Source organism: Humulus lupulus, chromosome 7 (genome assembly GCF_963169125.1).
Source record: "Humulus lupulus chromosome 7, drHumLupu1.1, whole genome shotgun sequence".
In the NCBI taxonomy this organism is placed as follows: domain Eukaryota; kingdom Viridiplantae; phylum Streptophyta; class Magnoliopsida; order Rosales; family Cannabaceae; genus Humulus; species Humulus lupulus.
Window position 1 is genome coordinate 94,005,522 of NC_084799.1, and position 72,089 is coordinate 94,077,610.

The window sequence follows — 72,089 nt, forward strand, 5'->3', positions numbered from 1 at the left end:
ACTTTCTCTCTTTTACTTTCTTACAACTTACTGTTTCATGACTTACGTTCATATCGACCATGGCGTGTATTATGCAGAACAATTCGCTGAACCCATAGTTGTCAGGTCGGAAGCGAGAGACATGAGAACGTTCCTCAGTGCTGACCCCGCTATGAAAAAGGCGGTGTGCCTATTCACTGTGAAGAATCTGAACCGCTATAAGTTGTCCCCTGTCTCGGACCCCAAGTTGCTATGGACCATCTCTGGGTCCACGAAGATGAAGGGGGCCTTGGCCGAGCCTTGCCCGGATGACGATGAGGATGAGGAAGAGTCGGAGGAGGCCCCCCTTGACCGCGGGGGATCTCACCAGCTGCTTCCATCTCCTGGGGGATGCCCTCCATGTGCCTCCTATGATCTGGACATAGCCCCTCATTCTCAAGACCAGCAGGTCGTTTCGGGGTGTTATGTTTGCCCTGACCCTGAGGGCTACGACGCCTTCACTCAGGCTCCTCTCGACCCTGGACCATCGGGGACTTATTTTGCCGACCTTCCGGAGCCTCCCTCTGATCTACCAGATCCTCAGTTTTCCACTTTCACCGCGCCCGCTCCTGTTTCGGCGAGTGGGTCGTCCGTCCCCATCCAACCAGGTGCCACTGGTGCGGATGGGGAGCCCTGGGTGACTCGGATGGCAACATCTTATGGGCAGCGATACAGCCAACTTGCCTCGAGCCTCCCCGTATTTGACTGGAATGGACTTGGGAATGTTTCTCAGTCGGACCTTGGGGAAACCCTAAGGCGCGCCATGACTTGGGTGAGTTCCTGCACCTCGTGTCGGCCCTATTGTGTGTAGGTTGTCATGCATATATTTTTTGTTTTTGTCACTTATTGTTGCTGTAGTTAACTTTCTTGTGCAGGCCTATACCGTGGCTCTACGGTTTGCGAGTCGTCTAGCAACCTCTCCGCGTCTACTGCTGAGAGGGACTGCCTTACAGCCCGGGTCTAGGAGCTCGAGAAAGAGCTTGAGAAAACCCAATCTGAGCTAAAGAAGGTCCGGGCCGAGCTTGCCACCTCGTCGAGAAGGAAGCTGAAGGCGGTTGCCAAGGCCAAGGAGCTGAAGGACCAAGTTGCCAGCCTGAAGAGCGAACTCCAGGCGACCAAGGATATCGTGACAGTGTCGCAGGAGAGGGTTACTTATTTAGAGGCCGAAGTCAAGTCTATCAGGGTCGAACTCCAAACTGCAAGGGCCGAAGTCGAGGCTACCAGGACCGAACTCGAGGCTACTAGGACCAATGTCGCTACGTTGCAGGAGAGAAATGCTTTCTTGGAGGCGGAGAAGACTGCCATTGAGTACAGGTCCATAGACCGCACCCTTTACAACGTGTGGAGGTAGGATCCCAATTTTGATTTCTCTTCTTTTGGTGAGCATGCCATCGCTCGAGCGGCCATGTGGAGCGCCCACGGTAGGAGGCCCTGAAGTAGTCATTTCATAACTTTTGTCAGCTAGCCCACCATGGGTGTACGCTCTTTTTTTTTTGTGCCCTCGGTATTTTGAGCCTTTGTAATATGATCGTCATTACTAATTTTCTTTTGTAACTCTTGCATTGTCTTCAAAACTTTCTTTTTCAATGTATATATACATGTGTTGCTATTTATCTCTTATTCTACTGCATTTGAGGCCTTTTTGAGCCTGTATGATGGGGTTTGGTTGGTTCCCCTCTTTTATTTACCAGGCTGGAGGTCCTTCGGAGCCCATGTGATAGGGTTCACTGGGACCTCTTTTGGTGCCTCTTGATTACTCTTATAAGGATATTTTGACCCCTTGGGTCCTAGCTATCCTTTTATATATTCTTGCGCACGCTTATTATTTTTTTGCGAGAAGCGTACCTCTCGTCGTTATTCATAGTACTATTTTTGCAAGGGTCTCTTTTATGACTCTTTTTGGCTAGACGGCTTGGTGGCCGCTCTAGACTTATTAGTGTTGTCACTATATATTTTTCTTTCGTAAGACCTTTTGGCCTCCTTGATGTTCACAAGGGTAGCTAATCCTTGTGAACCCAAGGGATGCCTTGCAAGGTCCTCTCCTTGTTTTCTGTATTTAAGGACTTCACCTAATGCCCCGATATAAGGGGTCCTTTTTAGGGTCATGGTCCATTTTGGGGTCCTCCTGATGGAGGTCCCTTTTTAGGATCCTCCTGGTGCATAGGGTCCTTTTTAGGATCCTGGTGCAAGGGGTCCTTTTTTGAATTCTCCTGTTTGTTGCATGCTTTATCCTCACGGGCCACTATTGCCCCCCAAGTGTCTGCTGAAGTTTACTTCGGTAGGCACTTTTATTGATGCCCACATAAAGTAGAAAAAATAGCGTGTGAAAATGTGACCAGTTTCATTCATAGCATTCAGGTTACAACGATACATATAAGAACGTACACCTACTTGGGAGGATATCTAAGTAACCTCTTTGATTTTTGCCTGAACTAAGATAAGATGCAATAATTTGAAAGCATGTCCTTCTAGCACAGGGTGTGAGCACCTCACTGGTAGTATTTCCTAAGGTGCTCCGCATTCCATGCTCGAGGTATGACGGTGTCGTCCATGTGCGCCAGCTTATAAGTGTTTGGGGGTATGCACTGAGCGACTTGGTAGGGCCCCTCCCAGTTCGCCCCGAGCACTCCTGCCCCTGGGTCTCGCGTGTTGGGGAGTACCTTCCTTAGCACCAGGTCGCCAACTCTGAAAGTTCTCTCTTGCACCCTCGAGTTGTAGTACCTTGCTGCGTGCTGTTGGTATACCGCCACCCTCATTTGTGCTTTTTCCCTTCTCTCTTCTAGCATGTCCAAGCTCTCAGCCAGAGCTATGCGGTTGGCCTCGTCTCCATATGCCTGTACTCTGAAGGAACTCACCTGCATCTCAACTGGGAGGACGGCCTCGCACCCATATGCTAAGGAGAATGGGGACTCTCCAATGGTTGTGCGAGGGGTGGTTCTGTAGGCCCATAGCACATTCGGCAGCTCTTCCACCCAGGCTCCTTTCATCTTTTCTAACTTGGTTTTCAGGTTCTTTTTAAGAACTCTGTTAATGGCCTCCACTTGCCCATTGGCCTGTGGGTGTACTACTGCTGAAAAACTTCTCTTTATCCCCCTTCCCTTACAATATTCCTCAAAGGCTCCCCCCACAAACTGGGTGCCGTTGTCATAAATAATTTTGTAGGGCACTCCGTATCTACAGACAATGAATTTGTTGACGAATGAGGTGATGTGTTTGGCAGTATCTTCACGAGTGGCTCCGCTTTAACCCACTTGGTGAAATAGTCCACAGCTACTACTGCGTACTTCGCCCCTCCCCTACCCGCGGGAAGGGCGCCGATCAAGTCTATCCCCCAGATAGCGAAGGGCTAGGGGCTGGTCAGGCTAATTAACTCATTTGGGGGCCTCCAAGTGTAGTTAGCCTGTTTCTGGCATTTGTCGCATTTCTTGGCAAAGTCGCTTGCATCTTTTTCCATTGAAGGCCAGTAGTACCCTTGTCTTATGGCCTTCCTAGCCGTTGACGGTCCGCTCTCATGGTTACCACACTCTCCTTCATGTATCTCATGCAGTACCTTTAACGCCTCCCCCTTCTCTACACATCGCAGAAGTGGCATTGAGAACCCTCTCTTGTATAGAACCCCATCTATCAAGGTGTATCTAGCTGCCTTATACACCAACCTTCGAGCCTCTTTCTTGTCCACAGGAAAGGTTCCTTCCTCCAAGTATCTTTTAATCGGCTCCGCCCACGACTCCTTTGGGACACTAATCATATGTACGTCCACGCTTACAATGCTGGGTTTGGGTAAGTACTCCACGGGTATCGACTCCAAGATATCCCCATCCTTGGTGGAAGCCAGCTTCGCGAGTGCATCAGCATGGGAATTCCTTTCTCTGGGGATTTGCTCTATGCTATATGCTACTAACCGTCCCAGATATCCTTTCACCCTTTACAAGTAGGCTGCCATCTTAGGTCCCCTCGCCTGATATTCCCCCTTTACCTGGTATACCACCAACTGAGAGTCGCTGAAAATACGAAGGCGCGTCACTTTTAGCTCCTGGGCTAAACGCAAGCCAGCTAGGAGCGCCTCATACTCCGCCTCGTTATTGGAGGCCTCAAACCCGAACCGGATTGCACAATACATCTTGTGTCCCTCGGGTCCTGTCATCATGATACCTGCTCCAGATCCTCCTTCATTGGATGCCCCGTCCACATGCAGACTCCATTCCTCAAGATTCCCTCGTTCTTCCTCCATTCGGTTGACGGGTGAACTCCACTATAAAGTCTGCCATCACCTGTCCATTGATGGAAGCTCTTGGGGTATACACGATATCGAATTGACTCAACTCGATCAACCATTTCATCAGCCTTCCTGAGGTCTCAGGTTTATGCAAGACCTCCCTTAAAGGACTATCCGTGAGAACTTCAATTGCGTGCGCATGGAAGTAGGGCCTCAACTTCCTCGAGGCCACAACTAGTGCATAGGCCAACTTTTCAATCTCTGGATACCGGTTCTCCGCGTCCACCAAACGCTTGCTGATATAGTACATGGGTTGTTGCTGCTTCTTCTCCCCTTTAACCAAGGCTGTGCTTATGGCATGTTCAGACACTGCCAAGTATAGGTATAGCTTCTCGCCTTTCTCAGGTTTCGCCAACAGGGGTGGCTTCCCCAAGTGCTCCTTCAGCTTAATAAATGCCTCTTCACATTCCTCATCCCAAGCGAACTTTTTGCTCCCTTTGAGGATGTTAAAGAGGGGAGGCACTTATCGGTTGACCTTGAAATAAATCTATTAAGGGCCGCCACCCTTCCCGTTAAGCATTGCACTTCCTTCTTGTTCTTAGGCGGGCTCATCTCTATCAGGGCCTTTATCTTATCAGGATTGGCCTCGATGCCTTTGGAGTTGACCATGAAGCCCAAGAATTTTCCTGAGGATACACCGAAGGTGCACTTGACGGGATTCAAATTCATTCGGTACTTCCTAAGTGTGTCAAACATCTCACCGAGGTCCTTGTTGAGCTCTGTTGCATTCTTGGTCTTTACTAACATATCATCAACATACACCTCCATGTTCCTTCCGATCTGGTTAGCGAACATCTTATTGACCAACCTTTGATAGGTGGCACCCGCGTTCTTTAGCCTGAAGGGCATCACCTTGTAATAGTAGAGCCCTTTATCCGTAATGAATGACGTATGCTCTTCATCTGCTGGGTTCATTGGAATCTGGTTGTACCCCGAGTAGGCATCCATGAAGCTCAGTAATTCATGTCCTGCCGTCGCATCTACTAACTGATCTATCCTTGGGAGCGGGAAGCTGTCCTTAGGACAAGCTTTATTCAGGTTTGAGAAATCGACGCAGATCCTCCATTTCCCATTTGGTTTTGGGACTAGCACTGGATTCGACACCCACACAGGGTAAAAATACGCACGGATAAGCCCATTGGCCTTCAGCTTGTCGACCTCTTCCTTTAAGGCCGCATACCTTTCTGGGTCCAGCGCCCGCCTCTTCTGCCTAACGGGCCTCGCTTCAGGGGAGATATTCAAATGGTGGCACATAACACTGGGGTCTATACCCACCATATCTTCGTGACTCCATGCGAATACATCCAGAATATCCTTCAAAAACCTTATCAACTCCTTCTTCATGTCACTCTGCAGGCTTCTTCCTACCTTCAGTTTTCTCAATGGTTCTTCCACTACTATAACCTTCTCTACTTCCTCCACTGGTTCTTCTCTTGACTCCTCCACGACTCAGGGGTCTAGCTCATGTGGACTCCCCGTGGGCACACGTAGCGCCTCATGTATCACCATGGCCATTGGTTCCCACGGTTTCACAGGCACACGGAGTGAGGTGTTGTAGCACTCCCTTGCTTCTTTCACAGGCGACCCCTCCTGGAGTTGGGAACTTGACAACCAGGTGATATATAGAAGTTATGGATTTCAATTCTCTTAGGGATGGTCTCCCCAATACCGCATTGAAAGCTGACACACAATCTACTACGACAAAGTTAGCCATGACTGTAGTCTGTCGGGGTTGCTCCCCCATGGTGAGTGCCAATTTGATCATCCCTAGGGGTTACACCGAGTCCCTCATGAATCCGTATAGGGAAGATTGGCAGGGCTTTAGATGACGAATGCCCAGTCCCATCTTTTCCAAGGCAGGGCGATACAGGATGTCCACCGAGCTCCCATTGTCCACTAGGACCCGATGCACACGCATATTTGCCAACTGAACTGTCAACACCAGCGGGTCGTTGTGGGGAAAATGTACCCCCCGCGTGTCCTCCTCAGTGAATGTGATCAAGTCATTTTCCCCCTTGAAGCTTTTTGGGGGTCGTTGTTCCAAACTCATGACGCAGGGTGGTGGACTTCGTCGGGCCTCTCTTGCGTATCTATCTCGCCCCTTCTGAGAGTCTCCCCTAAATCCTGGACCTCCGAAAATGGTTCGGACCTCTCCCTGTATTTCTGGGGCTTGCCCTTGCGTCTGGGGTATTGCAGGCTCATCCTCTGGCTTTGGCCTTTCTCTCCTGACATAACGGCCTAGATGCCCCCTGCGGATGAGCTTCTCAATTTCCTCCTTCAAGTGGATACACTCCGCCGTGGTGTGCTCGATATCCTTGTGGTACTGGAAGAATCTACTAGGGTCCCTTTTGGACCAGTCCTTTCTCATTGGTGGGGGCTTCTTGAAGGGAACTCGGTCTTCATTGGTGAGGTAAATATGCTCCCTGGTATCTGTAAGGTTCGTATAGTAAGTGTAAGCCGCTTGCCTATGATCACTCCCCCGTTTGGTCTTTCTATGTTGATCATCTCTCGACCCATCATACGCCCTTTTCTTCTATGTTACATTCGACCCGTCGTTAGCTAGGGGCTTCGCGTTGGACCCCTCATTTCCTGCCTTTAGGTTTGCGTGGCCATCCTCCACACGAATGTATTTCTGCGCCCTCTCGTAGAAGTCATCTAAGTCGGTGACTTCCCTCTTCAGCATGTTGTCCCACAACTTGCTTCCTGGGCACACTCCGGCTGTAATGGCCATTTTTAACTCTCGGCGGGTTAGGCTCCCCACTTTCGCGGCCTGCATATTGAACCTGTGAATGTAACTCTTCAGGCTCTCATTTTCCCCTTGCTTCACGTTGGCCAGGCTGGTGCTTGGCATCGTGTAGTCCCGCACGGCGTGGTTCTGTTGGAGGAATTCATCAGAAAACTGCTGCCAGGACCTGATGGACCCCGGCCTCAATCTTTTGAACCATTTGTATGCTGGTCCTTTCAATGTGACTGCGAAGCAGTGGCACCTGTCTCCACTACCAATTCCTCTCAGTTTCATCACGTCATTAAAGGCATCCAGGTAGTACTTCGGATCCGTGCTTCCTTCGTAGGGGGTCATATTGGGTTCCTTAAAGTTGGCAGGGAGCCGAATGGCCTAAATCTCCCTCACGAAGGGTGACTCATGGTCGAACTCTTCCTCAAAAGCCTGACCACCAGAGGCAGTGATGATCTTGCTTCGTAGGCTCCTCATTTCTGTGTCCAGGTCTTGCCTCCTCTTGCTTAGAGAGTCCCTCAAAGCGGACAGGTTAGGATCCGCCTTTCCCTTGCCCTCTCGAGGCGTTATAGGGGGCGTGGTCCCTTTACCCGCTCTCTTTTTATTGAGCTCCTCCCGTAAATACAAGGGTGCTCTTTTAGAGGTGACCTCATCCTCGTTGCGAGGGGCAGCGTTGGTCCATGGCTTTGGTTTCTGGGCCTACTTCGGTGGTTCAGGATGTACGCGTTGCTTCGCTCGGGGGGTGTTACTGGTGGAGTGTCGGGTCCTCCCATCATCTATCGGTACAGTGGTCTCCACCCCCTCCTGACCTTTATCTTTTCTCTTGGGCAAAGTCACGCTCGACTTACCCTACAATAGGCCATTCAGCACCTCTTGCATGTTCTCCAAGGTGGTCTCCAACCGTTGATTCTTACGGTGGAGCTCACGTATTTATTCTTCATACAATCGAGATTTCAAACTCGAGCTCACGGAATGGACTCGGGGATGCTTATCATGTCTACGCGTCGAAGGGCCCGGGTCTTGCCGGCCGGAGTTCGGTACTTGTGGCGGTTTAGGGAGAGGGAATTCATTGGCATTCCCTGGTGGTGCCCTTGGAGGACACCCTCCGGGCGGGACGGCCGATGACGAGGCCTCTCTATCACCCTCGTGAACCTCAGGGTCCCTTGGGGGCTCCACACCTCTGGGTGGAGGGGGATCCTTCATGGAGGCCTTCAGCTGGACTCCGTTAAGGTGGACCTCCACCTCTCGTGGCTCCCTGAGTCGCTTCGAACGTCATGGCATTTCTTCTCACTGGAAGTAATGGTAGAACAGTAGCTTGGAACTTAAGTTCCCACAGACGGCGCCAAACTGTTGACGGTGAGAACTCGTCAACTAAGTTAAGTTGGAAAGAATTGCAAGATAAAGATTATCAATAGTAAAGCCTTAGAAATTTTAGTGTAAACTCCAAGAACAATTGTAGAAGGGCAATGGTGAAAATCAGTTTGTATTCAAAATGGTGCACTTGCTACAGTAAATTTTCCAACCCCCTTCCATTGGGAATTGGGGTTCATTATATAGTGGGCTCTAATGGCCTCTGATACAATGTGGTCCAGGGGACCAAACAGTACATAGGTACATTGTTTGGAGAGTGGTTTCAGATGTTGTGGTCTTGCAACCAGTACAGGGACAGGTGCCAGGAGGATGTCTCCACCACTTGTCCATACCAATGTCAAAGGAGTGGTGCAGGTGGTAGTGGTGTCGACTCTGACATCTGATTGGAAGTATGCAGGCCATGTCCTTTCTCCTAGTGATCCCACTACCTGATTAGCATGAGTGCCACGGTCAGACGTACGGGACCTTACAAGCTGTACCCCGTACGAGATTGTACCATCATGACCCTTCGGAATCATACTTGGGCTTTCACTTCCAGACGGTTAGGTTTCCATGACATATCCATGGGTGAGGCCATCTCGAGATGAAGGGCGCGAGATGTTATCGCGCAAGACCCTCGCAGCTTAACCATGGCAAGGCTATACGAGGCCACCCCTTGTGGAGACGTCATGAGATGCTCCCACGCGAGGCCGTCGGGGATAGGAGAGGCCCCCACGCGATGCCATGAGGCCATGGGATGCCCCCACGCGAGGCCGCCCCTCGAGGCTAGGAGATGCTCCATTTGGTGACTTCCGCCCACTTCGTGCCGAGGCCTCGCGAGGCACAAGTAGGCGTCTCGTGCCAGCACCTCGCGTGAGCGCCTTGCGAGGCATTGCCTCGTGCCATCAGTCTTCGTCTCGCGCCACATGCAGGTGTCTTGTGCCAGCGCCTCGCAAGGCATGGCCTCGCATAAGCGCCTCGCGTGGCATTGCCCCGTGCCATCAGCCTTCGTCTCGCACCACACGCAGGCATCTTGTGCCAGTGCCTCACGAGGCATGGCCTCGTGTAAGCGCCTCGCTTGTCATCGCCTCGTGCCATCAGCCTTCGTCTCATGCCACACGCAGGCGTCTTGTGCCATCACCTCGCGAGGCATGGCCTTGCGTAAGCGCCTTGTGTGGCATCGCCCCGTGCCAACAGCCTTCGTCTTGCGCCACATGCAGGCGTCTTGTGCCAGCGCCTTGCGAGGCATGCATGGTGGCCTCACGTGGCATGCCCCTTGGGCACGTATGGTGGCCTCGTGAAAGGGTGACAACTCGAGGATCCAACGAAGGTTTAGGCATATGGGGGCCTAAGCTCGTTCCTTGGGTCTTCTACAAGCATGGGATTTTGAGTATCAACAAGAGCGTATATATCCTCTCCCTGGCCGAGCCAACCACGAGGCTGGATAGGGAGCCTTCGGACAAGTTGTCCAAAGTCTCCTTGTCAGCAGCCTTAGAAGAAGGCCGTGGATTAACAGGTGTGGGAGTCATCTGGTAAGAAGGAGACGGAGGTGGTGAGTTCTCCTTAGAGGGGGCAGTGGCAGTAGCATCTTCTATTTGAGCCTTCTTCGAGGGGGTCTTGCTGCTTTCCCCTCGGGCCCACTTGCTATCCTTCTTCGGGACAGAAGAGGCTGCGACAACTTGATAGTGCGCAAAGACGTCCTCGGAGTCCATACCTGCACCAAAGGAAACAACTCAAGCAGTAAGATTAAATGGTCATAGGGGGAACAAGGATAAAAGTAAAAGGATTACAAGTAAAGTACCCGGGCTACAACTACTGGTCGTAACATTATTTACTGAACTACCTAGTTCCTGGAAGAAATATGAGTTTAAAGAGGGAGCATTCCTAAATTTTCCCTCCCCATCAAATAGATGAGAGGGAATTGGAAAATTATTTAAAAACGAGATTATTGTACCGTTTACATCCGACGAATCGTCAGAAAGTTCAGTAGGCTCGACAACCTTTTGTTTTCCCTTGCCCTTGGGGACTGAAGGTTTCTCCGCTCGGGGGGGCGGGGGGGGGGGGGGGGGGGGACGGCAGGTTCCCTAATCGTAACCCCAGTTGGCCACCTCTGAGGAGGCGGTGCCTGAGGTTGCTGCTCAGGTTCCGCGTCGGCTTGGACATCGCCCGCCGAGGGTTCATTCGTCGCAGATTGGGAGCCCCAAAGGCCGACCAGCCTTAGGTTAGCCTCGTTGACTAAGTTTTTTACACTCTTATCAGCATTCGGCATGCTGGCTAAGAGTGTTGCCCTTGACTCCATCCCTGGAGTAGGGACTGGACGTAACCAGGGGCCTGGAACATAATGGATGCAATATATAATGACAGAAAAGCACTAAGTAAAGAAACTGCTCGCGTAAGAATTTTTTACCTCCTCGGGTGAAGGCCAGGTTGTCCGCAGCAAGGTCAGGAGTGAGGAAGTATTCATGGTGATACTTCCCCACATTAGAGATATGGGTGGTGTCGGACAAAAAAGTGCGTCCGGATTCCTGATGGCAGAAGTGAAAAAACCCCGTACCATCTTGGTTGGGGTTGGACTTAAGGTCAAAAAGAAAATTGACCTCGTAGGGGGAAGGTACTGACCATTTTTTGAACTTATAAAGGATACAGAGTGCGGCCAACATTCTATATCCGTTCGGGGTGATTTAAAAGGGGGCTACTCCGAAGTAATTAGCCACCTCCTGAAAAAACGAGTGGAAAGGCAGGGTGGCACCTACCTCAATGTGGAACCTCGACTAGGCGCTGTAAGTCCCGCCTGGCAGGTTGGCTCGCTAGTCGATAGATGGTTTAACTAAGGTCACACCCGTCAGATTGTATCTGTTTAAATAGTTGGCAATCATCCGCAGTGTCACCGTACTTTGAGGGACGACGTGCCACGTAGCGGCTGGCTGGTCAACATGGCGAGGGCGGGCACGCCCTTGGACATTGGTCTCTGGAGTGAATTTGCCTCAACCACTGGTCGAGGGGGCATCAGCAGAAGGCTGGCCTGAGGAGTTAGGGTCTTTCCTTTTTCGATCCTTTGTTTTTGTTCGGGCCATTCTTTGATTGGGGACTGGAGGACGGTTTGAGCTAGGGCGAGAAAAATGGATTTCTGGTATCAAAGTAAATGTGTTCTCTTCGCCTTCAAGTAGTTGGGCCAAGAGGTCGTCTTCAATAGGTCTTTCTCCCCCCCAAGGGTCTTGCATATGAACTGCAAACAGACAATGGAGGAGATAAGACACAGTCTGTGAAGTAGTGTAGAAGATTGGGATAACGTTGCTCACGTCTAAAAAACCAGCAACATCCTACACCTACACTAAGATTCGGCACTAATGGCTTGAAAAACGGATCAAAGAGGAAATAAACTGTTTTCTGAAAGAGAACTGTTTCGACTCCTTAAGGGCGGGAAAATACCCAGTTTTTTCACTTAGCTTAAAGATTGAATTTTTACGTCGATCTTACACCCTAAGCCTATGATCCTTACTATCAAACTAAGTCCTAACCTATACAAAGCATAAAGACGCCCTCTTACCAAGCAGTGGAAGGTTTATAAAAAAAAAATCCTCATAAAACCCTATTCAGGAACACAGAAATTACAGAACCTAGAAACGACATGCATGGTATAATGAAAAGTTTAAAAAGACAAAGTGATTACCTGGGCGAAGATGGAGATTCGGAAGAGAATGAAAAAGTTCGAGTCGGGAAGATCCTCGGCTAGGCGACTGACTGGTTTCGAAGCTCTGTATTCTGAGGGCAAGGTTCTTGAAGTTCTTGACAAAGATGGTAAGAAAAAAAATTTAAAGAAGAAAAAGAAGGTATTTATGGGGACCGAGGTATGGCCAAAAAGTAGCAATCATTATTTTTAATTCTCGAAACGTGGGGAAGTGTATAAACCGTCAATTTGTTTCTTGAAAACTGAAAAGGCTTGATTAGACATAATTATGTTACGATTTTCAAAAGCGCACGGGGATCCTGATAGACATCGTGGGGATATGAACGGTTGTTTCCTTAAAGTTTCTTTATTGCTGGTCGTACTAAACAAACTTGGGGGGCAAATGTTATCCAAAAAACAAGCATGGATGACATGGAAAACATTTAGTACACATGGCTAACATCTGGCAGAATTCGTGCTCGACCATCGACCAGGAAGACATCTACTGTCACGACGTTCGATCTCTTCATACGACCAGCCTGGTCGTACGCATGCTATACGCGGAAAAGATCTTATGCAATTATGATAGTATCCGAAATTATCTCCCATGATTTCCTGAGTATCCGATTATTTAGGAAATAATATCTGTAACAAATTAATGTAAATCCTCCTTGAGCCTATAAATAGAGAAAGATAGCTCAAGGAAAAGGATCTTCTTCTTCTTTTTTGCTTTCTGATCACTAGAGATTAAAGTTATCCTATTTGATATATTGTCTTGTTCTTCAGAGGTTGGTGAAACTCATTGAACCCTAGTTCTTTGATCACTCCTTTGAATCCTATATCAATAACAATTCAAGTGGACGTAGGTTATTACCAGATTCTGGAGCCGAACCACTATAAACTCTTGTGTTCCTTATTGTTTCGTCATCATATTCTTTCCAACGTGTTTGTCCAAATCAAGCATATTTGACTCCGTGTCAGTTGGCCAAAATCAGGGTCAACACAGTTGAATACAACACAGTAATAACCATGTTCCTTAACGGGGCCGAGCCCTAATCACGCAGATAATCACATTTAACACGTATTGGGTGCAGTTTTCTTACCTCATGTCTGAGTGCGACGAATAATAAGAATGACCATTGAGCACAATCCCGGATCCGAGCCCCTAGCGGTAACCTAGTCACAACCATAATATAGAATCCTATCAATAATGAGCGAATAAAGGCTTCCGGACTGTAATGCCCCAAAATCCCTAATGCGATTTAATGGCTAGATTAGTAGGCCGGGAGGGCCATAATTGTTTTATTACGCCATTAAATGATTATATGCATGTTTATGTGAATTATATTATAATATGATGTTAAATGCATGCATGTGGGTCCACATTTGATTATAAGGGCATTTTGGTAATTTGGCCCGTTGAGGGCATATTTGTGTATTTTGGTGCATGTTGTGATTTATGGATGAGATCCCATTATTATGGGGATATATTCGAGCTATTCGACATGAGACAGTCTTAGGTTGCAAGTTGGTGGTTTTGTCATAACGGGGTCAATTATTGGGATATTGGATAATGAGAATGTTTATTTGATGATATATTGGGAGTAATTGAGATCAGGAGGAAATTCTGGGAGTTTTGACTATTTTTTCCCCGGGGGTGTTTTAACGAGGCCTTAACCATTTGCTCAATGTACCTCCGGGGGTTTAGACTCGATTCAATCGACCTGAGAGGAATAACGATCGCGTTGAATCCCAACCAAATCGGGAATATTCTATTTATAAGGCTGTTGGTCGTCCATTTGGTAAGAAATCAAGTATGCTCCTCAATCCGCAATTAAAACAAAAGGCTGAGTGGTATATCTTGAACAATTGTGCTGAAATTAAGGAGTATCTTAGGTGTGTTTTCTAGTCTTTTTCAAGCGAAGTTGGTGTATTATCTTCGAGATGTGAAAAATGGGGATGATTGGAGGCTCGTTAATGAATACATTCCGAGGAATGTATGAGATTTATCAAATTCCGATGTTGATGATAATGAGACCACAAATGATATATCAATATTTCAAGAAGTTAATTCTTCTTCATTTCACTTGTGGGTAGAACTTCCAATTTTTGATAATCTTTAGTATGATCGGGTTGATGTCAATGCCACTGAAGTGTACAACATCGATGATTTGGTTGGCGAAGGTTCATATGAATTTGTTGTTGATGATGAAGTTGAATTTGAAGACGACACGTTGGCCGAGTATGAAGACGATGAGGATGACAACAATGTTCTAGTCGATAGTGATAATGATAGTGATAGTGATAGTGGTGTCTGTAATGATGTTGTAGTTAATGATGATGAGGACAGTGATATGTAATTTGAACAAATATATGTAACTTTTTATTTAATTCAATGAAAACTTTATTTATTATCATTAATTAATGGTAGTACAAGATATCCGTACACATGCACCTAGTGGATGCCTTGGGGATAGTCAATGTATTCATGTAGTGGTACTCATTTTTCAAGATATTTAATCAAATATCTTGAAAAAATGAGTATTAGAACATGTCTGCTTACAATCTCCAAGGGATGCACTAAGTCGGAATAGGGTAGGTTGGGAAAGATAATAAGTAATAAAATGTTAATTTTATAACAAAAAACAATAGACATGCACCTAGTGGATGCCTTGGGGATAGCCAATGTATTCATGTACTGCTCCTCATTTTTTAAAGATGTTTGAGAAACTTTTTGAAAAAATGTGGAGAACTACATGACTGCTTACTATCTCTAAGGGATCCACTAGGTCGGAATAGGGTAGGTTTGGAAATACCATAAGTAATAAAATGTTAATTATATATATATAAAAAAAAAGTAATAGACATGCACCTAGTGGATGCCTTGGGGATAGCCAATGTATTCATGTACTATTCCTCATTTTTTCAAGATGTTTGAGAAACATCTTGAAAAAATGTGGAAAAGTACATGACTGCTTACTATCTCCAAGGGATCCACTAGGTTAGAATAGGGTAGGTTGAGAAAGACCATAAGTAGTGAAATGTTAATTTTATAACAAAAAAAAACAGACATACATAATTTGAATTAGTTAATTAATGAATATTTTAATGTAGAATGGCCGAACCAAGTAATGACACAGGTAGTGGCTCCAAGAGGGGCAGGGGAGCTTATTACGGTGTCAATATCGAGAAGGAGCTGGCCACCAAAAAAGTTAGCCATTTGAAAGTAGAGTTTGATGCATAAACTGGAAAAGCTATTCAAACGTACGGAAAGTGGTTCAACAATTCCATGGCTCGTTATTTTCGTAACACCGTACCCCCAGCTACACTAGCTTGGGAACAAGTAAAACCAGCTGACATCCAAGTTATTCGGCAGAGGCTATCTGTAAGCATTTTTTAAATATTTCATAACTCACTATTAAATATTTTTTCTATCTTCATTATATTTTAACAAATTCCAAATTTAATTGTGATTTTAGGACAAATTTATTTATCCACAAGACAATCAAGTAATCAACGATGCCATGGTAAGACAAATGCAAAAGCATCCGACTGATTGGTGCCACACAATGAAGAAACACTGGGTAGAGGCTGGAGGAGAGGTGGACAACGAGAGAGTGAAGTCAAAACCTTTTGGGTCGATTACTTCTTCTGATTGGGCTATTCTATGCGATTTTTGGGCTTCTGATTCTCAGTAGGTATGCCGTAGATTTTACATTAATATTTAATTATAAAATTACAATCTAGATTAATGAGTACTATTTTCTGTTTGAAGCGTATATCAAAGAGAAATAAAGAAGCTCGAGCAAAAATGAACATACCAGGAGGACACGGTTCCAAATCCATCGTTGCCCATGTTTATGATCAAGTAAATTATAATAACTTATATCCTTACATTTACGAAAATATTATAAAGGTAACAATGTTTAAATAATTTTCTCTTTTAGATGGACCCGTCTACTGGCGAGCTTCCGAGCATGATCGACACATTCGAACACCTCCACAAGAAGAATGATAAGTGGATTAGTGATGTAGCGACGACAAAACATGTAAGTTGCATAACCTTAACTAATTTATGATCATTTAACTTTAAAAAAGTTTAGTAAATAATTAATAAATATTAATTACTAATTGATTGGTGTCAATTAGTAATTATTAATTAAATTTTCAACAATTAAATCTTTATAATCTATGTGCCAATATTTTTATGATTAATGATTGTGGACTAAGATAAAAAAAGAACGTAACTAATGTTGTCCCCGTATAAGGAAGCTTGTGGGCTAAGTTAGTTTGTTCATGAAAATCCATATCTAAATCACAAACATGCAAATATAGTTGATGTATATGTTTAGAGACGTAAATTCCCCTTTAATGGAATTAACTGCTCTTACTGTATATATCAACAATATCTTCATTTTTTTTATTTAGATATGGATTTTCATGACCAAATTAACTTTAGCCCACTTGCTCCCTTATACAAGAACAAAATTAATTACATTCTTTTTCAATCACTGGTCTGCAGTCATTAATGATATGATATTGACAGATAGATAATAAAGTTATATTTTATATGTTGTTATATTAAAAAATTATAAGCTAGGTTTTCAAATAATGTTATATTGGAATTCGAGATATGTGCTTTTTATTGTGCAGACTGAGATGACCGAGCGTCGAGCATCGTAGAGTACGACCCCTGTGTCATCTGCTGCTTCTTGTGTCGGCTATAATGTCGACGGTCAGTTCCCGCTTGATATGGATATTGTCATGGATGTCCTTGGACCTCGCTCGCGTTATAAGAAAGGGTTTGGGGGGTTGCCTAGGTTGAAGGCAATTGGCGCAAAGAGGGCAGGATCTTCGTCAACTTCTCAAATGTCCGGGAAATGGTGCCCACCAGAAGTGGACACCATTTTGCAGCAAACTCAGGACATTATGCTGGAAAATCAGAACCTAAAGAAGTATACGACTAAACTTAAGAGTCGTCAATGGCGTCAAGATGTCCTGCTCAATGCTTTGTTGAAGCAGGTTGATGTATTGGCTCATGGTTTTACTGTCGACTTACCAGAACAAGATCCGGACGAGGACGATGATGCTCACGGGGGCGGGGATGATGAGGAGGGCAGTGCACATTTGTAGAAATTTTTATTTATTTATTTAAAGTTTAATTTACTAAACTACTTTTATATTTTCATGTTTGGTGGAGACAATAAATATTAATAGTTGTAATTTTTTTATTTATTTATAAAATTTTAATTTTAATTTTATTTCTAATTAAATAATATTACTAAAAAATTAAATAATTATTAATATATTAAAATCGAAATTTATTAATTAATATTAATATATTGAAAATAAAATTAGTAATATTATCAAAAAATTTATTTAAAAAATACTTTTACCGGCGCAAAATTACGTCGGCAAAAGTTTCAACCTTTACCGGCACAAAAATGCGTCACTACATATATTCACTTTTCCCAGCGCAAAAACACGCCACTAAAAGACACATCTTTTGCCGATACAATTTTGTGCCACTAAAAGAATCATCTTTTGCCGGCGCATTTTTACGCCGCTAAAAGTGTTTTCCACAATAACGCGACAAGTTTTTTTCCTGGTGCATCCTTATTTTTCCCGGTGCATTTTTTTGTCGCCAAAAGATACAATTGCCAGCGCATTACGTTTTGCGTCGGCAAAAGTGCCATTATCGATGGGGGTACGTCATGGCTTTTTGTCGACGCAAAATTGCGTCGGCAAAACCCAGAAGGCTTTTGCCGGGCAAAAAGTAAGCTTTTTTGTAGTGAAAAGAAAGTATAGAGTAGTTGATATATGATGTAATGTAAAAAAATGAGATAAAATAGAAAAAATAGGGTTTTGATGGGGGTATTTTGATAAATAAAGTAGAGTACCATCGAGAGTGTTCTCCAAGCAAAAGTGCAAGATACTTTATATAACTTTTAATAATTAATATCTTGTAAATTAACATTGTTTAAACAAAACTTCGTACTACAAAATCAATCATGAGAATAGGAGGACTTTATAAAATTACAATCAACGATAAAAGCGTAATAACACAAGGGTGTCCCAAGTCAATAATATAACAACTCAAATCTCAAACCAGGGCCTTTAAAGTTTAAACCAACAAGAGACCCGCTTCAAACTTAAAATTATTAACACACAAATATATATATATATATAGCGATATACATATAAACTACTTATTATTAACGATCTAAATACATAGACTTATAGGACTAATATTATTCAATATTTCTCGTTTCCTACTTAATGGTCGATCACATATAAAATATATACATATTTTTTATGAAACATTCACAAAACATAAAAGGGATATTAATTTCTTAGAATAATCTACAATTTGGAAATGGAGACAAAGCATATGCTCTCCCTCTAATTAATAAAGTGACAATTCGACAATATATGATGACTGCCTTAGATTTTGTTTAATAAATCACACTTGTATAATTTTTTTAATTTGGTTTATAAAACGTGAGATATGAATAATATTGGAGAGCGAAACAATTAATAATCATTATATTTTTTATAGAATTATATATATATATATATAAATAGGTGCACTTTTAATTGTTACTATTGGATTAAGATTAATGATCTATATTTATAATTATTAATTAATATTTTTAAAAATAAATTTTGATTTTTAAAATTTTTGAAAGTTATAAAGAAATATATTTATTATAAAAATATAATATTGTAAACTTTTTATTTTTCTAAATATTAATTTTTAAATATAGCTAATGTCTCTCATTAGTTGTAAATAATATTAATTATATAAAAAAATAACTAAATTTAAAATTAATATAAAAATAAATATTTATTTATTGATAATTTAATATAGCAAGTCACCATTTTACTTCATCGTTATAATTGTTATGTATAAGTCCTCTATATTACGTACTTTAAGTAATATATAAATATATATTTATACGACATTGATTTGGAGGACCAACTAAATTGGAAAGTTAAAAGCCTGACAATAAAAATTCGGTCAAACAAGGAAGCTGCTATAGCTAGCAAGAGTAAAGCACTTTTCATCAGTTGTGGTCCTGTATATATATACATATTGATCGAATTTTCTCCTTTATATAAAAGATTTTCCATGATACCAAAACCGATATCTAAAATCTTGCCCAACTTGCTTCTGCAGGAACGAAGACGTTGGTCCCTCCACTTGAAATTTCCACAAAAGAGAAAGGCAGTACTGAGTAATTTAACACATCCCCATGTGAAGGGCATTACAGTTTTTAATCATATGCATAAATTAATAAAATGGATAAAGTGAGAGACACATATTTGTTTAATTTCTCATTAAATATTATTTATGATTACTTATTAGTGTAATATATATATAAATACAGATTTATATATTAAACGAAGTAATCATTAACCTGACATAACAAACTTGAAGATATAATAGGCCGCAAAAGCTGCTTAGTGGGATCTTAGTAATTATGATTGGAAGGGTCATTTCGGTTATATCTATATATTTATATATAGTTTATTATGATCATGTAATCATATACGACTAATTAGATAATTAATTAGTTGCCTTTTTCTAAATAGGGTGGCCGCCACTTTGTAAAAATGGACATGCCCATGGCCACTATAATTGATCTTTTAAAAATATTATAATTATGGGCATCTTGAGGTCTCTCTTTAAAATATATATATATAATGTATATAATAATTTTAAAATATTAAGTAACATGCAATGCAAAAAAGCCACACTATATAATATCGGTGAACACACAACGTGTACAAATATAAAATTGATATACTTAATAAACAATCTAAAGTTATATCGGTAATAACTAATATGGCAATTATAAAAATTAATCACCAGTCAAAATATTTGACCAATAAATTACATATAAATAAACTTTTATTAAACTAATTAAAGAGAGAAGAAAAATATCACTCCTCTAATAATTAATATCTGTGCTTCTATATGAATTGAGTTATATTCTTATATCAAAGTGGGGAATTTTTTTCTTGTCTTAGTTTGTTTTCCCTACAATATAATTAATTTGTAAGTGACTGTCTAATCATAAGTATTTATTACAAAGCTCGATCGCCGGAGGATAACAAGTTACAAGCCTTTTCCTTTTTATAAATTAGCCGTGGATGAAAAAGTCGATCGATATATCGTCTTCATTCAAAGATTTTCCATGCTTAATTGGTACGCTAGCTCACTTAATTAACAACCCTGTTAATTAAGCTAATAGGCCAAAGTTAATCTATCAAAAGTCAAAACACTTGTATTTATATAGGTGATCAATGTAAGTTTGTACTTAATGAACTTGATTTTCTTGATGGTATATGTACTGAGTAAAATAATTGAAAAATAAGCAAAATTAGAGAGTACTCAGATTAACTTGAACTTTAGAAACGACAACATGTTGACGAAGAGGTTTAATTAAGCCATTTCAAAAAAGCACATTTAGACTCGATCGGCATATAAATATCGTGCATGAGAGATTAGCCTAACCCCTGTAGTTTCAAAATGTAGAATAATCATGAAAATTCTGTGGTAGATATATAAATGCTATAGCTATTTAGCCTATCTTGCTCAAATCTTTGGTTGTGATAATACGTAAGTTGAAAATTTTCTCAAGTTTCTAGTAATTCAACATGTATATAAATATAAATATGAGAATTTGGGGAGTGGGGGACCTCTCTATAAACATGTACTGATAGCATCTACATTAATTATTGTCTCTAGTAGGTCCGTGAGAATCATCTATATCACTTCAAAAAGGTGTATATCATATATATATATATATATACATACATATAATCAATTGAGAGAGAAACTAAATGATCAGTACTCATCGAATTGATTGCTATGAAGACCTGGTCTCTATATATGCACATGATCGCTGTGTGTACGTATATGTATAATGGTCTAAAGAAACTAACCAATTCATTACTACTCATCACCATTATCTAAATATTTATGTCTACTGTATAACTAGACGTTTCGTTACTCTGTTGGTCAGGACGGGTCCAAGCCAATGCCAGCCTATTGGGAACAATAATTTTGTACTTTTATTGGGGGTGTACTGCCCTAGCACAGAAGATATATAATAATGTTATGATATATATATATATATATAATAAACTCAATCAATTCGAAACGCACTATAAGGTGTTAGTCAGCTCCCCAACTCCTCCCATTTGCGTAACGTAGCGACGTAAATGCTTACAGTGCTTCTCTACCAACTTGATGTACCTTGTCTGCATCATATCCTGATCATATATATCATCATATATAGTATACTCACCTTTGTATGTATCTTAATTTATTTATGAGGGTTTACAAAATGGTGTACTGCCTTTCTACTGCTACTGCTGATCGAAAAATATACAATATTGAAATGTATCTCTTGCTCAATATACGTACTTTATATATATATATATATACATATAATATTATCACCATTAATTGATTAAAAATTATTCTTGAAGATGCATTTAATTTGGTAAATTTTTGTGCTTTAACCTTGCATTTAAATTAGCTCTATTCCATAGTATGAATTTGTACCAAACACTATGCATCAAGAGTGTGGACTACTAACATCTCTATCCTCACACCTCCTCTCATTTGAATGGCATATCAATTTGCTTGGATGTGGTCCAGAGTGTATATATAAATGAAATATATTTATATATATATATATATATTTATTGTCAATTACAACAGTCTTTAAGTTGACCCCCATGACCATGTGTGTGAAAATGAAGTTCATGAAGGAGAAGATAATAACATGAGTTCCCATACTTTAGGAAGATCGACGTTTAGTACCATTAATTGATACAATTTTGATGTATACTGTAATTACTAGTAGCAGGGTGGAGACCAAGCGGACTTAGAATATATTTTTATTAGGGTAAAAAAAAAATTCAAAAAAAAAAAAAACGTCTATTAACAAAAAATATATATGAATAATATTCTCATGAATTAAAAACAAAGTACATGTGGTAAAGTTTGAAATAAATAAATAGAATTATAAAATCTTAAAAAAGAAAAAAAAATGTAAATATTTTAGTGGGTCATTTAATTATTAAAATACTTAATATATTACAAAAATATTAACATATGTACATGTAATTTCTAAAAGTTCACTGGGGTCAGTTGACCCCGCTCGTTCCACGTTAGGTCCGCCACTGGTGGAGACGACCTAGGATCAAAACTTAGAGAGGGAGTGAAGAATTTTTTTTTAAACTAACTTAAAGAACTAAACAATTTTATAATTAAATTTTAAAAAAATTAATCACAATATATAGAATATCTTCCACTAAATTAGAATTAGATTATTCACATAGAAGAATATATATTAGATACAATATATCACAAAGGGATTTTTTTTATTGAATCATATTATACTTGATTTTTTTGTTAATGAAATTATTTAGCTTTGATGCTTTTTTTTTTAATTTTTTTTATTTCAAAGATAATTTGATGAGTATGAAAGAAAAAAGTCTACATCTTTTTTTATTCCAATATAATGTATAATATTTGAGAGTGATGGCAATTGCCCAGTGCCCACCCTCACCTATAAGTAGTTGTATTTTCTAGCTATTTATTTGCATGATGAAAATTCTTAGTTATATAAGTTGATATAATATATATATATTAAAAGAAAATCATATAGTAGTTAATAAATTGTAGGATTTTAAATATGTATACCAAGCATAAATATATATATATATATGTCTTGCACGATTAGACACCTTAATTAGTGTATGTGGATATCATAATATGCCTGAAAATTAAGGAAAATTATCATGTAAAAATATAATTAACTACTATACTATACACTTTTATCTTTGAATGCTATTACCTTTTTCTACTTTGTATACATAGGTGCTAGCTAGGCAGATCGGTATTGCTGTTCATATAGAAAAGAAAAGCATCTTGAGTTGTACTATATGAAATTTTACTTACTCGGTCCTCCTATATAGCTATACGCAAAATAATAATGCATGCCTATACTTACTAGGCAATGATGATCTCAATATTATTCCCGTAACAATATGGAAAAAATGCTACATATGCTGGGTGGGGTTTCTTTCCAGAGAAACGAAAAGGCAATTTCATACCAATCAATAATGAAAAACTTAAATTGGGGTGTTAGTATTACCCAACTTCCTACATAAGCAGTACTCCACAGCTAGCTAGCCCAGACTTTGTCAAATCTCATTAAATGGAGTGGGGTCAAACCCCAAATTAAACAGTTTCCCCACTATATATATATATATATATATTATAATCACCAATTCTCTAACCACAAATTTCATTATTCTTATTATTACTTCGGCCTCAAATTCGGTTAACATGTTATATATATGTCAGGTCCGAATCATTTGATGTGTCGATTATTTTGCCACCTTTGCAGTTCAAAACTAGTACGTTGTGAAATTACCAGTATTTATAGTAAGTATTAGTTTTAAAAGAAGATGACATATATATTCAAATTTTAGAGAATAATAAATAGAAAAGAAAGAGCTTTCTGTTAATATAATATGTCAATTCGAAATTACTCATTGATTTTGGCCCACTTTCATTGTGTTTTGTTTTCCTGATCTCTTCTCCCTCCCTTTCGATCGTGGGTTAATTTCTTCATGGAGAAGTCGGTCAATAAATATATCTGTGTTGTATAGGTAATCAATCGCAATGCTCTTGACTATTATTTATGTGTATTTGATAAAATTTGCTCAAAAAGCACAATAGTATCCCGCGCTCCCGGTCCGGCTCTGGCGCATACTGCAATATTCTATATAATTTTGTTTTAAAATTATTTCGGTAATTCTTAAATTACTTATATTTTATCACACCAATTCCTCTCATAATCTTGACCATTTATTTTTTATTTAGTGGTTTATAAGATTGTATAGAAATTTGTACCAAGTGATGTGGCACATTAATAGGCAATAAACAAACATTATTTAAAAAATGGAAAAATGTGTTTAAGTGGCCATTAATGCCTACGACGACACCCATCTAGCCTTCGTATAGTGCGGAATAGAATCCATTGCCATATATATATATATGTCTTTGGTATATGCATTATTAAGTCCTGAATTGGCTATCTTTGTGATAATTTACTTTGGGAAATTTGATAAATCATGCTTACATTAGCTTAATAATTAAAATTTGAACCAAAGTTAACCACCCTATGATACAAATGCTTATCTTTCATTTAATACCAAAAATACCCCTCTCATAACAAAATCCCATACCTTTCCTCTCTAAAATCTTGCAAAAAAGATACACATGGGTAAGTAATTTTCTTTGATTCTTGTTGTTGTTGGTTGTTTTTATGATTTAGATTGCTGTTTAGATGTTGGATCTGTAGTTTGTTGGTATTTTTTGCTGTTTTTTTGGTGAAAATCGTGGTCTGTGAAAATCTGCGTTTTTTTGGGTTCCTTGAATTTTTTTTCTAAATGCCCGATAGTGTCCGATATAGGCCCGATGCAGGGACGATAGTTGTTGGGTTTCAAGGTTAGTGATGAGGTCCGATGGCCACCCGATGCTTGCCCGATATGTTTTGGTTACCCGATGGTCATTAAGGTTCGATGGCTACCCGATGGTTGCCCGATATTTATTTTCATTCTACAAACCCTTTAAGTACGATAATGGATCGATACGAGTCCGATGCATGCCCGATAGTTGTTATTAAGTTAATGCAGACCTATTAGTACGATTGTACACGATGGTACCCGATAAGTGCCCGATGCTTTCCCAATAGTATGATGGTACACGATTGTACCCGATGGTACACGATAGTGATAAAAAAACTTGATAAAAACCGTACCTTTCGGCTTTTCCCCTGCCCATTTCCCGTTCCCTCCCAAATCCCAACTCTTCACTCCCACAAAACCATCGAGCAACATAAGTACTCACACCCGACGCTTCTCTCTCCCTCACCCACCATCACCCGACGCTGCTCTCTCCCTCACCCGACGGTCGGAAAAACCCCCACCGGAGACGTAGAAAAACCAAGCCCCAACCCCCACTGGAGACGAAGAAAAACCAAGCCCCAACCCCCACCGGAGACGAAGAAAAACCAAGCTCCAACCCCTCACCGGAGAAGAAAAACCGACACCCCATTGCGCAAAAATGTCTAGGGTATGTGTTTTTTTTAATCTCTTCTCCATTAAAAAATGTTATAGTATGTATTGTTGAATTTGACTGTGTTAAATCTGACTGTGTGACATCTGATAAACCGTAAAATTTTGAAAAAAATTTCTGGGTTTTTTTAGAGGTACGATAAGGTACGATAGTGGGTCGATATGGGTACGATAGTATTTGTGTTTCTCATAACTTCAGGTTGAAGATGAGTGTACGATAGGGGTACGATAGTGGTTCGATGGTGGTACGATAGGTTGTGTTTTCTGATAACTTGAGGTTGAAGATGGAGGTACGATAGGGTACGATGTTGGGTACGATGTGTGCCCGATAGTGGGAACAAATTGTTGTGTATGTTATAATACGATGGTGTACGATGTTAGGTACGATTGTGCACGATAATGTTATAGTTCCAGTTTTCCATTGGTGTCCGATATGGTGCGATAGATTCCGATAGTTGCTCGATAGTATATTGCAGAATATAAAATTTGATGTTTTTTTTTGTTATTCTATTTAATTGGGTATTTATTTGTTTTATGCAGAACTTAAGACCTCCACAACTGATAGTTCCAGTAGAGGAACATTTTACGGGACGTATCACTTGGCGCGGCAGTTGGTACTTTCCAAAGATTAAAGCAAAATTTATACAGTGTGGTTTATTGGATAGGGTGAAGGAATCCCCTTTCAAACAGTTCTTCATGGCGGAACCATTAAATTTTTCTGGTGCCTTAGTCCATCAATTGTTGTTGCACAAATTCAGAGGGGAGAAGACTGACGAAGTCCAGTTTTATATTGGGAAAAAAAGATGTAGATTTAGCCAATTGGAGTTCGCTTTAGTTACTGGTTTAAATTTTGAGGCCGGACCGTCTGAAGCTGAGATTAAAGCGAAGACCACTTCGGATCGGTTGATTCTTGAGTACTTCAATGGTCATTCCCCAGTGAGCATAGGGCAACTGCGCAGAACTTTTGAGAGTTGTCAAATAGTTGATGATGTGTACAAGATGGGTTTGTGCTTATTAGTTGAGGGTGTTTTGAAAGGTCGTGAGGAGAAGTTGATGGTTTGGACTGACATGCTGAAGATGGTAGACGACGTTGACTTCTTTTTCCAGTACCCGTGGGGGAAGATATCATACCAGAAGTTGTTACAAACTTGTCAAAAAGACTTTGTTGAAATGAAGAAGCATTTACAGAAGAAGATTGAGAAAGGAAAGACTCAAAAGGAGGCCAAGTACTCTATTTATGGGTATGCTGCAGCATTGCAGTATTGGGCTTTTGAGTCCATCATTGAGTTGGGTCAGGATCATGCTGTGAGATTGGGCCAAGGCATACCAAGAATGATCAACTGGCAGAGCAAGGAGAAAGTAGAGATACACAAAGAGCAACTTATTAAGTTGTTTGCCAAAAAGGTGAGCTTTTACTTTACTTTTGAATGTTCTATATTTTTTTCTAGATATGCAATTTTATGGGTACTGCACGATAGGAATACGATAGAGTACGATTTGAGTACGATTATGGGGTTATTTTGTGGTTTTTTGTCAACTGTTTGAAAACTGACTAAGTGGTACGATTTGGTACGATGATGGTCCGATGGGGGTACGATATGTATTCTTTGTTAATGTAGTAGTAGTGGTACGATATTGGTACGATGTTGTACGATGATGGTACGATAGTTAGCAAGCAATTCTCACTTACGGGTACGATATTGTTATGTTATGGGTACGATATGGGTACGATAATTGCATGATATGGGTACGATATGGGTACGATTGGGGTACGATAGTTTACCAATTGACATGATATATTGTTTTACTTTCCAATCTAAATATGCATTGTTTTTTGTGGCAGTTGACAGTATACCCCTACCTGTGTGCCCGACCTGCTGAAGAACAGTATGTGAGGACCCTTACAGACAATGAAGCCCCATTGTATGTGGACATGGGGTTAGAGGAACTAGAGGTGGGTCCCGATGGACAGCCTACACAGGAAGCCTTACAGAGCCAGGCTGAAAAGCTTGCTGAAAAGTTAGCTGAGCAAGCAGAAGCAGCAAATATTTTTAAGGAGGTTCCACCAGCTCAACCTGAGGCACCTGAGGTTCCCCCATCAACACCTCATGCCAGCACCTCCTCCCAAGCTGAGCAACCAGGCTACTCTATGATTTTGGCCAGGTTGGAAAAGGTTGAAGGGCAACAAAGTGCCCTTATTAAAGGTCAGTCCGAGATCTTGGGTCAATTGCAGAAGCTTATGACAATGATGGAAGATCTTAGTAGGCCAGTTCCAGATCCACACCCTCAGTCCACTGAAGAAGGCCCTCAGTCTCCTGTAGATGAAGACATTCTCCCTAACGATTACAGACCTGATGATGTAGATGATCACATTTTTCGCACACCAGAGGATATGCAAATTACTGTAATCGGAGATACTGAAGATTCTGAAGTACAATTCTTAAACATAGCTCCACCAGCACCGGAGAAGAGGAGAGAAAGAAAGAGGCCTAGGTGGTTCGATGAGTACACTGCAATGAGGAAAAGGAATAAGAAATCGAAGACAGCAGTGAATGTGGATCCATTGAGGGTTGTTGATGGTAAATTACTTATGACCTTTCACAAGTGGTTGCTTGGCACCATTGGGAATAAATATCCGAGGGAATGCTTCTCAGGGACACACGATGCTGCTTGGTTCCTGAAACTGCATACTCCGAGGACATGGCTTTCTGACTCTGTAAGTTTTCTATAACTTCATAATTAAATAATGTTGAAAATTTATTTAAATGTTTCTATATATAGTGGTACGATATGGGTACGATATGGTACGAAAGTAGTACGATAATTATAAGTGTCAAATTATAAACTGTTTATGTCAATGGTACGATGGTGGTACGACATTAGCACGATAGTGGTACGATATAATTTGTTAAGTAGTTACTATTACCATCATAAATTTAGAATTTGTAGTGGGACAATTTAGGTACGATGGTAGTACGATAATGTACGATGATGGTACGACAGTGGGACGCTAGTGGGTACGATGGTGTATAATACTAGTTTTTGCCATAAAGGTACGATGATGGTACGACATTAACACGATATTGGTACGATAGAAGGTTTTATTGTTAATATATTCATGTACGATTGGGGTACGATAATGGTACGATTGGGGTACGATAGTTACTATATTCATGTCTGATAGTTTTTTTGTTTGTTTATTTTGGTACGATATTGTGGTTACTGACTTAATTTTCCTTTAATGTAGCATTTAGATGCAGCATTTCATCTCATGAGGAGGCGTCTAGAATTTTATCCTAACGTGTACCCTCAGAAATGTGTTGTTATGCCTACAATTTTTCCCGAATCATTGAAGGGTCGGTGGGACGCTTTTCCAGGTTCTGACTACTCTAGATTTAGTTGGGATGACAGTATATTGGACCTGGTTAGGGGTGATGCAGTCCAGTTCTTACCGAGTTGGCAGAACAAGGAGTTCATTTATTTTGCCCTCTTCTTGAAAGACCAAATGCATTGGGTAGCTGTAGAGGCAGACCTGAATGGGTGGATGCTCAACATCTTTGACTCCAGTATTGGATCAATTTCCGAAAACGATTTGATCAGCTTGATGGTTGACTGGTGTACCATTTTCCCGTCGGTCTTGCGACAGTCCGGTTTATTTGAGAACCATGACGTTATACTCGCGCCTCAGTTGACAGCATCAGAGAGTCAGGTCAGACCCTTCGATTGGAAACTCATTCCACGTGAATTCGTACCGCAAACAAAATCCAGGTGAACTTTATTAAATATCACATATTAATTATTATTTCTTAATTACAAAACTTTATTAAATTATTGTTTATTTTCTAATGCAGTGGCGATTGCGGATGTTACGTAATTGAGCATATTGAACATAAGCTTCTACAACTACCATTTGATAATGTAACTGACAATAATATGAAACTTTTTAGGCAAAGGTGGTGTGTAGACTTATTCTACCAAAACTTATGTTGAACGGTCTTAATTTTTTTGAATTGTATAATTTTTTTGATTGCTCTTTTTGTAATTACTACATTTTAATGTGCTTAATCTTTGCATCGTACTATCATCGATCACTATCGTACTCTATCGTACCCTCACTTGCCTCACAAATTTCACGAACAGTCCTGAAACCATACCATCGTACCATTATCGGACAAATATCGTACATTATCGTACCCTAATGTCGTACATTAACTATCGTACTACATCGAGCAACGTCGTACCATATTGTAAGATACATTTAAATAATCCTACAACAAACAATATCGTGCATTGTCGTACCGGCATCGTGCACTATCGAACCAACACTGGATTATTACATATTTAAGAGTTTCATAATGGAGAAAAAAATAGAAAAAAACCTGCAAAATCCAGCACATAACAAATATTACTAGTTCAAGCAGAAATAAAACATAATAGGTCAACTAGAATACAAACAAAACAAGTTAACCTCGGTACTTGCAAGACGCTTTGTTGTGCCCTTTACCACCACACTTGCTACAACATCGTTGTATCACAACCTTGTCTCCATTAGAAGGATATCGATTTTTCCTAATTCGTCCGACCTTTTGCTTCTTCGGTCGGCCTACAGGTTTCTTCTCAATCGGTACTCCAACTTGGATGTTCTTAATGTCTTCAGGCAATTCCCAATCATCCTCATCACCAACTGGCATAATTGTCCCCTCATATGTGCTCTTCCAACTCTCTCTTGTGTAATATTGAGAGCACAATGCGTACATGCTAATATTTCGTTCTTGAGCAGCAGCACATGCATGTGGACAAGGAATCTTCATGATTTGGAATAGGCCGCAACTGCATTGTCGTGCCTCCAAATCAACTATACCACCGCTCTGAACTGTTCCTCCGGGGTGGACATTAAATGTATAAGGTCCAGCTCTGTCGACGCTTAAGAACCGAGATTTCTCAAATTGACATGACAAGTCCCCCTCCATAACTGGTGATAGAGTCGTGCTACACTTTTCAGCGTTTTCCTTTCGAGTAGCAAACCATGTTTGAATAGTAAACCTGATGAATTCAACAAAAGCAGTGATCGGGAAGGCTCTTGCGTCCTTAGTTTTGCTGTTGAAACTTTCAGCCCAATTACTTGTCATTACATTGTAACGGTCCCCTGGAAAGTACGCACGAACCCATCTTTCAAATCCAATGCCCTCAAGATATAGTGCAACTCGAACATCCATTGCTTTTATCTTTTCAAATTCTCTTTCAAAATCTGTCTTCTTATACGAGTATGCACAACTGTAAATATGATCCGTGAAGCAATCAGTCTTGAACTTGCTAGCCACGTTCATAATAATGTGGTGGTAGCATGCGCCATGGGGTGCATCAGGGAAGACAAGTTCCAAAGCATGAACAATGCTTTGATGCCTATCCGATACGAATGCTAAGTTCTCAACATCACCAATCGCTTGTTTCAACTTCCTCATGAAATAGGTCCAAGAGTCGTGGTTCTCACTGTCAACCATTGCGAAAGCAATCGGAAATATGTGGCTGTCTGAATCCAATGCCACGGCACACAACATTTGGCCACCATACCTAGTTTTCAAGAAGGACCCATCAATACATATAACAGGTCGACAAAACTTGAATCCCCGCCTACAAGCACCCAGAGAAAAAAAGCAATACTTGAAGCGACCCTCGTCTACCTTGAAATCAGTAATGGAATCGGGATTGTTCAACCGCAGCATGTGCAAGTACCCAGGTAACTTCGAATATGAAGCTTCAGGCGTACCCCTAACTATGTGGAGTGCTTTCTCTCTGCATCTCCAAGCCTTCTCATAACTCATTTCGATCCCGAAAGAATTCTTCATATCTTCTCTTATTTTGGAGGCTAAATAATCTGAACCGTTAACTGAGAATTTATCCTTGATCAGTTCGGCAACTACCAAAGGTGATGCTTGACGGTTATCTTTTTTTCGAACATCGAGGGAACATGTGTGTACATTTTCAAATGCTGTCACCTCGAACATGTTAGAAAGTTGCTTCTTCTTCCCTCTTAACCTCCACCCACAATCAGGATCCTTGCATGTAATATACCAAACATCAGTACCAGACTTCTTAACTATAAAGTCGAATCCCTTCTTCATTGCAAACAAGCCAGCAACCTTTTTTAAATGTTCCTTGTCTCTGAAAAACTTTCCTAAATGAATCTCCCCGCCCGATGTGCCACCCATAGATATATAGTGACTATTATCCTCAATGTCTTCTCTTGTAAACATCTGAGCTTTGAATTTACTATAATATGTCGAAGAAGAGAGTGGATCACTAAATTCTCTAGCATCATTTGTTCCGTCTGGACGACTACTACTAGTACCAGGTGTTTGGCGATCTTCTCTACGGGGTCTACTTCTACATGTTGTTTGCCTCGGTATTTGGTACGACAGTGGACTCAGGCTCAAAGCTTGAGAACGGACCTCTGTTTCTTGGTCGTCATTGCCCTCAAAATCATTTTCAGGGTCAGGACAATCAGGAAAATCATCATGAAATGGCATCTGTGCTACATGGTCAACTGTTGGTATGAAAGGGTTTGATTCAGGTACAGCAGTGGCTACCAGCACCTCCGGATTTGTTTCTGGAACATAAGTCCCAACCTCACTACGAGTATCCTTAACAGTACTTGGTGGAGGATTACGATAAACAATGATATTCTTCTCCACCAAAGTCACAAAAAGGGGAACAAATTCATCTGGCTTCTTCAAAAGCATTGACAAATATAAGCTTACACCCTTGTCATTCCTTATAAGTTCAGGCCGATACATTAACCCTTTCATGTACTTATAATTCACTTCTAATTTCAGGTCATACTGCACTTTGTCAACCTCCAGCTCTGAGTACAGAAGTTCAACAAGTTGTGAGTAAGTTATGTCCTTCTCCAACTCGAACGTTAAATTTTCGGCTCCATTAAAAACCCAATCTCTACCTTCACGCTCCCAAACACCATTATACATTAAGTACGCGAACAAAGTTGACCCTATCATGTACAAAGAAAAAAAATCAGTAAATGGCAACAAAATGTCGAAATTTAGTTCAAATGTTTGGGAATCGTACCAGTATCGGGCCATATCGGGCGGTATCGGGCAAAGTTTTATTTATGTTTTTTGATCACTTAAAACACTAATATCGGGCAAGTATCGGGTAACATCGAGTACCATCGTACTATTAGGTCAGCAGTAACTTAATAATAACTATCGGGCATATATCGGACTACTATCGATCTATTATCGTACTTAAAAGGATGTGTAGATTTAAAATAATAATCGGGGCAACCATCGGGTAGCCATCGTACCCTTATAACCATCGGGTAACCAAACTATCGGGCAACCATCGGGTTGCCATCGGACCTTCATCCCTAACCTTGAAACTCAACAAATATCGTGCCTGTATCGGGTCTCTATCGGACACTATCGGGCATTTAGAAAAAAACTCAGGGAACCCAAGAAAACGCAGATTTTCACATGACACGATTTTCACCCAAAAAAACAGCAAAAAATACCAACAAACTATAGATCCAACATATAAACAGCATTATGAATCATAAAAGCAACCAACAACAACAAGAATCAAAGAAAATCACTTACCCATTTAATATCTTCACTATGAGCAAAAATAACACAAAGCTTGGTGTTTCTCCTCAAACAATCCACAATGTCCGAATGTGTATCTTTCTTGCAAGATTTTAGTATAAAAATTTTGTGTGTAAAACGTATGGTGAAGAGAGAGTGAGAGAGAATGTATGGTGAAGAGAGGTATGGTGAAGAGAGGTAGAGAGGAAGAGGGAGAATAGAGAGGAAAGGTGTTATGAGAGGGGTATTTTTGGTATTAAATGAAAGATAAGCATTTGTATCATAGGGTGGTTAACTTTGGTTCAAATTTTAATTATTAAGCTAATGTAAGCATGATTTATCAAATTTCCCTTTACTTTTTACTAAAAAGTTATCACAATAAGTTCATAACTTGTTGAGAGATGCTAGCAACAGGCTATATTTCAGACAAGTTTTCAGACATATAGCATTCTCTTGACACGTGTAAACTATTTACACTTGCAGTTTTTTAGCTGAAGATATTTTCTTTACTAAAGTTTTTTTTTTTTTTTTAAATAAGAGATAACTCATTTTTTATACGTAATATATATATAATAAATTAATAATAAAGTGCATTTAGTATTATTGCTAAATCGAATTAATTCATGTTTTATCTTTTTATTTTATTTTTAGACCACTTGCACTTTTTTTTTTTTGCCTAAAGTGCTTTTTCATAGAAAAAAAAAACAGGTATCTTTGACATTATTTTTTGATTTTTTAGCATAAGGTACTTTTTCACTAAAAATAAATTAAAAAAAGTAATTAAATGGATTTAGCATTTAAGGAAAATGCATCCTATTATTAATTTAATATATATAAATATATATTACGTATAAAAAATAATATTATGTATAATCATTAATGATGATTTAAAAAGAATTTGGCTCCGTAACTAAAAAAATTATTTTTTGTTTTTAAAACTTAGAAACTATTTTCTGAAAACAAGTAGGGTATTTGGTATTGTTTTCAAAAAATAATTTTTAAAAATAAAATTACAAAAAACAGAAAATTTTGAGAATAACAAAAAGTTATTTTTAGTTGTTCTCAATTTTTTTGGTCAATTTTTGTTCTCACATAACATTTTTAATTATTATTATCTCAGAGTACTTTATTTCTCATTAATTTATCTCTACTCATTTTTTCTCTCCTTACTTTCTCTAGCATTACTTTCTCTCTCATCACTTTTGCTATCCTTATTTTCTCTCCATCACTTATTATCTCGTTATTTTCTTTTTGATCACTTCCTATATCCTCATTTTTTCTCTCATCAATTTCTCTCTTCTTAAGTTTTCTTCTACAAAATTTTTCTTCTTACTTTCTCTCTCCTTATTTTTCATCAATTTTTCTTTCACATAATTTATTACAAATTTAAAATTTGTAAATATATTTATTAATTTTTTATTTAAGATTTTTTAAAAATAAAACTAAAAAAATATTTAAAAAAAACATTAACCAAATACTTGTTGTTTTTTGAAAATTACAAAAACTGTTCTCTGTTCTTATTTTTTAAAACAAAAAACCGAAAACAATGTCAAATAAACCCATTTTTTTTTTATGAAAAAGCACCTTAGGCAAAAAAAAATGCAAGTGGTCTTAAAATAAAATAAAAAGATAAAACAGTAATTAATTCGATTTAGCAATAAATTTTGTCGTTTAGTCGACTTTAAATATATTTTGAGTTGTAAATATTTATAAATAGTATTTTGGGATCCCAAATGTCAATTATCTTAGGAGTTTCAGCAAATGGATTTATTTTCAAAGTTTATGTCTTTGCTTATGATTTAATTACACGTTTATCTTAAAACCTCGATTAGCGAGTTATAAGCACGTTTTAAACTCACTCAGTAACGACTCTAAGGAAGTAGGGCGTTACAATTTGGTATCAGAGCGAGCCAAGGTTTATTGGTTCTAGAGATTGACCAAACATGTACGCTCGCTGTCAGTGACAAGCTCGACTCAGGGTTGGTTGGTATGGTTGATTAATATGCTTGAATATGTACCTGAATGCCCTGTTTGCTTGCTTGTTTCATATAGAGCATGATGAATGACTTAACATATGCATGATGCCAGGGCATGGCCCGTTCTGTGTTATATGCTATCTGTATGTTATTTGGACTGCTGGTGTGGTTGACTGTTGTGATTGGGAGGTGGTTTTGGACTTTGTTATCATGCCTGATGAGCGACGTCATTGATTGCAGGCATATAGTTGTGATGCCTCGGCAATCATCTAGACTCCGCGGTAGTCGGGCCGAGGATGACAATTAGGGTCAGGACCCTCTACCTGCCCCAAATGTTTGCTGAAATGGAAGCAAGATTGCAGAGAACAGAGGAAGAACTTCGTCAGTTGAGGCAGCAGGCCCCTCCACAGGTCACTGGGCTGCCAATTCAGCAGGGTGTCGCGCCAGTGCCGGTTCAGCCTGTGGTTGAGAACAGGTGGGAACCTCTGTATGAAAGATTCAGAAAGCAACATCCTCCCACCTTTGAGGGTGGACCAGACCCACTGTGGGCAGAGCAGTGGATGAATATGGTTTCCTCTATCTTGGATTTCATGAGGGTTGAGGGAAACGAGAAGGTTGCCTGTGCAAGTTATATGTTCAGAGATGATGCCCGCATCTGGTGGGATGTTGTGGTTCAGAGAAGGAACGTGGCAGTTATGACTTAGGAAGAATTCAAGAATATCTTCAACGAGAAATATTATAGTGTGGCAGTCCGAGCTGCAAAGGTTGACGAGTTCATCAACCTGACTCAGAATCAGTTGACCGTGACAGAGTATGCTCTGAAATTTGATTGATTGGCGAAGTTTGCGCCAGATTTAGTGCCGACGGATGCGGCAAGGAGAGACAGATTTGTACGGGGGTTGAATGTTATGATCACCCGAGATGTGAAGATCACCTTGGATCCAGGAACTACTACCTATGCTCAGGTTGTGGACAAGGCCCTTACAGCTGAGGGGGCCGAGGACCAGATCTGGAGAGAGAGCGCTGTTAGGCGTGATGCTAGGAGGACAGTGCCTCCTTTTGTTGGATCCAGTCGGGGTAGTGGCCCCAGTGAACAGAAGAGGAAGGCCCCAGATTCCTTTGTTCCTCCCAGTTCTGATGGGAGGGCACGGGGTGATTTTAGTGGCTGTCAGGGTAGAGGTGACAACTGGAGGAGTTTCCCAGTGTGTCCTTGGTGCAGACAACGACATCAGGGTGAGTGCAGGATCAGGGCCTGCTTTGTTTGTGGGAGTGCCAATCATTTGAAGAAGGACTGCCCACAAGTCAGGAAGGAGGAGCCGAAGCATGGAGACAGTCTCGCTCCTGCCAGAGTGTTTACTTTGACTCAGACTGAGGTGGAGGCTAGCCCGTCAGTTGTGACAGGTCAGATTTCTAGTGTTGGGTCTTTGTATACTGCATTGTTTGATTCGGGAGCTACCCACTTGTTTGTATCTACTAAGGTGATAGATCAGCTGTGTAGACCTAGTGTTGTGTATGCTAGGGGTTTTCAGACTTTGTTGCCAACTGGGGAACTGGTAGTCTCTAGGAGATGGATTAGGGCATTTCTAGTAGAGGTAGACGGTAGGGAATTGTCTGTTGATCTAATTGAGCTTGAGATGGATGACTTTGATATGATCTTAGGAATGGATTGGTTGGCGAAATATGGGGCAACGATTGACTGCAAGCGCAAGATGGTGACTTTTGAACCAGAAGGGGAGGTACCCTTTGTATTCGTGGGGGTGTCTGGTGGACCGCGAATACCTATTATTTCAGCATTGAAGGCTAGAGACCTGATGCAGGAAAGTTGCATAGGATTCCTAGAAAATTTTGTGGACACCTCTAAGGTTGAGTCGGTTGGACCAGGTGAGACTAGATTTGTGTGTGAATTTCTAGACTCATTTCCAGCAGATCTGCCAGGCTTGCCGCCGTAGCGGGAGATTGACTTTGTTATTGAGTTGGCACCAGGGGTGGAGCCAGTATCTAGGACGCCTTACAGAATGGCTCCAGCAGAGTTAAAGGAGTTGAAGATTCAGTTGCAAGAATTACTTGATTTGGGGTTCATCAGACCGAGTTTCTCGCGCATGGGGTGCTTCGGTGTTGTTTGTTAAGAAGAAGGATGGATCTCTTAGGATGTGCATTGACTACAGGGAGCTGAATAAGTTAACCATTAAGAACAAGTATCCACTGCCTAGGATCGATGATTTATTTTACCAGTTACAAGGGAGTACGGTGTTTTCTAAGATTGATCTCCGGTCACGTTACCATCAATTAAGGATTAAAGAGGAGGACATACCAAAGACCGCTTTCCGGACGAGGTATGGACATTATGAATTCCTGGTTATGTCCTTTGGATTAACCAATGCTCCAGCAGCTTTTATGGATATGATGAATATGATTTTCAAGGATTAGTTGGATAAGTTTGTAATTGTATTCATCGATGATATCTTGGTATACTCTCAATCAGAGGCAGAGCACGAGCATCATCTGCGGTTGGTTTTGCAGCGGTTAAGGGAACATAAGTTATATGCTAAGTTTAGCAAGTGTGAGTTTTGGCTACCACAAGTCATATTTCTAGGTCACATCGTTAGCAAGGAGGGGATTCTGGTTGATCCAAGTAAGATTGAGGCAGTTAGGGATTAGCCTAGACCGAGCAGTGTTCCAGAAGTGAGGAGTTTTCTGGGTTTAGCAGGATATTATCGGCGGTTTGTTAAGGGATTCTCCAGAATAGCTACGCCATTAACAGAATTGTCAAAGAAGAAAATAAGGTATGTCTGGACGGACAGATGTGAGAACAGTTTTAAAGAGTTGAAGCGACGACTGATCACTGTGCCAGTGTTGAGTCTGCCAACAGATAATGAGAAGTTTGTGGTTTACTGTGATGCTTCCAGACAGGATTTGGGGTGTGTGCTGATGCAAGCTGGTAAGGTGATAGCCTATGCGTCGTGACAGTTAAAGAAGTATGAGCAGAGATATCCCACACATGATTTGGAGTTGGCGGAGGTGGTATTCACACTTAAGATTTGGAGACATTATCTCTATGGTGAGAAGTGCGAGATATACACCGACCATAAGAGCCTCAAGTATTTCTTTACTCAGAAGGACCTGAACATGCGCCAGAGGCGGTGGCTAGAATTGGTTAAGGATTATGACTGTGATATCCTATACCATCTTGGGAAGGCTAATTTAGTGGCTGATGCATTGAGTCGGAGAGGCCCAGGACAGTTGTTTAGTTTAAGGCAGATATCTGATAGACTGGCTGAGGAGATGACTAGAGCGGGAATAGAGTTGGTGGTTGGCCGGTTAGCCAACATCACTCTACAGTCTACACTCCATGAAAGGATCAAGGAGGCACAGGGGAAGGATTCCCAGTTGAGAGGTCACAGAGAGAACGTCTTAGTCGGAGCGACTAAGGACTTTTCTATTTCAGAGATGGGGTTATTGAAATACAAGGGTCGGATTTGTGTTCCGATGGATTCTGTTATCTGGCGGGGGATTCTAGATGAATCGCATACCACTCCCTACTCTTTACATCCAGGTACGACAAAGATGTACCAAGATTTGAGAGCTTTATATTGGTGGTCGGGCAAGAAGAGGGATGTGGTGGATTATGTGGCCAAGTGCTTAACTTGTTAGCAAGTCAAGGCTGAGCATCAGAGGCCAGCGGGGTTGCTGCAGCCTCTGGGGATTCCAGAATGGAAGTGGGAAGATATCACCATGGACTTTGTGGTTAGTTTGTCGTGGACCGCGGGATAGCATGACTCAGTGTGGGTGATTGTGGATAGGTATACCAAGTCCGCCCACTTTTTTCCTGTTAGGAAGACTTATACTGTGGAACAGTATGCTGAATTATATGTGAAGGACATTGTTCGACTTCATGGAGCTTCGAGGTCGATAGTGTCTGACAGAGACCCCACCTTCACCTCCAAGTTTTGGGAGAGCCTCAGAAGGCTATGGGCACGCAATTACGGTTTAGTACCGCTTATCATCCTCAGACCGATGGACAGTCTGAGAGGATAATTTAGATATTGAAGGACATGTTGCGAGCCTGTGTGTTAGACTTTGGGGGATCTTGGAGTAAATATCTCCCTCTGATTGAGTTCTCGTATAATAACAGCTATCAAGCGACTATCAGAGTGGCTCCATATGAGATGCTATACGGGAGAAAGTGCAGATCACCTATCCATTGGAACGAGACGGGTGAGAGAAGTTATTTGGGTCCTGAGATGGTTCAAAGGACTAATGAGGCGATTGAGAAGAACAGAGCGTGAATGCTTGCCTCCCAGAGTCGCCAGAAGAGTTATTCAGACCTGAAATGCAGGAGTGTAGAATTTCAGGTTGGTGATCACGTGTTCCTTAGGTTTTCACCTCTAAGAGGAGTGAAACAGTTCGGTGTTCGGGGCAAGCTAAGCCCTAGGTTTGTTGGACCCTTTGAAATTCTGGAACGGGTTGGGGAGGTAGCTTACAGGTTAGCGATGCCTCCAGCCTTATCAGGGGTTCATAATGTTTTTCAAGTGTCCATGCTCCAGAAGTATGTATCAGATCCGACACACGTGTTGAGTTATGAGAGTTTGGAGCTGGACCAGGATTTTTCCTATGAGGAGAAGCCAGTTCAGATTATTGACCGGAAAGATAAAGTCTTGCGGAGCAAGATTATCGCCTTGGTGAAAGTGCTGTGGAGAAACAACAAGGTTGAGGAGGGGACGTGGGAACTTGAATCGGACATGCGGGAGCATTATCCCGAGTTGTTCAGGTAATTTCGAGGACGAAATCTCTATAAGGAGGGGATAGTTGTAGCGACCCAAATTCGCTAATAAGGCTTGGAGCCTTGATTAGTGTGCCTAGAGGGAAATAATTGTTATACTGTGTTAATCTACGTGAATTTAATGAATATGTGGTTAGAATGCATGTTTAGGTGAAATAAATATGCATGTGGGCCCCATTTGGCTGTTAGGGGCGAATTGGTAATTTTAGCCCGTTGAGGGCATAAATGTAATGTATGTGATATATGTGATGTAATGGTAATATATTTGTGATGCACGTTCCGAGACGGTCCTAGAGAACTAATTCGCTCAAAGTCACAACGGGATCTAATACCCGGCTCGGGAGGAGCCTAGGGGTATTTTGGGAAATTTTATAAATTTAGTTGGGGACATTTAATTAATGGTTAATGGTATTTTAGTGGTTTGAGTAACCATTGGTAACCAGTGAGGATAGCTACTCTAAGTGATAAAATGGTATTTTTGTAAGAGGATAAGAAAAGTCTAATTTGCTCTTGAGGATTAGATAGGTATGGGTTAAATGGAGGGTCAAGGGGGTCTTTTGGCTTGGATTTAGATAACCACAGTTGAGAAGGGAGCTATTCACGTTTTACACTTAGACAAAACCTTGTTTTTTTTTGTTGAAAGTTAGAGAGAAATCAAGAAAGGAAGGAAAGGGGATTCTGAATTTTGTGGAGTCAAGAAGGGAGTTGAGGCCATAAATTTAAAGGACTGCTTTACTCACTGAGGTAAGAGAATTCTGAGTAATTATATTGTAAAATTCAATTAAGATTGTCAAGAATTGATAGTTAAAATGGTGTGTTTTGGTTTGGTGGATTCTTGGGGTGAATTATGGTTAGGTTCAGTTGGATGAGTTGAAATAAGCTTGGAATTTGGTTGGGAAGCAGCCCAAGGACGAATCACCATTTGAGGTAAGAGTTCTATGCTTGATTGAAATTTATTTCTGGTTTAGTTTAGAATTTCTGAAGGCTGGTTTAAGTTTTTTCAAAGACTGGTTTAAGTTTTGAGAGTTTTGAACCACTAAGTGATTCTTGAGTTTGATTGTGTATTTAGGTTTGATGTTGGTGTTTATGAGTTGTTAGATGGTTTATTTGAGGTTTTAAATTGAATTTGAGGCTTAGGCATGCATTGGAAATGATTTGGGAGTGTTTTGGCTTGGGGAAAATGCAAGGGAAAACCCAGAATTTCTAGGTTCGCGAAGGGGCGCTGCGACCCTGTTCTTCTGCGCCGCGACGCTAGGCTCCAGTAGGGGTTGAGGGCCATTCTGGGCACCGTGGCCCTCATTGGAGGGCGCCGCGACGCTAGGACATTTTTGGGCAGGGGAAAATTTCAATTTTAGGGCTTTTGCTTAGGGGGCTCGAGGGATGTTACCACTACTTTGTTTTGGGAAACGGGAGGTCCCGAGAGCACGGGATTGATCCCGGGAAATGGTTTTGGATTGGTTAGTATTAAAGAGTGTTTTATATGTGTTATGACTAGGTTTTCGGAGAGGCTCGGGTTAGAGGACCGTGCTCGTTGTTATATTATTTTATAATATAATGTTTTAGATTAAATAAATGTGACATAGAGTGTCACATATTGTAACATATAATAGAGAGTTACATTATTTGGATATATGTGAAATATCCAAACATGTAACATATTTGGTGTTACAAATTCATCACAAATTTGTAACTCCTAAATATCACCCATTATTGTGTAGATTTGTTGTTACACAATATTGAGATGAATTTCTTAAAGCCATATGAGAAATGGCTGATAGAGATGTGATTTTAACTCCCATATTGTGTATGGAAGTTACAAAATCAAGTGGGAATAAATTGGAACGTTTTGGAAAAAACTGAAAAAAATGTGTTGCTGAAATTGACTGAGGGCCGCAGCGCCTAGAACTAGCGCCGCGGCCCTAATGGCTGACAGCTTCTATAATTTTAGTTTTTTTTTATCCAACTTTGAACGATTCCAACAGCTAAGTAACTCCCAAATCTCTATTTTAATTCCATAAAACACCCAATTAATCATTGGTAACAGCCATGGGGGTTGGTGGAATTTGAAAATCAAATGGTGTCTCTAAACTCTATAAATAGGAGCCTAATGCTCACTTGTAAGACACACCATTTTCTATCCACTAGAGCACTTGGCTAGAAACACCTTGAGGCTTGATTATTCCAGAAAGCATTTCCAAAATCTGTGAGAGATCCCTTAGTGTTTGAGTTAGGGGGAAATAAGCTTTTGGACAAAGGTTTCAAACCTTGTTCAAGTTGGTGATCCCCAATACTCTTCACCTTGGTTGTGTGAGTGAGAGTTCTTTGTTCATTGTTCTTATTATTGTTCTTTTATTCTATTGCTTTTATTTTCTTCTATTATTCACTCTTTTACATGTATTTTTTGTTTTAGAGTTGTAATCTCATCTATATCTTTTCATTATACTACTTCTAGTTTATTTGTATATTTTGTCTTAGAGTTGTATTTTCTATTTCTATCATCTTCTACCTCTTTCTTTATATTTACATGTATCTTTTGTCATAGAGTTGTAACACTTTTTAATCAATCAATATTTATTTGTAATATATTGTTTAGAGTTGTAATATTATCTTACCATTTCCATTGAGGCAATATTATTTTTCCTAACATTCAAAATCTTATCCCTTTTTGTTTCAATGGAAGGGGAGACAATCAAAATCATGAACCAAGACCTAGTGAGATTGGATAGGTTTGATGGATCCAATTTTACTAGGTGGCAAGACAAGGTGAGGTTTCTTTTAACCACTCTCAAAATCGCCTACATCCTTGAGTCTTCCTTGGCACCTCTAGCCGAGCCATCCGACAAAGACACTCCCGAGGAGGTGGAGAAGAGAAGGAAGAGGGAGGAGGACAATCTTCTTTGTAGGGGTCATATCCTCAACGCCCTATCCGATAGGCTCTATGACCTCTACACCGAGACCAAATCGGCAAAGGAGATATGGGATGCACTTGAGAAAAAGTTTAAGGCGGAAGAGGAAGGTACCAAAAAGTTTTTGAAATCTCAATACTTCGATTTCAAATTTTTTGGTGATAAACCTATTCTTCCTCAAATTCATGAATTGCAAATTATTGTTAATTAATTGAAAGTGTTAAAGATTGAGCTTCCCGAAGCCTTTCAAGTTGGTGCTATAGTGGCTAAATTACCACCAACTTGGAAGAGCTATAGGAAAAGAATCCTTCATAAAAATGAGGATTATTCTTTGGAGGAGATCCAAAAGCATATTCGAATCGAAGAGGAATCGATATGTAGAGATAAACTTGTGGAGGGGTCTAATGGAGAGACTTCCAAAGCAAATGCGGTGTCACAACCAAAACATCCCAAAAACAAAGGGAAAAAGGGTAATGAGAAACCTTTGGGTCCAAAAACCAACCCAAACAAGTTTAAGGGCGAGAAAGGTCCTTGCTTTGTGTGTGGGAAAAAGGGTCACTATGCTAGAGAGTGTAGACATAGAAAATACCAACAAGGACCTAAGGTGAACGCAACTCAAGAGGAAAACATAGTTGCTACCCTTAGTGAGGTGAATGCGGTCCAAGGCAAGGTGAAAGGGTGGTGGTATGACACATGTGCCACCGTCCATGTCACCTATGACAAATCATTGTTCAAGACCTTTGAAGAGTCAAAGGGCAACCATGAGATACAAATGGGCAATGAGGGCAAATCCAAGGTACTTGGCAAATGTACTATTGATGTCTACTTCACCTCCGGCAAGAAAGTTACATTAGTGAATGTACTTTATGTTCCCGAAATGAGTAGAAACTTGGTAAGTGGTGATTTGCTTGGCAAGCCCGGCATTAAAGCCGTTTTTGAGTCCGGTAAACTTATACTTACCAAATCAAATGTATTTTTGGGAAAGGGGTACTCTTGTGAGGGTATGGTTAAATTGTGCACCAATGATGTAACTTTCAATGTTATCAATAAAAATGTTAATTCCGCCTATATTGTTGAGTATGATTCTTTATTTTTGTGGCATCTTAGACTATCGCATATAGGTTTTTCAACCATGAAAAGAGTAGTAAAATGTGGTATGATTGCATGCAATATTAAAAACTATGGTAAATGTGAAACATGTGTTAAGGCAAAAATGATTAAGAAACCATTTCTTAGTGTAGAAAGATCATCTAATTTACTAGATTTAATCCATAGTGATCTTTGTGAATTAAATGGTGTTTTAACTAGAGGTGGTAAAAGGTATTTTCTTACTTTTATAGATGATTTTAGTAGATATACCTACGTGTTTCTTTTAAAGTATAAAGATGAGACTTTTGATGCTTTTAAATTGTATAAATTAGAAGTTGAAAACCAACTAAATAAAAAGATTAAGGTGCTAAGAAGTGATAGAGGAGGAGAGTACTTCTCTAATGAATTCAATACATTTTGTGAAGAAAATGGTATAATTCATGAGTGCACTGCACCTTATACACCACAACACAATGGTGTTGCCGAAAGGAAAAATAGGACTTATCTAGAGATGATAAATTCTATGTTGGTGTTTTCTAAGTTGAACTTCAACTTATGGGGTGAAGCGCTTTTAACCGCTTGTCACATTCTTAATCGAATACCGATGAAGAAAAATGAGATATCTCCATATGAGTTATGGAAAGGAAGAAAACCCAACATAGGGTACTTCAAAGTGTGGGGGTGTCTTGCATATTGCAAGAAAACCGAACCTAATAGAACAAAGTTAGGCTCAAGAGCCATAAAGTGTGCTTTTGTTGGTTATGCCAACAATAGTAAAGCTTATAGGCTATTAGACTTAGAGTCTAATATTGTGATTGAATCTAGAGAAGTTGAATTCTTTGAGAATATGTTATGTGACAACAATTCTCAAGCTTCAACATCTCTAAAGGAGAGTTTGTTATATGGGAATAATTCTCAAGCTTCTACATCCAAAGTTGATTCTCAAGAGGAGAATTCTCAAAAGGATGTAAAGCAACCCTTTGAACCTAGAAGAAGTCAAAGGCTTAAAAATCATAAAAGTCTAGTAGTGGATTCTCAACAAATTTCATTCTACATGGTAGAAGGAAATAGAGAGGAAGTCATTAGGAAAATTCCTATTGTACTTCTCGTTGAGGATGATCCTAAGACTTATAGAGAAGCTATGCAATCGAGAGATAGTGCATTTTGGAAAGAAGCCATCAATGATGAGATGGATTCCATTCTTTCCAATAACACTTGGGAATTGGTAGACCTCCCACCGGGGTCTAAGCCAATTGGGTGTAAGTGGGTATTTAGGAGAAAATATCACACTGATGGCACTATCCAAACCTTTAAAGCTAGATTAGTAGCTAAAGGGTTTAGGCAAAAGGAGGGTATCGATTATTTCGATACCTATGCGCCTGTTGCAAGAACAACTTCTATAAGAATTTTGTTCGCTTTAGCTTCTATACACAACTTGTATGTTCATCAAATGGATATCAAAACGGCATTCCTTAATGGTGACCTCAATGAGGAGGTCTATATGGAACAACCCGAAGGGTTTGTCCTACCAAAATATGAACATAAAGTTTGTAGACTTGTAAAATCCTTATATGGATTGAAACAAGCTTCTAAGCAATGGCATGAGAAATTTGATCAAGCCATCATGTCTAATGGGTTTAGACATAACAATGGAGACAAGTGTTTGTATTCCAAAACTTGTAAGGGATATGTGATCATTGTTTGCTTATATGTGGATGACATGCTTATTCTAAGTAATAGCATGAAAGGGATTGTAGAAACGAAGAGGTTTCTATCATCAACCTTCATGATGAAAGATCTTGGAGAAGTTGATACCATACTCGGTATCAAAGTAAAGAAACATAGTGGGGGTTTTGCGCTAGGGCAAGCCCACTACGTTGAGAAAGTATTGAACAAATTTAACCATCTAAAGGTTAAAGATGCCAATACTCCATTCGATCATAGTGTAAAACTAGAGAATAATGAAGGAAGAGCGGTGGCTCAATTGGAGTACGCTAGTGCTATAGGGAGTCTAATGTACGCTGCCCAGTGTACTAGACCTGATAGCATTTGCGGTAAGTAAACTTAGTAGGTTTACAAGTAATCCAAGTGTGGATCACTGGAAGGCAATTGGAAGAGTCCTTGGTTATCTCAAGAAAACCAAAGGACTAAGCCTTCACTACTCCAAATTTCCTTCGATATTATAAGGATATACAGATGCAAATTGGATATCCAATATTGGGGACAACTTGTCCACAACTGGTTGGGTATTTACACTTGGTGGAGGTGCAATTTCTTGGGGTTCCAAGAAACAAACCTGTATATCTCATTCCACTATGGAAGCGGAGTTCATAGCTCTAGCTGCTACTGGCAAAGAGGCCGAATGGTTAAGGGATCTGTTGATAGAGATTCCCCTAATCAAAGATAATGTATCTACTATATCGATACATTGTGATAGCCAAGCAACATTGGCTAGAGCATATAGCGGAGTGTATAATGGGAAGTCTAGACATATTAGTCTAAGACATGGATATGTAAGAGAATTGATTCAAAGAGGAGTCATCTCAATATCCTATGTGAGAACAAGTGAAAATCTGGCGGATCCTTTCACTAAGCCACTAACGAGGGATTTAGTGGCTGCATCATCTCGAGGGATGGGACTTAAACTCCCTAAAGAGATTCACGATTGACGGCAACCTATCTTAACACTAGTTATTCAACTAGTGTTAGGTTCAATAGGTAATAACAAGTCAATCAAGTGATTATTAGTTGTACTCAAAACAAGTCCCATCTGAGATATTGAGTACTTGTGTGTTACCAAGTGGAGGGTTAAAACCGAAAGGTTTTTTAATAGAATTCAGTCTTGTAAAGACAAGTATTTTTGGTAACAAAATACTGTAAGAATTCTACCTATATGGACCTAGGGGTGGTGCCGCCTCTCATGAGAATTGGGAGTATTCTCAAGAACGTCCATGAATGGAAAGTGCACATGGCCATTAACGGTGCAAAGTGAGACATAGAGGTCTCAAGTGAACATCGCAAAGGTGTGTGTATTATCACCGATTTGTCATCATGAAAAGATGGTTCAATGCCTAGTGCAACCAAATTTTTGACAAATTTTGTGATAATTACACTATAGTAAAGTTCAAGTTGAAAAACACTTTACTTTATGCATCAATGTAATGACTCCTATAAGAGAGAGTTCTTATTTAATCAAGTGGGGGATATGTTATATTTTTAAATATAATGATTGATTAAATAAGTGTTACAATAGATGACTATTTAATCTAGTGGGGGAATGTTATATTATTTTATAATATAATGTTTTAGATTAAATAAATGTGACATAGAGTGTCACATATTGTAACATATAATAGAGAGTTACATTATTTGGATATATGTGAAATATCCAAACATGTAACATATTTGGTGTTACAAATTCATCACAAATTTGTAACTCCTAAATATCACCCATTAGTGTAGATTTGTTGTTACACAATATTGAGATGAATTTCTTAAAGCCATATGAGAAATGGCTGATAGAGATGTGATTTTAACTCCCATATTGTGTATGGAAGTTACAAAATCAAGTGGGAATAAATTGGAACGTTTTGGAAAAAACTGAAAAAAATGTGTTGTTGAAATTGACTGAGGGCCGCGGCGCCTAGAACTAGCGCCGCGGCCCTAATGGCTGACAGCTTCTATAATTTCAGTTTTTTTTATCCAACTTTGAACGATTCCAACAGCTAAGTAACTCCCAAATCTCTATTTTAATTCCATAAAACACCCAATTAATCATTGGTAACAGCCATGGGGGTTGGTGGAATTTGAAATTCAAATGGTGTTTCTAAACTCTATAAATAAGAGCCTAATGCTCACTTGTAAGACACACCATTTTCTATCCACTAGAGCACTTGGCTAGAAACACCTTGAGGCTTGATTATTCCAGAAAGCATTTCCAAAATCTGTGAGAGATCCCTTAGTGTTTGAGTTAGGGGGAAATAAGCTTTTGGACAAAGGTTTCAAACCTTGTTCAAGTTGGTGATCCCCAATACTCTTCACCTTGGTTGTGTGAGTGAGAGTTCTTTGTTCATTGTTCTTATTATTGTTCTTTTATTCTATTGCTTTTATTTTCTTCTATTATTCACTCTTTTACATGTATTTTTTGTTTTAGAGTTGTAATCTCATCTATATCTTTTCATTATACTACTTCTAGTTTATTTGTATATTTTGTCTTAGAGTTGTATTTTCTATTTCTATCATCTTCTACCTCTTTCTTTATATTTACATGTATCTTTTGTCATAGAGTTGTAACACTTTTTAATCAATCAATATTTATTTGTAATATATTGTCTAGAGTTGTAATATTATCTTACCATTTCGATTGAGGCAATATTATTTTTCCTAACACTCGTGACTTCGGTGCACAAGAAGCTCGGGACACAGTTAAGAGAACTGTTGTACCCATAGAGCAGGGCGAGGCCCAATAGTTGTGTTGCAGGGCACGAACCTATATGATTATGTGTTGGGTGTAGCCCATTGAATATGTTAGTATGTGTTTAAGTTATGTTTAAATTATGCTGTGTATGCATATATGTGAATGATCGGCTAGGGCCGGGAGCAACGTTTAGCACGCGGAGTGCGAGTTGCCAGTGTAGGACCCTAAAGGATACCTGGGATATCCTTATGGTGAAGACCGCAACCCAGGGCCTGGTAAGCGCCTGGGACGGCTAGGCCGTATATGTTTAGCCGGTTGGCGAAGTTGTTGTATGCTGAGTGGTTTATATGCATATGTTGTATATCTATGTGGAGTTTTCTTGCTGGGCTTTGGCTCACGGGTGCTCTGTGGTACACGTAAGGGCAAAGAGAAAGTCAACCGACCATGAGTATGGAGAGCGTGAGGCGACGCGTACATGTTTGGTCTACCTGGCTGCCACGGCCAGCGGTATTTTTGGAAAGTTGTTTGTAAAGAATCCTATTTTTTCGTTTAGTCGACCTTAAATATATTTTGAGTTGTAAATATTTATAAACAGTATTTTGGGATCCCAAATGTCAATTATCTTATGAGTTTCAGTAAATGGATTTATTTTCAAAGTTTATGTCTTTGCTTATGATTTAATTACATGTTTATCTTAAACCTCGATTAGTGAGTTATAAGCATGTTTTAAACTCACTCAGTAACGGCTCTAAGGAAGTAGGGCGTTACAGTGCATACTAAGGCAACCCACAGGGGCCGTAGATGGTTCACAATGACCTCCCATAGGTTGGACTGCTGGGAGTATTGCCTCCTTCTCTTCTCCAGGGGTTGAATGTTCACTCGGCATGTCTCCACACTCAGGCGGCGGAGGGTCTCTTCTGGAGGCTTTCAGTTTGCCTCTGTCAAGGTGGATCTCAGCATCCTGAGATCCCCGTAGGCATTTTGAATGCCTTGGCATTTTTTCCTTGTCAAAATTGATGGAAGAACAACGACTTGAAAGTTGTCCTTCCCACAGACGGCGCCAAACTGTTGACGGTAGAAATTCGTCAGCGAAAAATGGATAGAAAAATCAAAGACATAATTAGAGACTTATGAACTCAAAAGAACTTGTAGAAATTTTAAGAGAAGTTGCAAGTGAATAATAGAAAAGAACTTGTATATTGCTCTTAGAAATGTCCCCTATTACAACATTTTTCCAACCCCCTTCAATGATGAAGCAAGGCTCTATATATAGATGAGATCTAATGGCTCTTGGTACATTGTGGTCCCGAAGAGACAAGGAACTGCATATTCAAGCTGTAGGTTGTAGTGTTGTTGGAGGAGTGGTGGTCGGCTCCAGTATGTGTCAGGGGTCTGTAAAAGTAAAAGTATCCCTGCCATGGTACCATGTCATACCTCCACTACTTTTCGGATACGAACTTCATAGGCGTGCTAAGGGGGTACTTGCTAAGAACCATTATTGTACTGCCACTACTTGTCTGGCGTGGACATCGTGTTCGTACTATAATTCCTCTTGGTTTGTAGGTGCATTCTACACCTGTACGAGCTCCTCGGGCCATACATAGGCTTTCACCCTCACAAGGTACCTTATTCTTCAAGTATTGAAATCCCTATACGTTATCATGGATGACACGGTTCCAATATGCCTGGGAGGCAAGGTCCTCGCGTGATGGCAATGTGAAAAGGAGACGCAAAGGGGCTTCTCATGACTTAGGTGCGATATCCTGGGTGCTAGGTATGGCATTGTAGGCGAGGAGTGTGTCTCGCGAGTCTTTCAGCACGAGATGTGACCTCCCATGTGAGGCTATGCCTCGCTAGGCTTACAAGTGGTGAGATGGGGTGTACGAGGTGGCCTCTCGACACCCTTGGCGCGAAGTGGGATGCAACATGCGAGGTTATGCCTCACGAGGCCTGCATGGTGCGAGATGCGGTGTGCGTGATGTCCCCGCGACACCCTTAGCGTGAGGTGTTGTTCTAGATGTGAGGTTGTCCCTAGGGAGGCCCGCAAGGTGCGAGATGGGGTGTGCGTGATGGCCCCACGACACCCTTGGCACGAGGTGTGGTTCCAGATGTGAGGCTGTCCCTCGCAAGGCCTGGAAGGCGTGAGATGGGGCGTGTGTGATGGCCCCGCGACACCCTTGGCGCAAGGCGTGGTTGCAGATGCGAGGCTGTCTCTTGCGAGGCTCGCAAGGTGTGAGATGGGGCATGCTTGATGGCCTCGCGACACCCTTGGTGCGAGGCGTGGTTCTGGGTGCAAGGCTGTCTCTCGCGAGGCCCGCAAGGTGCAAGATGGGGGGTACGTGATGGCCCCGCGACACCCTTGGCATGAGGCGTGGTTCCGGATGCGAGGCTGTCTCTCGTGAGGCCTGCAAGGTGTGAGAACGGGGCCTGATGCACATGTGAAGCGTTGAGGCGAGGCAGGGGGTTTGTGGCTCGATACCATGCCTCGCTTGGTGCTATCACGGGGCTTTTAGCGCAAGGCGCAAGTTCGGGCTTCGCCGTTTCCATCCCAATCCTATAGTTTGAAGGGCACAAGGCGGGAGCCTCGTGCAACTAAAATTTTGAGTATCCAAATTCACAGACCCTTATTTATGTCACCACGGGACCATATATTTTTCCTTGTGGATTTTTGGCATCCACAATGGTACCCAAATTAAGGATATAAATTTCTCAATACATATCCAATTAAAATCATCATTAATAATATTGGATTAATTAATTTTTACTACTGTTGAGAAAATTAAAAAGTAATAAATCAATTCATCGCTGCAACCTTAAAAAAAGTAAATATTAAAAAAAAAACACACGCAGAAGGAAATTTAAAAACAACACACACACACACATATATATATATATATATATAACGTACATTTGGCATAGAAGATTTACTTGTTCACAGAAGATATATATGTATATTATTTAGTTACATAAGTTATACATGTATCACCATTCAGCAAATTTTCACCCTCCAAACAAAATCTATTTCAGAAACTAAATTTTAATTTTACAAGTCTCACTTTTTACTGCTATACTATACTTTTCAAAATTTTCAATCAAATTTGAAAATACTCTGATCCTTACAAATTTTTAATTTGAAAGTTAAGAAATCTCATAATAGATTTATAATGTCTACAAAATTAATATTCTTACCTTTGATATTATTATTTTTGTGCCTTGTTTTTGCTTGTTGATGAAAGAACTTTGTATTCTGATCCCCAACTTGTAGCCATAGAATTCTGGATCTTTGTTTCCAATACACTTCTTCTTTAAGTAGCAAATCATTTAGCTTTTGTTCCAGATCTCTAAGTTGCACTGGGTTGGAGAGTTGGTCTTGTATATTGTGGAGGTGTGCAATTTTTTGGTGAGCCTCCTTAATGTCTCTAGACAAAGTACCAAATTTGGATTGATGCCAAGAAGAAGGATTGGTGGAGCACAATTGTATATTATTGATGTTGGAAAAACATTGGAGGTGTACAATTTTTTGGTGAGCCTCCTTAGTGGCTCTAGACAAAGTACCAAATTTAGATTGATGCCAAGAAGAAAGATTGGTGGAGCACAATAGTATATTATTGATGTTGGAAAAACATTCAGAGCACGCAGCGAAATAGGCGTGGTGGGCCCATTGTTTACAACAATAAAAAATTTCATCATTCATATAAATAATTTATATGAACAAGAAAATATCCAGACAGAAACATTAACATACAATATTATTAATCATGCAACATATATATAAATATACAATATATTTATATATATAAACATATAATATATTCAAGAACACAAGCAATTGCCTCTTGAAGCCTATCAAGTGTCCTTGAGTCTTTTTGTATATTTACCGATCTTCCTATCCAACGCTTTGAGTACTCAAACCACGATCTTCTGGAGTGTTCTCTACACCTCAAGATGTGTGTGTGCACATAGAGAACATGAGTTTGTAATTTAGTAATCACAAGTATTTCTCAACACACATGAGAATTTGGATTATGGTATGAGAAATGTTAGAATAAAGAAGAAGAAGAAGAAATACATTTTGTTTGACGAAAATTCTGAGAACTATTTTGAATTGTATCTGTATTGTATATCCTATTGTCTTGTATCTCTTCTCTTTATTATATATCATATATATAGAGATAATTCTATTACCTTATGTTGACCCTTGTTTTGGTCAACTGACACGGAGTCAAATGCTTGAAGTTGATAGATGTGTTGGAATAGATATAATGACAAAAACAGTAAAGAACACAGTAAATTATAGTGGTTCGGCCCCAAGAACTGGTAATGACCTACGTCCACTGAAGCTATTATTGATATGAGTTCTCAAAGGAGTGATCAAAGAACTAGGGTTCTCTGAGTTTCACAAGCCTGAGAGAGATAAACAATACAATCGTAATACAATAGCTCTAATTCTCTTGTAAGTGTATAGCTTTAATCAACCAAAAGCCAAAAAGTCCCTCCCTTGAGCTATTTCTCTCTATTTATAGGCTCAAGGAGGATTACATGAATTTGTTACAGATATTCTCTCCTAGTTAATCGGATAATCAGGAATCATAGGATATAATATGGGAATTGATTATAATTTACCCAAGATCATCTTGAAATATGCAGAGTGTACGACCATGCTGGTTGTAAAGAAACTTCAAATGTTACGTCAGGAGAATCTTACTGGTCGATGGTCGAATAGAACTTCTGCCAGGTGTCAGCCACGTGTTTAAAAACGTTTGCCACGTCACCCGTGCCTGATTTTTGGATAACACCTTATTATTCCTAATAATAATAATACTAATATAAATTGATTTAGGTAAACATATAACTTACCAAATTTGAGAAAACTATTTTCAAATTATTAATTAATTAAATAAATAAAATAAAAACAACACTCATACAATATCAGTATATTGATACATGCATGGCATAGTCCTTGGATTTTTGGATAACATTTGCCCCCCAAGTTTATTTATTACGACCAACAATAAATAAACTTTAAGGAAAACGACTCTTCGATTACCCCACCAGATCTGTCAGAGTAGTTCGTGCATTCTTGGAAAAAGTGACCTACCCCTGTCTAATCACAGCTTTTCGGTTCCCAAGTAACCTATTGACGGCTATCACCATTCCCCATACTTCGAAAAGAGGAAACTGATGATTACCTCTTTTTTCATGCCATAGACAAAATATATATAGCCTTCTCAGAGCCTTCTTTTTCTTTTTACGCAAGTTATTTCTCTTTCAAGAAACCCTAAATCAGAACCTTCATTCTCTCTGAAGATCATCTTTCAACATTTCAAGAACCACCGTTCGTTCGCTTACGCTTGAAATTCCTTCAAACCTCCACAATCTTTGCTTTGGTAAGTTTCAAAACCTTTCTACTCTTTATTTTCGCTATGCATGCCGCTGTGAGTTAACTTTTAGGTTCTGGCATTGATAGTATTCTTGGGTTGAGATGCATGAAAGTAGGGGATTTATCGGGTGATGCTAGATAGGATGATGTTTCTTTGCCATCCAGGAGTTATGAGTCAGTTTGATAGTCGAGATCATAAATTTATGACGTAAAACCGAAGTAAAAATTCGATTTTTATGCTAGTTGAAAAACTGAGTTTTTCCCGCCCTTATAGGAGTTGAAAAAGCTTTTTCAAAAAACTTTTTGCTTTCACTTTTTGATCTGTTTTTCAAACTGTTCATGTGAAAAAATTAGTTTTTTGTTAGAATGCTGTTGTATAAAAGTTTGACTTTTATACACGACCAGCGTTATTCTAACCAACTTTCTACACTCTCCATCCTCACCTCCCCATTTTTCTGTTCGCAGATTTTAATGCCAGATTTGTGGGGAGGTGAGCGGCCTATCGAATACGATCTTCTTACGCAACTGCTTGAAGGTGAAGAATAGCCGGCCTAGCGCATTCACGAGATTCCATTCTCAAGACTCTCCTCTTCCAGACCTCAACCATCACCACATAAAATGGCCCGTTCTAAATCTCCTGGCCAAAAGAAACCAAACTCTGAAGACAATCCAAATCCTCCTGCCCAGCCTGATTCGTAGGCTAGGGTTCCCTCGACTAGCGGTCGAGAAAACATTGTCTCGGACCCTCGTATTCAGGTCAGGGCTCGCCCTTGGCATTCAACCCTTCCTGATGTCGAGTGGCATCTTTCTCCCCTCAGCTAGGTGACCCCCAGGATGCTTGCCAATTATCTTTGGAAGTATCCTCTCACTGGGGTCAATCTTAAGATCTCCGCTGCGGATCAGAGGGCTAACTTGCCTGGAGGCGCTTACAGCGCTTGGTCGAGGTATCATATAGAGGCGGGGGCTACCCTTCCTCTTCATCCCTTTTATCGGGGGGTGGCGAACTATTTCGGTGTCGCCCCCTTCCAAAATACTCCCAACGGATATAGAATGCTCGCTGCACTCTATATCCTTTACAAACTTAAAAAATGGCCAGAGCCTACTCCTCACGAGGTCAACTTCCTTTTTGACCTTAAGTCCAACCCTCAACAGTCCGGGTCGGGCTTTTTTTCATTTTTGTCACCAGGAAACAACCCGAACATTCCTGAGTGACACCGCCCACATCTCCAACGTGGGGAAATACAGCCAGGAGTATTTCCTCACGCCTGACATGACTACAAACAACTTGGCCTTCGCTCGAGGAGGTAAATGTCATTTTCCATTGGTCGCTACTTTTACTTAGAAATTTTCCTTGTACTTCTCTAAAGTATCTTGTGTCTTTCAGGACCATGGCTACGCCCAAACTCAACACCAGACATGGTGTTGAGGTCCAACGCACTGGCCAGAATGACTGACGCTGAAAAAAGCGTTAAGTCTCTGGTCATTGATGAAAACTTGAGGCTGTCTGGCCTCTTGACCCCTCATTAGGAAATGAGGGAACCTGCGGTGGTTGACGCCACTGCCGAGGGGCATCCCAAGTAGCAACCCCCAGCGTCCCCTCCTCGAAGGAGACCGACTGGGGTTACAATCAGGGAACCGACTGGCGCCCCCTCAGCAGAAAGGCCTTCTGCCCCCCAAGGGAAGGGGAAACAAAAGGCAGGAGAGACTGTCGTAGACTTGGATGAGTCTTCAGACAAAAGCGGTACTGTTATTTCGCTTTTAAATAGCTTGCCAATTCCCTGTCACTTATTTGATGGGGATGACAATTTTATATATACTCCAAATCTAGGGCCAGAATTCTTCGTGCCAGAGAGTGAGTGTATGACTAGTATAGTCAGTAGTGTAGCGACAGGTAGTAATAGCTCGGGTATTGGACTTTGTAAATTTCTTCACTTCTTTTCTGATGTACCATAACTTGTCATCTATTTTTAGCTTACTATCTGCATGTTTATCTCTTTCTGCAGACATGGCCTCTGCAAACGTTTTCAACCTGTACAACACTCATGAGGAGGAGGAGCTTCCCCTGGTTCGAAGGAGGAAATCGGCCAGGAGACAAGATGGCGAGTCTAGCCAAGCACCCTCGGCTAAGAAGAGTCGAGCAGCTGATCCTCCAAATGATGGGCCCTCTGGCCAACCTTCTGCTCAAACATCCGCTCCTGCTGAGAAGGAGACCCCGCCTGCTGCCACAAATCCTTCGCCCATGGCTCCAAAAGAACAGGCCCAGCAAGCCGAACTTCCTGGGGACAAACTCTCAAGCCGCTCCCTCCGATCAGCTAAGGATCGCCTCACCCATATCCTGAAGCACGACCGTTGCAGGGAGGCAATGGCTGAGGCTGAAAACATGGGGGTCGATCATATCCTCAACATGGCTCTTAATGAAGTGGCTAGTGTAAGCACTCTTTCTCTTTTTGCGATCTTGGTTTTTATTTTTCCTTCTTGTAAGATAGCCTAACTCTTATTCTTTGATTCCATGCCATGCTGACAATGACTGATGCTCGTACTCGCGCTGGTGCCAGTATCGAGCAGTCTCGAGCGAAGGTTATTGAGGAGCTTCAAGCCGCGGAGGCTAGGCATGCTGGGGAGCTGGAGGTAGTCACCCAGCAGAAGGATGCCTTGGTAGCAGAGCTAGCAGAAAAGCAAGCTACTCTGGAAATTACCAGAAAGCAGAGGGATGACTATCAAGATGCTAGCAGAATCCAATGGCGTGAAGTCAAAAAACTTAAGGAGGAGCATCTTGCTAAGGACACAACCATGGCAGTCCTTTAGAGCCAGGTGGAGAAGCTTAAGCTTACTAATGCCAAGGACCTGGAGAGGTATAAGAACGCGACACTTCGGTGTTTCTATGACTTTTGGAAACACAACCAAAGTGCCGATTTCAGTTACCTTCCAGAGGACGCTAGGAAGGTAGAGCTAGCTCGATGCACTGCTAGGTTGGCTGCCGAAGAAAGAGCCAGGGTCCCTGTTTCCCCAGAAATTCTGCAGGCCGCAGGAGTGGAGGGAGGAGAAACTGCAGGGGGTGTGATCGACCAGAATGCTCCATAGGATCCTCCTGCTCCTCAAGCTCCATAGAATTTTTTCTTTTATTTTTCTTGACCTACGGGTCATGATGTAAAGACTGATTTCTTTTTAATTTTGCTGCATGGGCAGCATATTTTACTTTTACTTTTGAACAATTACATCCAAGCAGTACTGCTTGCGGTGTAAAAGGATTTTCTTTGATATTATAATATTTCTGCTTATTATAACATCTATTCGCATGACCGAACTTAGCATAGTACTTTGGTTTGATTTAACAAAATATAAAATTTGAAAAATACTCTAAGTACCGTAGCATGCTTTCACTTATTTTGTTCATGTGTTTACATACCTCTTGGTATGCTTTGCTATCGATGTACCTTATATGCCCCCCCAAGTGACTGAGGAGCTTTAGGTCCTTGGTCACTTGCCTTGACCACGATCTGTACGAACATTACTGCTCGGTATAAAATGCAACACTTATAATACAGCAAAACAACACACGTAATGAACAAATACTTGTAAATTTTTTTTTACAAAGGTTTGGCAAGAATGACTGGCTGCACACAGTCCCTTATAATTCTCGTATTAAAATGGACTAAACATGTCTTTACGAGTGATCTTTAAAAGATCTTACACTTATAAGCGATTAGCCATATAACATGACTAACCTTTTTTCAAAACTTGTAAAAAGTAAAAATTAATACAAGCCAATCCTTTAAGAAGGACTGTTTATTGATAATACTTGCGTAGGTGTTCTCCGTTCCAATAACGCGGAACGAGATCTCCATTTAAGCGTGCAAGTTTGTATGTGCCTGGATGAAGGACTTCTTCGATCTGGTAAGGTCCTTCCCAGGTTCGAGTACTCCAGCAGCCGGGTTGCGGGTGTTTAAGAAAACTCGTTGAAGTACTAGGTCTCCGATGTTGAATTTTCTTTCTTTTACTTTTGAGTTAAAGTACCGGGCGAATTTTTGCTGGTACGCAGCTACTCGGAGTTGGGCTTTCTCTCGTTTCTCTTCAACCGAGTCTAGGGACTCCATCAATAGTTGGCTATTATGATCCTGGTCGTATGTGATTCTTCGATGTGAGGGCGGATCTAACTCGACTGCCCGTGTGCTAAGGAAAACAGGGTATGACCTGTTGTTGTTCGATGAGACGTTCTATACGACCAGAGTACTTCAGGCATCTATTTTGGCCATGCTCCTTTAGCTTCCTCGAGTCTTTTCTTCAAGGTATCTTTTAGTGTTTTGTTCACTGCTTTGACTTGCCCATTTTCTTGTGGATGCGCGACTGAAGAAAAGCTCTTGACGATTCCATGTCTTTCGCAGAAGTCTGTGAATAAGTCGTTGTCAAACTGGGTGCTGTTGTCTGAGGCAACCTTCCGAGGCAACCCATATCGGCAAACAATGTTCTTGATGACAAAGTCAAGAACTTTCTTTGTCGTTATGGTAGCGAGCGGCTCAGCTTCGGCCCATTTGGTGAAGTAGTCGATTGCTATAACTGCGTATTTTACTCCACCTTTTTCTGTTGGCAAGTACCCAATTAAATCGATACCCCATACTACGAAGGGCCATGGACTTTGCATCTACTTTAATTCATTTGGAGCTGCGCGTGGGATCTTGGAGAACCTCTGACACTTATCACATTTTCGCACAAACTCCATTGTGTCTTCATTCATAGTTGGCCAGAAGTAACCCTGCCTTAGAATCTTCTTTGATAAGCTCTGCCCCCCAGCGGGATCTCCACAGAAGCCTTCATGTACTTCCCTCATCAGCTCTTTAGCCTTTTCTGGTGTAATACATCTGAGCAGTGGCATGAAGTATCCTCTTCGGTATAGAACACCATCGGCCAATATGTACCTAACAGTCTGTCTCTGAAGAGTCCTGGCTTTGTTTCTATTTGCTGGTAGTACACCATTCGTGAAATACTCCAAGTACGGTGCCATCCATGTATCTTCTATCCGGATCTCCATACTGGCTTCATCTGCTCATATGCTAAGCTCGCGTAGCCGCTCCACTGGCACTATATTTAAAGTGTCAGCATCTTTCCAACTCGCGAGTTTGGCTAAGGCATCTGCGTTTGAATTCTGATCTCGAGGTATTTGTTGGAGGGTATATTTCTCGAATTGCACCAGCAAATCTTTTGTTTTGTTTAGGTAGGCCACCATTTTCAGGCTTCGTGCTTGATACTCCCCTAAGACCTGATTTACTACCAGTTGTGAATCACTGTAAATATCCAACACTTTTATACTCATGTCTTTGGCCAACCTTAGCCCAGCGAGGAGTGCTTCATACTCAGCTTCATTGTTTGAAGTGGTGAAATCGAACCTAATAGCGTAGTGAAATCGATGCCCTTCTGGCGTTATCAATATCACTCCAGCTCCTGCGTGAGATTCGTTGGACGATCCGTCCGTGAATAACTTCCACGAAGGAGCTTCAACTTGGGGCTCAGGTGCACTAGATTTTTCGCACTGCTCGTTGTCTGGGAGTTCAGTAAATTCGGCGATGAGATCAAAAAAGACTTGTCCTTTTACTGCTGCTCGCGGTGAATATGTGATATCGAATTGCTCGAGTTCGACTGCCCATTTTAACAAACGCTCAGCTGCCTCCGGTTTTTGTAGAACTTTCCGAAGGGGCTGGTCTGTTAAGATGGTGATGGGATGGGCTTGGAAGTAAGGACGTAACTTCCTTGAGGCCAAAATTAAGCAATAGGCTAATCTTTCGATGGGAGGATACCTCAATTCGGCCCCGATTAACCTCTTGCTAATATAATAAACTGCCTTTTGTACGCCTTCTACTTCTCGTACTTGCACCGCACTAGCAGCATATTCGGTGATTGCCAGGTAAATGAACAAAGTTTCTCCATCTATAGGCTTTGATAAAACAGGAGGCTGTGCCATGTGGGCTTTTAAGGCTTGGAAAGCCTGTTCGCAGTCTCCAGTCCACTCGAACTTCTTGTTGCCTCTAAGTAGATTAAAGAAATGGACGCATTTATCCGTCAACTTTGAAATAAATCTACTGAGTGCGGAAATCCTTCCAGTTAAAATTTGCACATCCTTGATTTTCACCGGCGATTTCATGTCGATCAGGGCTTTGATCTTTTTAGGGTTGGCCTCGATTCCTCTTGAATTGACAATGAACCCCAAAAATTTCCCTAATCCTACTCCGAAGGAACACTTGAGAGAGGATTTAGCTTCATCTGATATTTGTTCAAAACATTGAAACACTCCTGTAAAACCTTCACATGTCCTTCTGCCTTCTTTGACTTTACCAGCATGTTGTCCACGTACACCTCCATGTTTACTCCGATCAACTCCTTAAACATGTGGTTAACCAATCGCTGGTAAGTCGCACCAGTGTTTTTCAGTCCGAAGGGCATTACTTTATAACAGTATAACCCTGTATCGGTCCGAAAGCTAGTGTGATCCTTGTCAGGGGGATGCATACTGATCTGATTGTATCCTGAGTATGCATCCATGAAAGAGAGGATCTCATATCCTGCAGTTGCATCGACTAGCTGGTCGATCCTTGGGAGTGGGAAGCAATCTTTTGGGCAGGCTTTATTAAGGTCTGTGACATCCACACAGGTTCGCCATTTTTCGTTAGGCTTGGGAACCAGTACTGGATTAGAGACCCATGATGGATAAAATGCCACCCTGATGAACCCATTCTCCTTCAGTTTTTCAACTTCTTCTTTTAAGGATTTCGATCTGTTCTTAACGAGCAACCTTATTTTCTGTTGCACGGGTGGAAAGCTTTTGTCAACGTTCAGGACATGGCTAATGACTGCAGGATCTATCCCAGCCATGTCTTTATGTGACCAGGCAAAAACTTCCTAGTTCTTTCTAAAAAATTCCACCAATGCGTGATTCGTTGTTGCTTCTAAAATTTTACCGACCTTTTCAACTCTGGTCGAAAATTTTTCGTCAAGTTGGACCTCTTCAAGGTCCTCGATGGGTCCAAAATCTTCCTCAAAATCCCCAAAGCGAGGATCTAAATCTCTATCCTCACTTTGGGCAACACCTTATTTGGTGACTCCATCACCAGATTGGGCTTGTGTATCAATGGCCATCTGCAACCTCTTTGGGGAAGTGCTCTTCGACGTTCCCTTTTTTTCCTTCGTGATCGAGGCATTGTAGCACTCCCTTGCTTCCCTCTGATTTCCCAACACGCGTCCTACCCCTGCGTCTGTTGGGAATTTCATGGCCAGGTGCCATACTAAGGTGACGGCCCGAAGGTCAACCAATATGGGCCTTCCGATTATAGCATTGTACGCCGAAGGATAATCGACTACTATGAAAGTAGCGAGTAATGTCCTGGTAGCAGGCGCTGTACCTGCTGTTACCGGAAGTCTGATTGACCCTGTTGGGGCGAGTCCCTCACCAGAGAAGCCGTAAATTGTTTGGTTGCAGGGCTCCAAGTCCTTGACGGACAACTTCATGCGTTCCAGAGAAGACTTGTACAGGATGTTTACTGAAATTCCTGTATCGACTAGCACTCTCTTCACCATCATGTTGGCAATTTGAACATCCACGACCAGCAGATCGGAATGCGGGAACCGGACATGCTGGGCGTCGCTATCAGAGAAGGTTATTTCATCGTCCTCTGACCGAGCCTTCTTTGATGCCCAGTCCTCCACAGTCATCATCTCGATGTCCTGGTCGTGGCGTAGGGTCCGAGCATATCATTCCCTTGCCTTTCCGCTGTTTCCCGCAAGGTGCGGGCCTCCACAGATGGTGAGTAAAGTGCCAGCTACGGGATCAGGCTGCAAAGGTAGCGAGCATTGGCGTGCAGGCGCCTGCTCGTTGCTACCTGGAGCCTCTCGTTGGGAAGTTCCCGAGGCCCGTACGTATCTCCTCAAGTGTCCTTGTCTGATAAGGAACTCGATTTCATCTTTTAGCTGGTTGCACTCGTTTATATCGTGTCCGTAGTCGTTATGATAACGACAGAACTTGGTAGTATCTCTTTTGGAAATATCCTTTCGAATGGGAGTGGGTCTTTTGTAAGGCACACTGGAACTCGTGGCCTAATACACCTCTCCTCGATACTTGATAAGGGTAGTGTAGTTAGTGAACCGTGGTTCGTAACGGTTGCCCTTAGCGTGCTTATTCTCGGAGGTGGAAGGTTCACTATGGGACCTCTTCCCCCCATTCTTGACATTGCCATTGCCGTTCCCGTTGCCTTTGCCATTGCCGTTGGGTTTTGACCCATTGGCGGCTTTGGCGGGTTCTGCAGTCCCCTTATCTTTGCCTGGGGGCTTTCCCTCGCTGGCGATGGCATCCTCAAGCTTGATGTACCGATCAGCTTGATCCAAGAATTTTTGAGTAGTCTTAACTCCATGCTTTCTAAGGCTACTCCACAAAGGCGTACGACGCCTAACTCCTGCAGTTAGAGCGATCATCTTGCCCTCATCTCCCACTGTTTAACTCCAGCTGCTGCTCGTATAAAGCACTGGACGTAATCCTTCAGTGGCTCTCTTTCTTGCTGGCGTATCTCCACCAACTGGTTTGCCTCAGTTGGGTGCGCACGACCTGCATAGAATTGTCCATAAAATTCCTTTACGAACATCTCCCAAGAAACAATACTTCAGGAGGGAATTTGAAAAACCACTCCTGTGCAGCATCATAAAGTGTTGCAGGAAAGATCCTGCACCGAGCGTCTTCGGACACTTTCTGAATGTCCATCTGTATCTCAAACTTGTTGACATGAGATACCGGGTCACCATACCCGTCAAAGTTTGGAAGCGTGGGCATTTTAAACTTGCTAGGAGTTTCTGCCATAGCTATCCTTTCAACTAAAGGAGTGCCTCTTCTCCTGTCGTACTCGATATGAGACGTCCTTCCCCCGACCAGCTGTTGTACTGCCTGGTTCAGGGCATCTATTTGGGCTTGCACGACATCAGGAATTTTCGGGGCCTCTGTTGCTGGGGGAATGTACTCTTCGTACCGTTCTCGACAGTCGTTGAGTACATCCCTTAAATCTTCGTCTCTTCGCTGTTGCTCACTTGCTCCGAGCCGGTTAAAGACGTTATTTTGTCGGGGCTGCCTCCCAGCGTTACGTCTCTCTTGTTGGTCTTCCCTAGGTGGTGGGCTTCTGCCCTCACCTCTCTCTTTGTTTGTCTGACCGACATTTCCTCTGCCTGAGTCGGTCTCATTGTAACCATGGCCATCTCTGAGCCTTGATTGGCTATGGTGGGACCGACTGTCCCCTCGGTTGCCTCCTCGGGCTGGAACTTCTCAAGCGTTAGAGGGTGGCCTGCGTTGGTCGGTAGGTCCCCGTGCATTATCATACTGTGGGGGGCCCCGGACCGCAGAGCTTATCTCTGAGTTCCTTCTGTTGCCAGAAGGACGCTGCCCCCTGCTCGGTGGGTTCGACTCTTCGCCCCTATGGTGTCTAGGACTGTGGGGCTGCTGCCCGGCCCTATTCTGCCTTGGCTGTGGGGGATTGTCTCGACCAGCCTAGGACGAAGGTTGCATCTCAGGATCCCTTGGTGGGACATCATCCTGAGGCATTGGTGGCTGCTCAGGCCTTTGAGGGCTCGACGGCTGGATCGGAGGGCTAGGATTGGGACCCCTTTGGGGTGGCCCATTTGGGGGTTGATCAGGCTGTGAGGCAGGTGCAGCCTGATTCCTAGCTAACTGCAGGGTTGCTTCAAGGGCTGCCATGGCCTCCCTCTGACGACGGTCCATCTCCGTCTGTCTTTCACTTAGCTCATGGCTCTGTCGCTCTATCTCTTGCTGCTGTCACGCGATAATCTCCGCAGTACTTTCCTGACTGGCCCTCAGATTGGCCAATTCATCTTGCAATACCCCAGGGTATTTCTCAGCATCTCGGAATCCAGTTCCTACTCATCAAATTCCAAGTGTGGCTCATTTTCAGCCATGTTTGGGGGAGGAGGCGGTTGAGATGGTGCAGCGCCAGCCGCCTGCCCAGTCTTCTTTGTTGTTTTCGCCATTAATGCTTCAACAATCTTGTATCAAGCTCTCAATGAAAGCACCAGAATGTTGACCCTCGTTTTGGTCAACTGACACGGAGTCAAACACTTGAAGTGGATAAATGTGTTGGAATAGATATAATGACAAAAACAGTAAAGAACACGGTAAATTATAGTGGTTCGGCCCCAAGAACTGGTAATGACCTACGTCCATTGAAGCTATTATTGATATGAGTTCTCAAAGGAGTGATCAAAGAACTAGGGTTCTCTGAGTTTCACAAGCCTGAGAGAGATAAACAATACAATCGTAATACAATAGCTCTAATTCTCTTGTAAGTGTATAGCTTTAATCAACCAAAAGCCAAAAAGTCCCTCCCTTGAGCTATTTCTCTCTATTTATAGGCTCAAGGAGGATTACATGAATTTGTTACAGATATTCTCTCCTAGTTAATCGGATAATCAGGAATCATAGGATATAATATGGGAATTGATTATAATTTACCCAAGATCATCTTGAAATATGCAGAGTGTACGACCATGCTGGTTGTAAAGAAACTTCAAATGTTACGTCAGGAGAATCTTACTGGTCGATGGTTGAATAGAACTTCTGCCAGGTGTCAGCCACGTGTTTAAAAACGTTTGCCACGTCATCCGTGCCTGATTTTTGGATAACACCTTATTATTCCTAATAATAATAATACTAATATAAATTGATTTAGGTAAACATATAACTTACCAAATTTGAGAAAACTATTTTCAAATTATTAATTAATTAAATAAATAAAATAAAAACAACACTCATACAATATCAGTATATTGATACATGCATGGCATAGTCCTTGGAATGTGTCATGCGTGTATTGCTATAACCCTTTTCAGGGATATTACTTTTTTTTTTTTTTATTTAACTAAAATCATTCTTCCACAAAATAATGTATTTATCTTTTTAAGGAAAAGATGAGAACCATATTTCAAAATTTAAATTTTAAATTTTAAATTCAAAATTCAAATTTCAAAATTCAAATTGATGATCATCATTATCATCATCTATTAAAATTTAATAAATACAAAACTATTTTTGACTTACCAATTTTATTTTCTCCCACTCAAATAATATAATTAATTTAAAAATTTTATTTATTTATTTATATATATGAATTTCGAAAAATTATATATTTAAATTAATAAATATATTTTTGAAAATTTATAATTAATTCCAAATTAATTATTCAACCTCAATTATCATATAATTGCACACTTGACCCAAATAATAAAATTCTTCTCAAATTTCCAAATTACAATTATACCCTTGTTTCAACTCTTACTTTGATATGATGTTGGTAGAGCCACCCTTGGGACCTATGGACCTATAATATCAAGCTCCAATAAATATTAGATTATTAATCAATGCTCTTTGATTAAATAATCATATTTATTAATCTCATGATTAGTCCATTATAAATATGAGATTGAACTATTGAAAATTATAGACATATATTTACCGAGTACTTTATTAAATAATAAAGTGTCCATTGATATAATCATTGCGTACAACGATACTCCTCTATTAGTTGTTCATAATTAAGAGGGAATAAAATTACCGTTTTACCCTTTTAGCTATATCTTGTTCCTAGAGTACCATTGACTTTACTAGTGAAGGTTGTGCCGCAACAAGTTTGCGATGTGAACGCTCATAATCTTTTTAGTTCTAAAAGTCAACCCAATAGGGAACCATTATTCAATCTATACGAAGGTATAGATTCCATATATGTTAAATTACGTCTCCAGCCATATATATCATTGAGTCCCCAAAACAATTGTTCTTAGCATGGTCATTCTAACAAACCTTAACGCATGAATCAAAGGATCAAATGACATCTATAGGAGTTCATAGAAACCTCAAGATTAAGATCATCATGTATATGATCATCATTTGATGTGTTTGATTAATACTATGAAACAATGTTTCAACAAGAATTAACAAATCACATCTAATCCAGTTCTATATATCACTATATACAAAGTACATTCACTAAAGTGTCCTACTACACTTGCTACTTGGATATAGGTCACTTGTATGCATAATACTAGCGAACCGTACTAGCAGTAGTTAATCTAAAGATTCCATAACTTTATTTTACTGCGAATTGTTTTAAGTTTATTATCATAATCTCTATCCTCTCATGGCAATATGAAATTAAGATCACATAGATAAACTTTAGAATTTTATGATATTTACTTAATATTATCAGCGTAATATCAGACATAGTTTATGTATATATAATAATTCAATTCAATTATTTATTTCATTTAAAATATTTTTCAACTACAATTTCTTTAAGGGCACTATTCTCAACAATCTCCCACTTGCTATAAAGCAAATTGAGGCATCTTTTTCAATATGTCAATCACATTCTCCTGACTGAATTTGTCTAACAAAGTCTTTGTAACAGTTTTGTAAGAAACTGTTTTGAAGTTATCTTCAAGATCATTACATCAATTATGTAATATTGTCTTGAATTAAATGATACTTCATTTTATGTACTTTTACTCTCTCATGATTTCTAGTTTTTCTAGAATAGTTTCATCTCCATTGCTTTTGCAATGAGATACCAGTTATTTATTCTAGTTTGAAACCCTTTCTAGAATGACAAAGAACTCAACTAAATCAATTAGCCTATTTAACTTACATTTCGGCTTTTGTGGCGAAACATACAATTCTGAAATGTCTAATACAATTCTAGATTGATGTGTCTCCTTCACAGTTATGGAAACTGATTTTGATATCAATCTTTGAAGATTTAAAATTAGTTCACCCCTTGGGATTTTAGGTCACTGCCTAAATGCGCATACATATAATCTCTATTATGTTCAAGATACTCAAAATTAAGTCCTTATAATTATTCAATGATTCAATACATCATTAGATTGACAATTGCTGACTATTCCCACTGTTTAACAATTGTCAAAAGATATCATTCAATACATTAAACAATCTATCAATTAGTTGTAGGAATAACTATCTCATGTTCTCTTTTTCTAGGAAAAGAATAAATGAACATTTATTATTTAGATAATACATCCTCCTGACCGGGAAGGTAAAAAACCTTTCTTGGATTTTTGTAAACTAAGGCATTTAAGCTTCTTATCGATATAAGTCACTTGAGACAGTGCAAAGTATTATTATTTCAATCTCTATAGAATTGAATGTATAGAAAATTCTTGGCTTTTCTAAATATAATATTTGGAAATGTTTAGCTAAACATTTCTTTTCTATTGAGAATTTCTCTACATCATTCCTAATGATTAGAACATTGTCGATATTAAGAATAAGAATCACAACAGAATCTTTCTTGCCGAGATCTTCAAATTATTTTATCATGTCAGCCATTCAGTAAAGACTACTTAGACATCCATTTAAATTAATCTCATAATCCATGCATAAAGCAGTGGATAAGAGTATGTAAACAGATTTAAGTTTGGTTACAGTAGAAGATATTTATTCTTGTAATAAACTCTTCTTTCTCTTCATAGCCTTAGACTATTAACCTAACTTTGAAAAGTTTGTACTTTCCTCTGTTCTCCTCTTCATCATGAATATCCTGTTTCAAACTGAAGTTCAAGAATCCAGATGTCATAGAAGTCCAAATTCCATTGCTAGATTCATGGTGTTGCAACCATTGTTTATAGTAAAATAAATTTCATTTCATATACTAGTATGTGAATGAAGTATAGTTAGATTGTGTTACACACAATTTAACTATCTTTACATTTGTAATGAAGTGGTTACTGACTAACACTCCCACTACAACAATGCTTTACAGAATTTATGACATTCTTTGGTTTTATCATTGTTAATTATCAGTAACTTGCTTACTTGGCTTGCAGTCATTGTTTCTAGTACAATTTAACTAGAAAATATAGTGATCATAATAATCATGCTTCATCAAAGTATCATTTAAAGAGATACAAACTCTTTTGTAATTTTTTACGATTATTAAACTGTTTCACTAAATGACTCCATGGAAAATTTTCAATTTATTCACATAACCTCTTGTGAAACCCAACTTCTAAGTCTTTGATGTTGTACAATCAAACATGTACAAAGTATAACAAGTGTTAAAATTACATAAATAATAAAGACGATAATGATTACTCATTATCTATTTAATCTTATCTAATATGATTGTATTGCATTTCTAAAATACTAATTTCACTTAGCATTCTAATTGTATGTGAGTTGGGTTTGACTTCTAAGTTCACATGCAAATTACTTGAAGGGGTTTTTACATAATTCATTACAATATTATTTTTAATTACTATATTAATACCAATTAATATATTTTCATTTATATATACAAATCTTAATCAATTTTTCATTTTATTTACTAAAATTCTCTTTATTATTTCGTATACAAATATTACCTAATTAACTGAGAAGCGTGATATTAGGGTATGTATTTAAAACTTACCATTTTAAAATCTTTTCTCCTTTTGGTTTATTTCAAAAATTTTCTGAACCTCTTCCTTAAAGCACCTGTTATATACATTTCCCCAAACAATGCACATTTTCCCAAATTCAAATTCAAAATCAAAACCCCAAACCTCTTATTCTCTCCATTCCCAACTGAAAACTCATACACTCAAACCCATTTCTATTCTTCATCTTCCAAACCGATGGTCTCAACGAGGAGCGCTGGTGATAATCTTTCCATAGACTCGCCAGAGAAGGAAGAAGAGATGGAGGTTGAGTCTGAACCCGAGGAGACTCACCGGTGATACTCTTTAACGTGACTGTTTGTTTATTTTTATAAACTGAATAGTATATTTTTATTTTAAATTTAATATATTGGTTATTATTAGTAGCAATTTTGTTTATTTTTATGTTTATGCTCATGATGTCATTTTTAATTTTTTAGATTGTTTTGTATGTTAATCTTTTTTTTCCTTTTTATGAATATAAAGTTATGTTTATATTTATTTTTATGAATATTTCTTGCTATAAAATATACAACTAAGTTTATGTTTATTTTTTTTGGAAAACATTGTTTATTTTGTCAATGTTGAATGAATATATTGTACTTTAAACAAATTTGTTTATTTTTTAATTGTTATTTTTTGTTTTAAATTGATAGATGTGGTAAATGTACACAGTTGTCATATTTGTGTATTATGTTTTAATAAAATAAACAGTATCGTATATGTTAGACAATAATGCTATTGTTAAACATCGTTTTCATTTATTTTTATCATGGTATAGTAAAATAAACAAAAATATTTTAGTTAGACGAATAGATTATAATTATACATAGTAATTTTTTTAAAAAAAATCTTTATCAATAAAATAATACATTAGAATAACATGTTATAGTTATATAAACGTCTTTTTTAATTTATTGTTAAATGTGTACTTTTATAATAAATACTTTTATGTTTATTTTTTTCACTATATTAGTTTATCAAATTAAACAATTTTATTTAGACAATTTATAGTAGTTTTTCTGAAGATGATTATTCAAATATTTCATGAATTGCCGCCTCTCATTTAATTGAGATTATAATTTGAATATTATATAATGACTATTTGATTTATTAATTGAATTCATATAATATTAAATATGTGAAGTTATATATATATATAAAACAAATTAGGAAAGTGGGCTTAATTTGTGGGATTGTGTTTATATAATTATGTATATTGTTTATATATATAGTAAATTCTTTATTTTTGTTGTATATAAGTGAAAAATGCCTTTACTTGAATTCCAAATTCGAGTTTTCGACTTCCTTTTTATCAGTACAAATAAGTCTCTAAGTGACTTTTCTTTGAATGATGTATGAAAATTTCTAGAAATTTTCTTTGCATTTAATCAAAGTTAAACATATCTAAAATAAATGTCAATAAATATTGATTTACCATTTATTATTTATTTTAGCTTTGAACATTAAAATGTTCAACATACATCTCTATGTATTAGTTAAACGATTATGTGATTTTTGATCATTTATTAGAGAAATGTCTTTTGGTTAACTTTAATTAACAAACTATATAAACATGGAGAGAACCATTGAATGGTTGCAATAAAAGACTGTCTTTTATTTGTTTTATGTGTCTAATTAATTACAAGCCAATCTAAAAATTTAATTCACATATATGTTGCACTTAATTATGGTTGGATTAAGATGTCTTATTAAGTATATGATTTGCACAATAATAAATAATTAATAATGATCATTTATACTCATTGTTGAGGCTCAAAATTCCACGCCCTCGAAGGATCAAAGGCACGCACTAAGGTCCCATAAGCACTTAATTACGTGACGGGGCCGCGATGCCCTCGGGCTCCTATTGTCCCGCACCAACCATGTACCTAGCAAAGCCACGCCTTAGTTGCACCTGATGGCCTCGCTGGTAGAGCGTCTCGCTGGGCGTGGTGGCCTCGCTAGTGGAGCGCCTCGCTGGAGGTGGTGGCCTCGCTGGTGGTGGCCTTGTTGGTGGTGGCCTCGCTGGTGGTGGCCTCACTGGACATGGTGGCCTCGCTGGTGGTGGCGTCGCTGCACATGGTGGCCACGCTAGTGGAGCGTCTCGCTGGGCGTAGTGGCCTCGCTGGTGGAGCGCCTCGCTGGTGGTGGCCTCGCTGGACATGGTGGCCTCGCTGGTGGTGGCCTCACTGCACATGGTGGCCACGCTGGTGGGCGTCTCGCTGGGCGTAGTGGCCTCGCTGGTGGTGGCCTCGCTGCACATGGTGGCCTCGCTGGTGGTGGCCTCGCTAGTGGTGGCCTCGCTGCACATGGTGGCCTCGCTGGTGGTGGCCTCGCTGGTGGTGGCCTCGCTAGTAAGGTACCTCGCGAAATGATGCCCCAACCATGCCTCGGCCGCGCGCATGAGGCCCAACACCAGGTGGCCTCGCGAGATGGCGTCACGCACACGCCTATTCTTCGCCCCTAACACTTCAAGTGGACGTCTCCTCTGAGGGTCAACCATGACTTCGACATTTAGAGGGAAAGGCCTAAGAATAATTCAAAAGGATCATGTTGGTACAATCTTGTACGGGGTACGACCATTAAGACCGTACACATGATCCTGACATTCATGATAGACAAGTAGTTGGAGCATTAGGAAAGAGGACAAAATCGACACCACTACCTCCTACGCCACTACACCTGCCACTACTCATCAGACACGGGTACAGACAAGTAGTGGAGACATCCTCCTGACATCTGCTCCTGTACGGGATGTATGACCACAACCTCTGAAGCCACTCCCCTAACACAGTACATATGTACCACTTGGTCTCCTGGACCACCATGTATCTAAGGCCATTAGAGCCTACTATAAAATGGACTCTAAGACCACCTAAAAGGGGGTTGAAAATTTGACTGTAGCAGAGGTTTGAGTGTGAATGAAAGACTGAACTCTCCATTATTGTTCTATCATTGTTCTTGAGTTTTTGTTCAAGTTTTTACAGCTTTCCGATTAGCGATCTTGATTTGATAATTCTTCCAACTTAACTTCGTTGACGAGTTCTCACCGTCAACAGTTTGGCGCCGTCTGTGGGAACGTTAGTTTCAAGCTACTGTTCCACCATTGTTTCCGACAAGAAGAAGATGCCAAGACGCTCGAAGCGACTGAGGGAGACGCGGGAGGTAGAAGTTCACCTGAACGGAGTCCAGCTGAAGGCCTCCATGAAGGACGCTCCTCCACCCAGAGACGTGGAGCCCCCGAAAGACCTTGAGGTTCACGGAGGTGATAGGGTGACCTCATCGTCAGCCGCTCCACCTGGAGGGAGTCCTCCAAGAGCACCACCGGTAAACGCTGATGAATTCCCTCCTCCAAAATCGCCGCAGGCACCGAACTCCGCCCGGCAAGACCCGGGCCCTTCTGCCCGTAGGCATGACAAACACCCCCGAGTCCACTCCGTGAGCTCGAGTTCAAAATCTCGGTTTTACGAAGAGGAGATACGTGAGCTCCACCGTAAAAACCAAAGATTAGAAACCACCTTAGAAAACATGCAAGAGGTCCTTAACGGCCTGCTGCAGGGTAAGTCCAGTGTAACCTTGCCTAAGGGGAAGGAGAAGGGCAAGGATGGGGTGGAGACCACTGTACCGGTAGATGATGGGAGAACCCGACATTCAACTAGTAACACCCCCCGCGCAAAGCAACATGATCACCCGAACCGCCTAAGCAGGCCCAGAAGCCAGCGCCAAGGACCAACGCTGCCCCTCGCCATGAGGATGAGGTCACCTCCAAAAGAGCACCCCCAGACTTGCGGGAGGAGCTCAATAAGAAGAGGGCGGGCAAAGGGACCATGCCCCCTGTGGCGCCTTGAAAAGGCAGGGGAAAGGCGGATCTTAGCCCGTCCACTTTGAGGGACACTCTCAGTAAGAGGAGGCAGGACCTAGACACGGAAATGAGGAGCTTGCGGAGCAAGATCGTCACCGCGTCAGGCGGCCAGGCCTTTGAGGAGGACTTCGACCATGAGTCGCCCTTTGTGAGAGAAATTCAGGCAATCCGACTCCCTGCCAATTTTAAGGAGCCTAATATGACCCCTTACGAAGGGAATACGGATCCAAAATACCACCTGGATGCGTTTAATGATCTGATGAAACTAAGAGGGATCGGAAGTGGTGCCAGGTGCCATTGCTTTGCTGTTACTCTGAAAGGACCCGCCTACAAATGGTTCAAAAGACTAAGGCCGGGATCCATCAGGTCCTGGCAGCAGTTTTATGACGAATTCCTCCAG

At 40.4% G+C, this 72,089-nt stretch overlaps 1 protein-coding gene across 1 annotated transcript; it reads left to right on the forward strand.

Moving 5' to 3' along the window:
• Window positions 1-27,614: 27,614 nt before the first annotated feature.
• Window positions 27,615-29,436, forward strand: LOC133788466 (uncharacterized). Its single transcript, XM_062225957.1, has 2 exons — window positions 27,615-27,928; window positions 28,460-29,436. Exons 1-2 carry the CDS (start codon window positions 27,728-27,730, stop codon window positions 28,982-28,984), a joined length of 726 nt encoding a protein of 241 aa, XP_062081941.1. The 5' UTR covers window positions 27,615-27,727; the 3' UTR covers window positions 28,985-29,436.
• Window positions 29,437-72,089: the final 42,653 nt, after the last annotated feature.

Excerpts from the sequence above, each read along its gene's own strand:
- LOC133788466 (XM_062225957.1), top strand. The coding sequence starts at position 27,728 with ATGAGGAAAAGGAATAAGAAATCGAAGACAGCAGTGAATGTGGATCCA. Across the intron at positions 27,929-28,459 it reads GGACATGGCTTTCTGACTCT|CATTTAGATGCAGCATTTCA; the intron begins GTAAGTTTTCTA and ends CCTTTAATGTAG.